This window comes from Benincasa hispida, chromosome 10, assembly GCF_009727055.1.
Source record: "Benincasa hispida cultivar B227 chromosome 10, ASM972705v1, whole genome shotgun sequence".
Lineage (NCBI taxonomy): Eukaryota > Viridiplantae > Streptophyta > Magnoliopsida > Cucurbitales > Cucurbitaceae > Benincasa > Benincasa hispida.
The window spans coordinates 21084554-21156642 of NC_052358.1; the positions used below are offsets into that span (position 1 = coordinate 21084554).

At 36.5% G+C, this 72089-nt stretch overlaps 4 protein-coding genes across 13 annotated transcripts in view; 1 reads left to right on the forward strand and 3 right to left on the reverse strand.

The window, feature by feature from the left end:
* The first annotated feature begins 26633 nt into the window (after positions 1-26633).
* On the forward strand, positions 26634-50245 carry LOC120089508 (centromere/kinetochore protein zw10 homolog). Of its 6 annotated transcripts, XM_039047003.1 has the most exons (14): positions 26636-27327; positions 27726-27863; positions 28192-28362; positions 29257-29418; positions 29850-30083; positions 30162-30311; positions 31472-31564; positions 31709-31804; positions 32062-32190; positions 32296-32373; positions 48772-48930; positions 49012-49159; positions 49258-49340; positions 49831-50245. In XM_039047003.1, the coding sequence occupies exons 1-14, from the start codon at positions 26770-26772 to the stop codon at positions 49912-49914; spliced, it is 2283 nt and encodes a 760-aa protein (XP_038902931.1). In that variant the 5' UTR covers positions 26636-26769; the 3' UTR covers positions 49915-50245. The 6 variants fall into 6 exon arrangements, 3 of the variants coding, with proteins under 3 accessions (XP_038902932.1, XP_038902933.1, XP_038902931.1); XR_005485197.1 differs by lacking the exons at positions 49258-49340; positions 49831-50245 and adding an exon at positions 48555-48613 and having other exon boundaries at positions 26634-27327; positions 49012-49153; XR_005485199.1 differs by lacking the exons at positions 48772-48930; positions 49012-49159; positions 49258-49340; positions 49831-50245 and adding exons at positions 38896-38995; positions 39118-39243; positions 39351-40233 and having other exon boundaries at positions 26634-27327.
* A 518-nt stretch (positions 50246-50763) lies between these two features.
* On the reverse strand, positions 50764-55186 carry LOC120089501 (protein disulfide isomerase-like 2-3). The gene is made up of 9 exons (XM_039046989.1): positions 54949-55186; positions 54288-54446; positions 53449-53562; positions 53090-53250; positions 52897-52996; positions 52045-52221; positions 51812-51957; positions 51229-51375; positions 50764-51142 (listed from the first exon to the last, which is right to left on the reverse strand). Exons 1-9 carry the CDS (start codon positions 55078-55080, stop codon positions 50962-50964), a joined length of 1317 nt encoding a protein of 438 aa, XP_038902917.1. The 5' UTR covers positions 55081-55186; the 3' UTR covers positions 50764-50961.
* A 3148-nt stretch (positions 55187-58334) lies between these two features.
* Positions 58335-61531, reverse strand: LOC120088429 (triacylglycerol lipase 2-like). Of its 2 annotated transcripts, none has more exons than XM_039045718.1 (9): positions 61032-61531; positions 60775-60850; positions 60520-60660; positions 60338-60448; positions 59622-59765; positions 59499-59539; positions 59273-59352; positions 59078-59173; positions 58335-58896 (listed from the first exon to the last, which is right to left on the reverse strand). In XM_039045718.1, the coding sequence occupies exons 1-9, from the start codon at positions 61049-61051 to the stop codon at positions 58577-58579; spliced, it is 1029 nt and encodes a 342-aa protein (XP_038901646.1). In that variant the 5' UTR covers positions 61052-61531; the 3' UTR covers positions 58335-58576. The 2 variants fall into 2 exon arrangements, with proteins under 2 accessions (XP_038901646.1, XP_038901645.1); XM_039045717.1 differs by having other exon boundaries at positions 60775-60879.
* Positions 61532-68154: 6623 nt separating this feature from the next.
* The window catches only part of LOC120088430, a 4341-nt gene continuing 406 nt past the window's right edge, over positions 68155-72089 (reverse strand). The window contains exons 2-9 of one of the 4 annotated variants that reach the window (XR_005484921.1): positions 71984-72056; positions 71488-71552; positions 71025-71134; positions 70250-70578; positions 70016-70133; positions 69620-69689; positions 68874-69171; positions 68155-68786 (exon numbers count right to left, since the gene is read on the reverse strand). Coding sequence is in view for 1 of the 4 variants with exons in the window: in XM_039045719.1 (XP_038901647.1) it covers positions 70323-70578; positions 71025-71134; positions 71488-71552; positions 71984-72056 (504 nt within the window). In the remaining 3 variants the exon portion in view is untranslated. Of the gene's footprint in view, positions 68787-68873; positions 69172-69619; positions 69690-69769; positions 69786-69899; positions 70579-71024; positions 71135-71487; positions 71553-71983; positions 72057-72089 lie in introns of those variants that run through there. The other 3 variants (XR_005484922.1, XR_005484920.1, XM_039045719.1) reach the window with 3 other exon arrangements.

Sequence of the window (72089 nt, forward strand, 5' to 3'; positions counted from 1 at the left end):
AGGAAGTACATCATTTACATTTTGAATGACATAAAGATGAGTTTGATCCAACTCATCCTTACTCCATCTGATATTAGAAGCAGTTGACAATGCTCTATCAATGTTTGAATTCGCTTTCTTTGTTGATGAGTTTAGCCCAATAGAATTAACAGCAGATATAAATTCAGAACAAAACTCTATAGTCTCTTCAACAATATAATTTTCTCCAACACATCCTTCTGGTCAATTTCTATTTCGTACATAAGTTTTCAACACTCTCATGTATCGTTCAAAAGGATACATCCACCTCAAATAAACAGGTCCATAAAACTCAACTTCTCTTACGAGATGCACTACAAGGTGTACCATTATTGTGAAGAATGATGGAGGAAAATACTTCTCTAAAAGGCATAGAGTGACAACGATATCCTCTTGCATACCCTTTAACTGAGATGAATTGATCGCCTTGCAATATATAGCATTAGTAATTGCAAGTCTTACATGTTTGGGTAAAATATCACGAATGGCTACCGGTAATAATTGTTGCATAAGAACGTGATGGTCATACGACTTAAGTCCATAAAGTTTCAAATCTGTGAGCGACAATAAACTTTGAATGTCCGATGAATAGCCGTCAGGTACTTTAATTTCTGATAGTACCTTACAAAAGCTCAATTTCACAGCTCATGTTAATATATAACATGCGGAAGGTAAAAAGACTTTTCTCTCTCCTACTTGAGGGGCTAACTCTGATCTAATGTTCAATTCCACCAAATCTATTCGAGTCTTTATTCCATCATTTGTTTTACCAGGAATATCAAGCAATGTGCCAATAAGATTTTCACATACATTCTTTTCAATGTGTATCACATCTAAACAATGTCGCACATCAAGATATTTCCAGTATTCTAACTCGAAAAGAATAGATTTTTTCTTCTAATAAGTTGAAGTGCTATCTCCACTATTCTTTTCTTTGATACTTTTCTTACCAAATGAATATTGATACTTGTTTCTGTAAGAATTTCTTCCCCACTCAATAGTTCTGGACCAAATTCTAATTCTTATGCGCCATCAAAAGTTTTCTTTTGTTTCCTATATAGATGATGGTGGGTAGAAACTTGCGATGCCCGAGATATGCCATCCTCTTCCCTTTTGGTAAATAAGTGGATAAAGTATTCTCTCCCTAAATTGGGCATGCATGATATCCTTTAACTGTACAACCACACAAGTTACTATACGCAGGAAAATCATTAATGGTCCATATAAAAATGGCTTTAAGCATGAAACACTGTTTTTCATATGCATCGTAACATTCTACCCCATCTTTCCAAAGTTTTCTCAAATCATCTACTAACGGAGCTAAATAAACATCTATGTCATTTCCCAGTTGTTTAGGACCAGATATTAGTGCAGTCAACATCAAAAAAATTCGCTTCATGCACAACCATGGAGGTAGATTATACGTCACTAACATCACTGGCCAACAACTATATCTACTACTAAGATCTCCATGTGGATTTACCCCATCTATCAAAAGAGCAAGACGAAGATTTCTAGGTTCTGACCCAAACTCTAGCCACAAATTGTCTATTTTTTTCCACGATAGGGCATCTTTGGGATGTTTTAATAAACCATTTGTTTCTTTTTTTTAGCATGCCACGTCAATAAACTTACTGTTTCTTTACTTCGAAACATTCTTTCAAATCTTGGAATTGGGGGGAAATACCACATGACTTTTGCTGGGATATTCTTAGCCCTTTTGTTTAAATTTTTTTGAAGCTTCCATCTTGACATACCACAAATGGGGCATACATTTGCATTAGAGAGTTCTTTTCTAAACAAGCAACAAACATTTCTACATGCATGAATCTCTTCATTCCAAGAGTACCCAACATCTTTTTTGCTTCATAAGTAGAAGTTGGAATTTCATTAGGAGGTAATATGTCATGAATTAATTCCAACAACTCAGTGAAACTCTTATCACTCCATCCAAATTTAGCTTTTAAATTATATAACTTTACAATATAGATATTTTGGAAAAAGTTTTACAATTTGGGTATAATGGTTTCTTCGCATCATCTAATAATTATTCAAAATTATCGAATTTTCTACTAAAATAGTTATTGTATGCAGCCTCAAACATTCCATTTGTGTCATCAACATCAACATCATCCTCATCGACTTCGTCTCTTTCACTAGTAGACACATTTTCATTGTTTCTCTTAATCGGTAATGATTCACCGTGAAAAATCCATGTCTGATAACTTTGATCTATACCATTAAAAAATAAGTGTTATCTTATTTTGTTCACATCTAGAGTCTTTGCATTAACACACTTCAAACATGGACAACTCATGACATTCGGTATATTTGAATGTTGTAGACCATTTTTAATAAACACCTCGACCCCTAAACCATACTCAGCTGACATTCTATTCATTTTCATCCATGACTTATCCATGATTGTAACTTAATCTACAAAAAAAAAGAAAAAACAATAACAAGGAAAAAATTAAAAGCATAAAATTATGATTGTAAAATATGCAACATCAACAAATTTAGAACAAATAGACTTTTAAGATAAGCATCTTATAAATATTACCTTGTCCTTGTTATTAATGTTGTTATAAAGTCCTTTCTGTGTTGGGTGCACATTCTCCACTTGTCAACCTTCTTAAAATACGTCCAATGCAATCTTCCTATCTTTCTTCCAAATCCTCAAGAATCAAAATTTAGCCTTACACGTCAAACTTGAACCTAACAAATGAAAAACTTCACTCAAAATCAAGTCTTGAATCAAAACAAATATCAATCCAAATAAATATCACAATAAACCGTGTCCTTGGACCGTGTTTTGTGCGAGTCAATATCAAGGACTTAGTTCCTATCGATGAAAATAAAAGCTAAAAAACAAAAACTCAACAAAGTTCAAAATTCCATCAATCCAAACCAATATCACAATAAACCGTGTCCTTAGAGTTAGACTCTTTTTATAAATACTTCAAGAAAAGCTCACAATGAATACAAAACAACGATAACTAGCATGAGAAGCAACATGATGTAGTCCCCAAACATCACAATGTATTAGTTCAAAACATAAGCAACAATGTGTTTATTTGATGCAAAAGACAAATGCTTTTGGTCTAGCCAGTGGCATACATCACAAGTAGTTGGCAAATATGAAATATTATCCAAAACATACCATTAGGCGATGAGTATCTAAGTTTTTGTATAATTGGCAAATATGAAAAATATGTAATTAAACCAACCAAAATATATCAGGAGTAATTAGTTGAGAGAATATAATTTAATTCAGAGAAATAAAGAAGTGAAAAGGCTCATTGGGTAATGTAGAAGAAGTTGAATCAGGAAATGCTGACAAGATATTGGAAGTTTTGGAGGAATCATCAGTATAAACAAAGGAAGAATAGAAGAAGGAGGATGATGATGATGGGGCTGTTCAACAAAAAACTTAAAAATCTTCGCAGAATGTTGTTGTTTCTCTGTTTTTTGTATTTTATATTTGCCAAACAGATTCACGGACACGGGCGTGAAGAAGATCGACAAACACGGGCACGGTGTGAAGGAAATCAACAAACATGAGCAAGCGACGACGTGAAGGAGATCGACGGACGGGCGAGCGAGATAGGGTTAGGGTAAGAGAGAAGCAGGTGGCGCGCGCGAAGAAAGGTTGTAAAAAATCGGATATAGGATTTTATTTTTTTAGTAAAATAAGAAAAAAAATAAAAATTACACCTTTAATGTCGTTTAAAATCTACATAAAGCCCATCTTCAATGTCGGTTTAAAACCGACATTAAAGATCCGTTTTTTTTAAACCGACATTATACATCCAATTTCACTTTTTCCAACTAACATTAAAATTCGAATTTCTTCTAGTGACAAAAGTGTTGCAAATTTCAATGAAACTTCGTAGATGGGCGTGCGGATCTTTACCACGCCGTCCTCCAAACTGTCCTGCTGTTTGTATCATTTGTAACATTACTGGCGTCATCTCGAACCTTGATCCATCCAATGTTGGTCTCATGATTCCTGGGAGAAATTATACAAGTTTGATGACGCATAGTTTCATATGGGTCTATTGTGATCATTTTCCAGTAGTATAGGATTTACCATCATGTTGTTTTCGTTTGCTACTCGTTCCTCAGGTTGTTCAGCCATTCTGTGAACTCTTCCTTGTCATTTACGTCTGTTTCTCTGTCTTTTGCAAAAGTTATTTCGATCTCTGAGTCGTACTTAAGCTATGGAGTATGTCATTCACTCATGCGACACTTGCTTCTTCCTTCACAGATGGAATGGCAATACCATAAAGGTCGAAAGCTGCAAAGATCAAAGAGGTTTAATGTTAGCGCAATCTATACCGTAATCCCCAACAACGGTGCCAAAAAATTTTTGCGTTGATTTATCATGCGATGTAGGGATGCGTGGATGCAATGATCATACAAGTTTTCCTAACAAAGCCCAAGTATAAGCCTTCTTAGGGTCCTAGTAATTCCTAGGTTGAACACAAGGATTACTAAATAGATATGCGACGGATTCTCTGATTCTATTGCGATGGTGATTTAATTCAGATTTTCTAATGTGATGGAATTAAATGCGGAGCGATGAAAGTGTTGTAATGAGTATGCGATGAAGGGGTTGAGAAGAGATTTAGCTAACATTTCTTAAGATTTTGTACAAGTCATGCGATCATGTTATATACAAATATTAAGCACTACATTTATCAATGCATAATGCAAGATTTCTTGTTTCTAGGATGTGTGCGATGTGTATGGAAGGTAACTGATAGAACTTATTTCTAAGTCTCTACTCTTGCTTATGCGATCTAATCCAACTTTCTCAAGCCTAGACTCTATCTTTAGACTAATCTCTCAAGTACTCCAAATGATGAATGAAGCATACATAAGACAAGATGATCGCATAAACTGCATAGCTTAAGTCATGCCAGCTAAGTACTTCTCAACCTATTCACAAATTTAGTTACTCATGCATGGTGTGAAGAGACTAAACATAAATTGAAATGAAGTTTCCCTTTTTGCAAATAAAGTATTGAGTACAAAACAATAAATGGAGTGAGAAATATCAAGCCAGGTAAGCAATGTCTTGCTTCCCGTGGCTTTTTACACTGCTTTTATCACTTCAACTCTTTTCTAATTTGTAGAATCTTGCTCTCTCAAAGGTTGGGTGTCTCTCCTTCGTGCTGATTTCTAGAAGTCTCTCGACCTCTCCAAAAATTAATTTCTTTTCAAGAATCATCTTCCCTCGACTTCGCCTCGCCTTTTCGCCTCCTCGCACTGTCCTCTGGTTTGGTAACATTGGGTATTTATAGATTTCAAGGTGAAACAGTTCTTCTCACTAATGATTGCATGGATGGGCAGCATTAATTTCCACACTCTGTTACGCCGTTTGAAAATCACCGGAAGTTCAATATATTTGCAACGGTATGGTCTTTAATGGTCGTCAACTATATTTCAGAATTGACCGTTATCAGCTTTACATCCCATCATGTTTTATTATGTTGTCACCTTTATGAAAGGTCTTTACGCGGTTGTTTTTTAAGTACTTCTTGCGATCGCAAATCAAATGCGCCATCGCATTATATCCTTGGATCGCAATTTTAGACACGCCATCACATTGTACTTGCACAAAATAATGCAATTTAACTGCTTTTATACGATGAGCATTAGCGATCGCAATTTCTTTTAGTTTGGCGCATTCAATCATAATATTGCCTATTTCAACATTGCTTTCTCCCATTGTTTTAATAATTTGAGCTTTAATAACTTGTATTTCTACAAGTTATCATAAACCCCGAACCCTATTTTTCCTACATAAGTATGTTAATTAGTATGTTAATCAAGTTTAAGAATGAGCTAATATTATGTTGTAGGGAAGAAGCTTGAGAATGATTAATGAAGGAATAAATATTCTAAGTGTTGAGAATGAAGCTCACGAGTGCTAGGTAAAGGTGAAGGTAAGTTGGGTTAAGGAGAGCCAAATTTGGCTAAGTATAGAAGCCTTGCATTGAAAGTCATGTTGAGGAATGTAGCAGCCTAAGCATTTTGAGGGGCATGAGGCAAAGAGTAGGTGGCTAAGTGTTGGCTGAAGGGAGTGCCATGCATTGGGCATGAGCTATGCATTAGACCTGCCTTATGTTGAGTTTAGATGGACATGCATGTGCGCACGTGGCAAGGTGCCTAGGCGATGGGGCTGTAGTGTATGTTGGCTAGGTGAGGGGCTGCATGCGAGGAAGCCATGCGATGACAAAGGGACAAGGCGATGGGTGCAAGAGGCGCCGAGGCATGCGCTGACCAGATAGGTGTATGCGTCGAGTGTGCCTTATGATGGTGAGGAATTGAAGAACCATGTGTTGGTGATTAGAGGGAGTTCTCAGCTTCATCATTGACTTAACTGGGCTAGTTATCAAGGTTAGGAGAATTAAACCCACATAGTGGGTGAGTTGACAGCCTAAGGTTAAAAGGGGGGGCATGCAGTTCACAGTAAAAAAAAAAGACCTTAGTTCAAAAGCTCTGTTTGAGTAGTCTACTTGTGCAAAAGAGGTGATTCTAGAGTTATTTAAATGGTTGATGAATGTCATTGATGTCTCTAGGCTGCTGAAAGAAAATTCTTAGAGATTCGAGTTGAAATCTAAAAGAATCTTCAAGAAGGTCAGGCCTTAGATGAACCTAGGTCAGAAGTAGAGATTGAAGGATTACGACCAAATCACGAAGAATTTGAAGCTCAAAATTTAAGGTAAGCAAGTTAAGACATTTTTAAACAAGTTTGTAGAAGGAAATTTTCCAAGAAAAGGTCTGGAAAATAAGTTATTCGAGCTCAAATTTGAATATGGAATTTTGGTTTGAATAAGCAAGCAACTGCAATCATTGAGCAAGTAGGTAGCTCAACACAGGCAGGCTGCAGGCGTGCGCGAAGGGCCAGGTTGAATGCAAGGTGTGCGTTAGGCTATGCGTGAGGGTGTGTTGAAGACAAGAGGTTGTGCGAATGTGTGCACAAGGCTAGGAGCGCAAGGTTGCGCTGAATATGCGATGGTGTAAAGTTGAATGGGTGCATAGGCATTATTCTAGTGCATGGGTGGTGCTAGTTGGCCGCATGGTTTTGCATAAACAATCAAGCAATTTCCTAAGTGTCAAACGCATAGAGGAGGTATGCGTTAAGTGAAAGATGATGTTTTAAGTTAAATGTTCAAGCATACGATTTATGTGACTTATGTTTTCAAATATGTTTAATTCAATAAGTAAGTTTAATGATGATTACAATGAACCCGATACTAAAGGACTTTTGAAGGTATTTGGGCCATAGTACCTAAGGTATGATAGTACTTAGTTGTTACCTAATTGAAGGAACTCTTACCAAAGAGTACTTCTAAGCAGAAGCAAGATCGTTCCAAACTCATTGTGATAGAATTACCGCATTCACAATCAAATAGAATAGATATGCATTTAACAACAAATTATAGGCATGCTTTAAAATTTTAACAACAAAAGAACGAGATACATACTAGTTGAAGAACCCTTCTTCGCCTCAAAACTCATTCTCGTCCAAGGACTGCTCCTCTTGCTCTCATTGAGCTCGTCCAAGCAATCATCCACCAAATTGTTTACCCACAAACGAACTTCTCATGAACACGACAACAAGGAAGACACCACCACTTGGAACCCTCGATATTCTTGGTGTGAGAATCCAAGAGGTGTGGGCTCTGTTGGATTTGATAGAGGGAAGAAGGAAAGCACAATCATTTACCATGACCAAGCAAGTGAGAGAATATCGGGTGTCTATCATATAGACGATGTTTGATCGTTTAGGTAGAGGTACACGATCCTATAGTAAAAGGGGCGCGATCGTATAGACGGTCGTTTAGTAAACACTCGGGCACGCGATCGCGTAGAAAAAATCTAGACAATCGTTTAGTAAAACCTATGCGATCGTTTAGTAAACCGTGCACGTGTATACGATCATTTAGAAACATTGAGCTATCGTGTAGACTCTCGATTTGCTATGAGATAAGTAGTATACACTACCTGTGTGCGATTGTTTGATTCTTTGCAAAATGAAAACCAATTTCATTTTATCCTTCAATTACGAAAACTGCATGAAACCTCCTACTATTACACGGTTACGAAGAAAACATCGACACAATTATCCCATAATTGTCAATTAAAAATAATAAATATAATCATATTATATTGATTAACCTATGGTTTAATATCATATATAAACCATAGTCTTTTCTCTTCCACTAGATATAAATTATATTTATATCATTTTCCTCCAAATAATGTATCTCATACATAATGTCAATCATATCATATATAATCAAACTCCCTCTTGTCAATTTGAACACTTCAAACTGACCCAAAAACTGATTCTCAACTTGAATCCATTGAGGTACCAAAGGGACCTTATGGACCTATGGCTCGAAGCTCCAACGGTACGTGAATAGCTGACTAAACTCGTTAACCACAAGATCTACCATTTGTTAACTGTCAGGCATTCTACTAAAGATCGACAGCTGCACTCTTCTCACCACAGATATATTTCTGTGTCCATCAGATATAACTAATCAACAGTACGATAACCCTTCACAGATGCTCGTAAGTACAACTGGGCCAATTTACCATTTTTCCCCTGTAGTTATATCTAACTCTTTAAGTACCATTGATCCCTTTAATGAACAATACAACATAGTCCTATTATGTGTGGACAACTCTTGGGCCATGAGAATGTGTGTGGCGCCATATCGTTCAAGCCCCGAGATCAGCTCTTAAGGGAACAATCTATCTACTTACCCCTGCTTCGGGAAAGGAGTGAATTCCATCTTGTGTAGTTGAGTTCCCAGATCCAGATCAGACAAATCCCCAAAGTGGCAGGTTTGAGCCGGCGATCTGGCCACTCGCACCCATGCAAATCAAAGGACGACCCTCAAAGACAGGAGTTTCCAATTCACTTAGGATTGAGGTCATGTTACCTATGGTCATCCTAGTGAAGTGAAGTCTTTGTCATGAATGACGTTATATAATGAGACTATAACACTTAATGGTCTGGTCTTATACAAACTCCTTTATATGGGATACCTCCATTCGCATGTCTCTACATGAATGATCGAGATCAGACAATCTGTAGCAAGTCACAACACTTGTAACTATTCTACTAAGCAGGTCGCATCCGTAGCGTTACCAGGATAAATTTTCCCTCCTATATCCATATACTACATACCATTTTTTCTATCACTTAAGGCATGATCCACATGTATGTCTCCACATACATGCTTAAGTTACAAACGACAACCAGGGATCTTAGTTTATTTGTTTGTGGTAAAAGAAATAAAACATCCAATGTTCTATAGAAAAAAATGAAGAAAATATCATATATTATTACATCACAAGCGTTTGTTCAAAACTGTGTTTGCAAACTACAGGACCCAATGAGAGTTTAAGGCATCATCCCCAACAATCTCCCACTTGTCCTAAAGCGAGTGGGGTGTACATACAACTAGTACAAAACAATAAACTAGGGCACTAAGGCCCAGTACAAAAATATCTCCCACTTGTCTTAGTCTTTGTAAACGGGTCAGCAACATTATGCTCCAAAGCGATCTTCGTGACTATCACGTCCCCTCGATACACTATCTCGCGGATAAGATGATACTTTTGCTCTATATGTTTTCTATGCTTGTGACACCTGTGTAGGATTGTATCAACAGCAGCGGAAGCACAAGGATCATCTAAGCATTCAAATTCACTAATTTTGGCATAATAAAAAGCATGCTTCTGCAGAAAAATTGGTTTCAAGACATACCTCTTGTAAAACTTCTTCAAAGCTCCTTCTCCAGCTGCAATCTTCTCCATATCTTGTTGTAGACCACCTCAAGATCCTCCCCACTATTCTCTTGGTGCTAGATTGAGTTGTGGGACTCAAAACAAGCTTGAATCAAGGGATGAAAGAGAAACGCTCACTGCAGCAACCTTATTGAAGAACCATTCTTTAAACCGAATTTTCTCTCAAAATTCTATAGATTACATGCCCGATTTTCACTCCAATCTCTTCATTATAATGCATATCAACATGCAAAGAGATGAGTTGCATGAGTTACAGCTCATGCTTGGAGAAGACAAGGCAAATATATTGCTTCATGAGTGAGCTAGTTCAAAGATGGATAATGGAAAAAACCAATTTTCCATTTAAGTATGTTTTAGTTTTCCAATTTTTCCAATTTTATTTAAAAATAAAATTTTGATTTAAAAAATCTATTTGATTTTAAAAATGAAAAATTAATTAATTTCATAAATTAATTATCAAATAAAACTTAATTAATTTAATATCAAATATTAAATTAATTTTAACACATATTCATCTTTATATATTTAAATCATATTTAAATATAAATTCTCTTATTCTGTTTAATTCTAAAATTAAACATATAATAATATCTCATATAATTACTAATTCCCTTAATTCTAATTTGAACGTTTCAAATTAACTTATCACGCTATTTTAGAGCTAGTCCATTACGAGTTAATAGGGGGACCTCGCAGACCTACATATCATGGGCTCCAACGATCAGCGATTAATTGACTACACTCATTAGACCAAATTAATCTCCATTCGTTAACTAATGGGTCACTTCATCAAAGCCCATAGTTGCACTCCTCTCACTGTAGATATATTATGTCCACATGATTTAACCATAATCAGCAAGTCAACCTTTCACAGGTTGTTCGTAATAAAGGCTGGGTCAAATATTTGTTTTACCCCCGAGATTACGTCTTATTTCTCAAGTCCCTACTGATCCTCTAATGAACAACTGGTTTGTGATCCAATCACCAAACCAAACTCTCTCAGCCCAGTGAGAGGGTGGGGCCCCTTGTTCAAGACCTGGATTCAGTACTTGAGAGAACAACCTTTCTTCTATCCCTAAATTGGGTAGGCATGAACTTCTTCTTGCACCCTATGTCCCCAGCTATCTATCCGGTCTTACCCCTGAAATAGGAGTCTTATTGAGCCGACGCTGTTAAGCCAACCCTAAACTATGCAAATCTAAGGGCAATCCTGAATAAACAGCAGTTCATAGTTAACTCAGGATTAAGATCGAGTTACCTAGGTCATTTAGGTGAAATAGTAAGTCTTAAACAGTAAACAGCGTTATAAAGTAAGAGTGACTTATTTCTTGGTTCTGATCTTATGCAAACTCATTGCATAGGACGCCCTCACTCCTCATGTCATAACATGTACGAATTAGGATCACATCGTATGTAGCACTTTACAACTCTTTATAACAACTACAGAGTAAGTCACATCCAATGGTGTTACCAGAATAAGGTACCCAATCTCATTCATGTACCATAGATCATTTTGACTATTTACTCGAACCCAATCCACTCTTTTGTCTCCACATAAAGTTCAAGTACTCATACAATAGTCGTGGGTCTTAGTTTATTGGATTTAGACTTTCATACAATTTATGAAATCAATAACAAGTATATTGATAATAGAAAATGTTTATCATTTTACAAACTGTGAGTTTTTAGGACATAAAACCCAACATCCTGGGCTCCCTGGAGTTCACCACAGTACCACTATTATCACAATAGAGATTGATGGGCCTAGACATGTCTGGAATAACTTCCAGATCTGTCAGGAACTTTCTGAGCCAAATGGCCTCCATAGCAGCTTCACAAGCCGCTACATACTCAGCCTCCATCGTGGAGTCAGCGATGCACCCCTACTTAGTGCTTCACCACACCATTGCTTCTCTGTCAAGAGTAAAAACCGACCTTGAAGTGGACATCCTAGAGTCCTTATTAATCTGAAAGTCAAAATTCATGTATCCAATAAGGATCAAATCCCTAGTTCCATATACGAGCATGTAGTCCCTCGTTCTCTGAAGATACTTGAGGATGTACTTAGCTGCAATTCAGTGACCCTAGCTTAGGTTAAACTGATACCTACTGACTATTCCCACAGCATAGCAAATGTCTAGTCGAATATAGAGTATCGCATACATCAAACTGCCAACGGCAGATGCATATGGGACCCATCTCATCTCTTCAACCTCTTTGAGGCGTCTTAGGACACATTTCCTTAGACAAAGTAACTCCATGTTTGAATGGCAGTAGGCCCCTTTTGGAGTTCTGCATCGAGTACTTGAGCAACATCTTGTCAATGTACGATACCTGAGACAACACTAGCACTTTGTTCTTACGATCCCGAAAGATCTGTATCCAAGAACAAACTGAGTCTCTCCCAAATCTATCATTTGGAATTGGGTCGCTAGTTAGATCTTAACTACAGTCAGTAGTCCTACATCATTCCCAATGAGTAGGATATCGTCTACATACAACACTAAGGAAAACTACTGAATTGTTGATAAATTTCTTGTAGACATAAGGCTTATCAACTTTTTAGTCAAATCTGTACGATTTGATCGCAGTATCAAATCGAATATTCCAAGATTGAGATGCCTGTTTTAGCCCATAAATGGACCGATTCAGTTTCCGAACTTTTTGCTCTTGACGTTGGGCAATAAATCCCTCGAGCGACACCATATAAATGGTTTTCTCAAGATTGCCATTCATAAAGATCGTCTTGACTTCCATTTTCCAAATCTTGTAATCATAATAAACAACAATGGACAGGAGGATGCAGATCGAGTTCAACATGGCAACAAGCGAGAAAGTCTCCTCATAGTCGATTCCTTCCACCTGGGTATAACCCTTTGCCACAACTCGAGCCTTGAAGGTTTGCACCTTCCCATCGGCACCCCGTTTCCTTTTGTAGATCCATTTGCAACCTATAAGTCTGACCTCATCATGCTGATCTATAAGATCCCACACTGAGTTGAAGTACATTGACTCCGTCTCGAGATCCATGGCTTTGACCCATTCATTCCAGTCAACATCCTCCACCTTTTGATAAGACAACGGATCCTCAACTTCGCCCTCGACTACCATACCTAGGATTCCCATGAAACCTAGATAGCGAACAGGTGGGTTTGCAACCCTCCCACTGCATCGAGGTTCTCTCAACTATTGAGGTAGAATCGATCTACCAGATGAACTATCATCAACAACTTTTGTTGATGAAGCAGTCCCTTTAACAACTCTTGTTGAAGCTTCAGTAGTTTTGTTGGAAAGCTTATGTAACACGACCTTACTACGTGGACTGTGCTCCCTAATATGATCCTCCTCTAGGAATGTAGCATTTGTTGAAACAAATACTCTGTTTTCCGACAGGTCAAAAAAGTAACCCCTCGTGTACCTTTGGGGTAGCCTACAAAGAGGCACAACCTCGACCGTGATTCCAATTTCTTTGGATTAGCCTCAAGAACATGTGCTTGGCAACCCCATATGCGGAAGTAATGTAAACTAGCTTTACGCCCGTTCCACAACTCCAGAGGTGTCTCGTAACACTCTTGGAAGGAACACAGTTGAGTATATACACTACAGTCTCCACTGCAAAACCCCAAAACGAGTCTGGTAAGGAAGTGTAACTGATCATCGAACAAACCATATCCAACAAGGTTCTGTTTCTCCTCTCCGTTACACCATTATGCTAAGGTGTACCCGGCTTTAAGACCTGGAACCCCGAATCCAAAAACTCTCCACCTCGATCTAATCAAAGTGTCTTAATTTGTCTATTCGATGCATTTTCAACTTCAGCCTTGAACTCTCTGAACTTTTCAAAGGATTCAGACTTTCGTTGCATTAGATAAACATACTCATATCTAGAGTAAAAATCAGTAAAACTGATATAATACTCATAGTGTCCCCTGGCTCGCACATTCATAGGACCACAAGGTCATAATGCACTAACTCTAGAGGCTCTTTGGCTCGATAACTTTTTCCAGTAAAAGGTCTTTTAGTCATCTTACACTCAAGGCAAAATTCGCACACTGGTAAAGAATTTTCCTCTAACTCACTTAGAAGTCCATTCTTCACCAACCTCTCAATCCTATTAAGATTGATGTACCTCAATCGAAGATGCCAAAGTTGGCATTTTCTTTTGGAGAAACCCGTTGACGTTTATTTTGAGTTACGACGGTTTTAAACATCTCTATGTTATGGAGGGAACTTAATGCTAACGGTCTTAGCACATACAAGTTATTTTCCAGTTTTGCTGTATTGATCTCAACTTCATCTTTATGAATAAACACTTTATCCACATTAAAATTAAGAGTATATTTACACTATACAAGCACTTTACAGAAATTAAGTTCCTTTTTAACTCAGGAACTACAAATACATCTTTTAAAATAAGAAATTTGTTCTGTAAAGTCAACTGGATCCCTCCCACTGCCACAACTGAGACGACGTGCCAGGTGCCTACTCGTATCGTCATCTCAACAGCCTCCAGCTGTCGCCAGGATCTAATCCCCTAAAAAGAAGAACAAACATGATTAATGGTGCCTGAATCAATAATCTAGGCAGAATCATCATTTTTCACTAAGCAAGTTTCTAACACCAGTAAATCATATTTACCTTTGTTTGCCTTGGCCTTAGCCTTAACTACCTTTTTTTCCTTCAACCAGCAAGGACAATTCCTCTTCTAGTGTCCATCTCGGTTGCAGTGGAAACACTTTCCTTTGTCAATGGGCACTGGACACCTATTCTGCTGAGCAACATGTGGCGGGTTAGTAGGCGCCTTCCCCTTCCCACCCTTCTTCTTCTTCCACTTTCCAGTGTTAGAAGGAGAAGGTACAGACTTCGTCCCTGAGGTAGAACATTGATGGAACTGCTTAGAAGATGAGGTAACATTTGCCTCACCTCCCTTCCTCTCCTTACTTTTCAGTAAGGATTGATATGTCTGTAACTCGTTGAGGAGAGTTGTAAGGGTATAGTCCACTTTGTTAAGAATCACATTGCTAACAAAGTTAGGAAGCTTTCCGGAAACGAATGTAGGATAATGCTAACATGACTGCCGTCGTCGATCCTAGACCCATTCATCTCTGCCACATTGAAGTGGACCATCATGTTAAGCATGTGTTCACGAACAGAGGTGCCTTCCTCAATTTTAGAGTTGAAGATGTATTTCAGAGCGTCATGCTTGAGCTGTCTGATAACGGGCAGAAATGCATGTTATCGTAGTGCCAAGTTCTTAAACAATGCTGACTTGTGTTGATAAAACATGTTAAGATGTGTCCAAAAAGCATTAAGTTTATTATATTACCGCCGCATGCGTTCATCGCTTAGGAATAGTTGATTTTTGTATTTTTGTGCAGAATATACAATGATGCAAGGCGGAAATTGCGATCATAGAAAATCATTGGTCGAGCGTAGCATTACCGCAAGGCTTTGCAATGATCGTGTTTGCAAATATTCGCCCGAGAAGGATTACCGCAACTTGGTCGGCGTAACATGGTGGGCGCATCTAGGTGAAAGGCTAATTAATCGCGATGGGATGGAAAGCTAATGATAGTCGAATCCGAATTAAGTTGACGACTGCTAACGATAACAAATACATTCAGCTTTTCGGTGACAAATATTCGTCGCATCAGTCAGAGAATTAAAGCTGTCCCATCTATACAATCATGAGAGAGAAGCCGCCGTTCACCCTGGATGTTCTATAAATACCAAAGGCAACCTTCAGCAAAGGGGTTCATAAGTTCGAAAATTCATACGTTTGATTCACACGTCTTTGTTCACAGTTTTCCTTTCATTTTAAGGCAAAACAAGAGAAGAGTGGTGATGCTGGAGATCGCTCAAGGCAACTTGAGAGAGAACCTTGAGGCGTAGATGCAGAGAGCGGGCTGACTCTCGCGAGAGCGAGATTATCTTTTGAACACGAGTAGAAAAACAGTGTAAAAGCCTGGACAACAAGAGATTGTTACCAGGCTCTCTATTATATACTTACATTGTTATTTTGTACTTCATCTTTATATTTATACAATGGAAGTTTTTATTCTATATCTGTTCACTCTCTTAGTATGCATGAGTAGCTAAACTAGTCAAATGGGTTGAGAAGAACTAAGCTAACATGACCTAGGAAGTTTATTGCTTGCGATTATCTTGTGTTATGCTGTGCCAAACATCCCTTTAGAGCTACTCGAGAGAGAGTCTAAAGAAAGAACCTAAGACTCGAGAGAGCTAGGTTAGAATCTAGACTCAAGAGAGCAAGATTAGAATTGCATAAACAAAAGATAGGGACTTAGAGATAAGCTCTATTTGCCAACTTGCATCGCATGCATCTTAGAGATAGGTATGATATTATGTGGTCGCCTTATTTGTTAGTGTGTTTTGTTGTCATCGCATAAATAAGAATAGAGGCTTATATGTAGGTCCTATAGACTTATCACATATATCACATGCGTTCTAGCCTTAGAAGCCGTGGCATTCGCACCGAGAGGTGGTTTACTGTTGTATGCATGTTGCATGATTGCATAGCATGAACACATCCTAGGAAGTGTTAGCCGAAACTTTTCTCAACCCGTTCACCGCATATTCATCGTATCTCCCGTTTTATCAACTCTTTTCAAACTCCGTCGCATTTGTTATTTTTTTATCATCGCAAACAACAACCTCAACAAGAATTTATTTATTTGGTCACCACAAAGTTTTCCTAAAAATTACCAATGCAAGTTGTTTTCACACGTCCCTGAGTTCGACCCTGGACTTACCAGGAAACTTGGTGGAGTTTACACTTGGATTCCGTTGAGGAAACTTGAGTGCTCAACGCAATTTCACTATCGCATATCATCCATAATCTACATCATAAAACTAAGCATCACTGTCCAGACGGTTGTTTGCCCCACAAGGACTCTATGATCTCACGTGCTGAGACCATGGGCTTATGCTTCTTGGCTAACACTGGCCAAGATATAGACTCGGGCCTTCTAATGCCCGTGTCCAACGCTCGTACGCTTCCTGAACATTTCGAGCGGTATTAGGAGCTGAAATAGGAAGACGCTTCTCTGTAAGGGCTAACATGAGATCCTCGATGATTAGTATAGTCGTGATTATATGTTTCCAATTAGCGTAATTGTCGCCAATTAGCTTATCGGTGATAAGCAAAGCAATTGTGGATGTAGCCATTTTAAAATCGTCGCTGAAAAATGAACAAACTTTTATAAGTCTTTTGCTAAACCACATTTTAACACCAATTAATTTTAGCAAAATAATTACCAAGTACCCTAAGTTATAAAGACTTCTATTTTGCAATGATGCTGCAGCAAGGCAGGACAAACGTCATCGATAGGGTGATCAGATACCCTTTCGCTAGGATGGGACACTCTCAACCATTAGAAAAAACCAACTCTTGGAATTGAACCTAACAATCACCATTTGTTCGGTCCAGAATTGTTAACCCTTAACAATTTCGCATAAGTGTAACCCCTCATTTTCGGCCCCAGAGTCCCGCCCTAATGCGCCCACCGTAGGGAAAAAGCAGATTAGGACAAGAGACTAAGTAACCTTATTCTATATAGAAGATCATTTGAAATGTGCAAAACTGCCATCCTATAGGGGGACACTCCCAAGGTGCCTCGAGGCGATGCATAAAAACTTTATCCAACCTAACGAGAGAAGACCGTGGGATATGCTGTCGCATGTCCCACTCCCATTTACTATGAACATTCTCTCCATCCACCTTGATATTGACCTACCCAAACACCATCCTTTAGGGGGACATTCTCAGGGCGCCACGAGGCCAAGGATAGATCTCACGGTGTGGATAATAAAGGGAGAAACGCGAGAGATTTAAATGAAGCATCAAATGCCCCAAGTACCTCCCACTGAATGTTCTACCTAGGAGTACATTAACATAGACCATCCGACTACTGATTTTAATCTAAGTCATTTTAATACGCTAAAAAACAACTTTTGTCTTTGAAATTAAACAAGTTCAAGTAGTCATATTAAACTCTTTAATGGATTATCCTCAATCTTGCATGCATGCATCAAACTATCTAATTCACCTTTCCAGATAGGTTCCCAGGTAGGGGTGTTCCGTTTCCATCACCTTAAATACTCCAGCTTAGACAGAACCCGCCTTAGACAAAAGGTCCCTTATAGATAGATTCGCTACACTTTAACCTTTTATTAGTCAATTTAATCCTATTAAACTTATTAAAAGACTAAAGCCTAAGGTTGCCAATCATATTAGAACTATGGTCTGTTGGGGTTGATACCCTAAAGTCTCGTGTCCTGTAGTTTGTAAACAATTTGTACGAATACTTGTGATGTATAATATATGATATTTTACTTCACCTCTTGATTTTGCTCAGTTGAATGTTTTATTTGCTTTACCACAAACCAATAAATCTAAAATCCATGGTTATCTTTATGTAATTTAAGCATGTATGTGGTGACATACAAGTGGATCATATCTTAAGGAATAACCAAAATGGTCTGTAGTATATGGATATAGGAGGGAAACCTTATCCTGGTAATGCTACAGATGCGGCCCTCTTTGTGGAATGGTCATAAGTGTTATGACTTGTCACAGATGGTCTGGTCCTGATCATTCGTGTAGAGGACATGCGAGCGGGGCATCCTATACAAAAAGTTTGTATAAGACCTGACCACGGAGTGTTAACGTCTCATTATATAACACCGTTCATGACAGAGACTTTACTTCACTAGAATGACCATAGGTAACATGACCTCAATCCTAAGTGAGTTGGGAACTCCTGCCATTAAGGGCGGTTCTTTGATTTGCATGGGTACGAGTGCCCAGGTCGCCGACTCAAACCTACCACTTTGGGGATTCATCTAATTTGGGAGCTTGGAACTCAGCTACACAAGATAGAATTCACTCCTTCATCGATATAGGGGTAAGTAGATAGATAGCTCCCTTAAGAGCTGATTTCAGGGCTTGAACGATGTGGCGCCACACACCTTCTCTTGTCCCAAGAGGTGTTCACACATAGTTGGATTGTGTTGTATTGTTCATTAGAGGAATCAGTGGTACTTAAGGAGTGAGATGTAACTATAGGGGCAAAACAGTAAATTGGCCCAACTATACTTACGAGCATCTGCGAAGGGTCATCGTACTCATGATTGGTTATATCCGATGGACACAGAAATATTCTTGATAAGAAGAGTTCAGCTGTTGGTCTTTAGTGGAATGCCTGGCAGTTAACGGATGGTAGATCTCGTGGCTAAAGAGTTTAGTCAGCTATTCACGTACTGTTGGAGCTTCAAGCTATAGGTCCATAAGGTCCCTTTGGTAACTTGGATAAAGTTGAGAATAAGTTTTTGGGTCAGTTTGAGATGTTCAAATTGATAAGAGAGAGTTCGATTATATATGATATAATTGAACTGGTTAATTATATATGATATAATTGACTAAATGTATGAGATACATTATTTTGGATATAAATATGATTTATTTCAAGTAGAGGAGAAAACACTATAGTAGATATATGATATCAAACTATAGGTTAAGAATATAATATAATTATATTCATGATTTAATTAATTAGTCAGTTATGAGATAATTGGCCGAGTAATTCTCCGAAATCGTGCGAAAGTGGAAAGTTCGAATTCAGTTCTTGTAACTGAAGAATAAAAACGAAAATTATTTTCATTATGCGAGACACGAAAAAGATACGCAAGAAAAATCACTCACAGTGTGAAAGTATACGATCGCATAGCGTTGATAGCCTATACTATAGTGCTTGTCTTCCTTGTTTAGCGCGTTACGTTTGGTTACGTCGATAGCCTAAACGATCACCCACGATATCTAAACGATTGCTTACGTTTACTACACATCGTTTAGCGCGTCGAGCAGAACTAAACTATCGCTTACCATTTGATAGATGATCGTTTAGCTAAACCTACACGATCGTGTACCTTTTTCTAAACGACAAGCACCCGATTATACGATAGTCTTCTACTATCTTCCATTTGCTTGTTCGCACTACACAATCGTCTTTTCCTCCTTCCCTCTACCAATTCCATTAAAGTCCACCCACTTTAAGAATACCGAGGGCTTCGAGTGGTGGTGTTGTCCCTGGTTGCTGTTGGATCGTGCGCTGCTGATCGTGTAGATGATCGTGGTGTTGGTAGGCGACTATTTGTTAGACGATAAGAAGCGTGAGGAGTTCGCTTCCGATGGATTGAGTTTGATTGAAGAAAGTCTTCAACTGGTATGTTTCTCTCGGTCTTTTGTATTTTATTTGTTAAAGCATGCCAATAATTAGTCTTACCATGCATATCTGTATGGTAGAATGTATGTGTGGTAATTCTGTCATAATAAAATCGGAAAGATCCGCTTCTGCTCATAGGCACTCTTGTTTAAGAGTTCCTTTAAGGTCTATCTCCACCAAGTTTTAAAACATTTTTAAAACCATGATTCAAACCTAAGTTGGCATGCATGTCTATCTTATAGATTTTAGTTATAATTTCCTTTAACCTTTATAAAAGAAACAACTAAAACTACATTGCCACACAACTAGGTATTAATAATACTTATAAATTTAACCTATGTGTCATGTTTCATGCAATGTCCGGTCATTACTATACATAACTTTTATATACAAGTAACGAACCAAGCACACATGCTCCATACACCCTTATACTATAACATTTATAATATAATATGCATGTCAATGCCTTTATGCATGCATAAATATAACTCTTATATTATATGATGTATGAACATGCTCTTACGTAATTTAAATCATGCTTCTCTAAATCATAACACTTATAATAAAGAGATGATGCATGACCAATGCATAATCTAAGGTGGGATTTATTCTATATGGCATACCATATGACATATAAATAAACATACATCCTATGTACATTCACAAAGATTAATGGACCGGGATGAACCACTGCAAAACCAGAAATAAAAACTCTATCTATTACATTTTCCGTCAAGCAAACCGGTTCACAGGCGAACCAGGTCTTGAACCGTCCGGGCGAACCTCCCTATCGTTTAGTAAACGCGGCTAGGTATACGATTGAGCACCAATAATTATGTGATGAAACATGAGGTACCCGATCGTTTAGCGCACAAGACAAAAAACACGCGAGTTCTAAACGATCGTTTAGATGACAACGTAGCTACGAAGCCCAATCGTCTAGACAATCATTTAACAAACGATTTACCCCGCGATTGTATAGTCAGTAACTAAGCGATGAAGCTTGCTAAGCTACACGATCGTCTAATGCACACGCGTTAACCTGCTTCTAAGTATCCGATACTCAACGATCGTCTACCCCATCGTTTACACAACTCGACCAACACTTGGTCGTATTCATTCTCGAAGAACAACAACCCTTGCTATGAAGCTTCTTCACAAATGACTCACAGACTTAACAAACCCTCGATATTCTTGGTGTGAGAATCCAAGAGGTGTGGACTCTATTGGATTTGGTAGAGGGAAAGAGGAAACGAAGATCGTATACCACGACCAAGCAAGTGGGAGAATATCGGGTTATATTGTATAGACAATGCTTGATCGTTTAGGAAGTGATACACGATCATTTAGTAAATAGGCTGCGATCATATAAATGATCATTTAGTAAATGCACGGGCGCAGGATCATTTAGGAAATAGCTAGACAATTGTTTAGCAATTCCTATGCGTTCATTTAGATAAAGGCGCGCGTGTATACGATCGTGCAGAAACTTTGAGCTATCGTGTAGGCTCTCAGTTTGCCATGCGATAAGCACTATACAACTCATGAGCGAATTCACTAATCTCTTTGCAAAATGAAAACGATTTTCATTTTATTCTTCAGTTACGAAAACTGCATGAAACCTTCTACTATCACATAGTTACGAGAAAACGCTGGCACAATTATCCCATAATTGTCCAATTAAAAATAATAAATATAATCATATCATATTGGTTAACCTATGGTTTATTAATATCACATATAAACCATAATTTTTTCTCCTCCACTAGATACAAATCATATTTATATCATTTTCCTCCAAATAATGTATCTCATACATAATGTCAATCATATCATATATAATTAACCAGTTCAACCATATCATATATAATCGAACTCCCTCTTGTCAATTTGAACATTTCAAACTGACCCAAAAATTGATTCTCAACTTGAATCCATTAAGCTACCAAGGGGACCTTATAGACCTATGACTTAAAGCTCCAACGGTACGTGAATAGCTAACTAAACTCTTTAGCCGTGAGATCCACCATCCGCTAACTGCCAAGCATTCCACTAAAGACCAATAGCTAAACTCTTTTTACCACATATATATTTCTATGTCCATTAAATATAACCAATCAACAGTACAATAACCCTTCACAGATGCTCGTAAGTACAGCTAGGCCAATTCATCGTTTTACCCTGTAGTTACATCTAACTCCTTAAGTACCATTGATCCCTCTAATAAACAATACAACATAGTCTTACTATATGTGGATACCTCTCGGACCATGAGAAGGTGTATGGTGCCACATCGTTCAATCCCTGGAATAAGCCCTTAAGGGAGCAATCTATCTACTTACCCCTGCTTCGGAGAAGGAGTGAATTCCATCTTGTGTAGGTGAATTCCCAACTCCTAAATCAGACGAATCCCCAAAGTGGTAGGTTTGAGTCAGCGATCTAGCCACTCGCACCCATGCAAATCAAAGAACCGCCCTCAAAGGCAGAAGTTTCCAACTCATTTAGAATTAAAGTCATATTACCTATGGTCATCCTAATGAAGTGAAGTCTCTGTCATGAACGATGTTATATAACGAGACGTTAACACTTCGTGGTCCGGTCTTATACAAACTCCTTTGTATAGGACGCCCTCGCTCGCATGTCCTCACATAAATGATCAGGACCAAACCATCTGTAGCAAGTCACAACACTTGTAACTATTTTACAAAGCGGGCCACATCCGTAGCATTACCAAGATAAGGTTTCCCTCCTAATCCATATACTATAGACCATTTTGGTTATCACTTAAGACATGATAGATTTGTATGTCTCCACATATATGCTTAAGTTACAAATGACAACCAGGGATTTTAGTTTATTGGTTTGTGGTAAAGCAAATAAAACGTCCAATGTTCATAGTCCAATGTTCGGTGCATGGTAAGTTACGCTTCCTTACCTGACTCATTCTGGGGATATGTAGTACAAACTGTAACTTATATTTTGAATTGTGTTCCATCCAAGAGTGTGTTGAAACACCTTTGAGATTATGGAATGGTCGTAAAGGTAGTTTACGCCATTTCAGAACCTGAGGTTATCCAGCATGTGTGCTTGAGGCTAATCCTAAGAAATTGGAACCTCATTCAGAATATACCTAGGAATGAGAGGTGGTTATTTCTACGATCCAAAAGATAATAAAGTATTTGTGTCGATAAATGCTATATTTTTAAAAGAGGACCACATAAAGGAGCACAAACCACATAATAAAATAGTATTGAATGAGTTTTCCAGCAAAACTACTGAACCTTCAATAAGAGTTGTTGAAGAACCAAGTATATCGACAAGAGTTGTTGATGTTGGTTCATCTAGAAGGTCACATCCACCTTAAACGTTAAGGAAGCATAGTAGAAGAGTTTCGAACCCGTCTGTTCGTTATATGGGTTTAACAGAAGCCCTAGCCGTCATATATGATGGTGAAGTTGAAGATCCATTGTCATATAAGAAAACGATGAATGATGTTGACAAAGATAGGTGACTTGACTTAATTTATTGACCTTGTTGCATTAACCCCAACTTGATTGACCAATGAGAGAAACATAGGTGACTTGACCTTAATTTTGAGTGAGTTGTGAACTCCTGCCTATGAAGACGGTCCTTTGATTTGTATGTGTGAGAGTGTCCATTTTCACCGACTCAATATGCTTACCATTTTGGAGATTCGTTTGATTAGAGAGTTGGGAATACAACTACACAATAAGAAATTCACTCATTCTTTATAGTTAGAGATTGTAGATAAATGGCTCCTTTAAGAGCTGATTCTGAGGCTTGAACAATGTAGTGTCGCATCCTCTCTTGGCGCGAGAGGGGAATGGTCATATTGGACTATGACTTATTGTTCACTAGAGGGATCAGTGATACTTAATGAGTTAGATGTAATTACAAGGGGAAAATGGTAATTTTGGTCGAATTGTACTTACGAGCAATTGTGAATGGTCAACGTACCATTGATTGGTTATATCCAATGGACACAAAAATATATATGTAGTACGAAGAGTGTAACTATCAGTCTTTAGTGAAGTGACTAACAGTTATGGAAGTTGATTAATTTAATCATAGAGTTTGATTAATTAATCGAGCACCACTTGAGCTTCAAACTATAGGTCCATAAGGTCCCCTCGTTAACTCAATTGGGATAAAATGAGAATCGAATTAATTCAGATTAATTTGATATGTTTAAATTAATAAAGAAAATTATTTATATAAATTATATGAGATATAATTTGAAAGAAAATATCAAATTTAATATGAATTTGATTCATATTGAATAATTGAGAGAATTTATTTTTGTAATATTAAATTAAATAAAATTACTTTTATTTAATTACATGTATGTTTTTTTAATTACATAAAATAGGTTGTTAATTAAAGTACATATTAAATAAATAAAAATTAGTTTTATTTAATTATATGCATTTTTAATTACATAAACATTTCATTTTCTTCAAATAACTTATAAACCTTTCATTTTCTTCAATAAATTCTCTCATTATTATTCAGAAGATGAAAAGGAAGATTCTTTCATCTTCCACTTGCACTATTATAAATACTCCAAAATGTGTTGGAGTTGTAAGGTGTTGAAAATATTGAAGTTGTTGAAGGTTTTGGAAAAATGTTTTTTTTCTCTCCAAAAAAATTATTCCCTCTCCAAAATTTTCAAAGAAGTCCATAGACTCTCTACGATTCTCTACCTCGAGAATACCGAGGTCTCCACATGGTGGTGTTTGTTGGTTTTGAACACTTTTTGTTATATTTTTTATTGTTCACGTTTGAAGTTTTTGGAGAGGAAATTGTGAAGAGACTAGTCTTCAAAGGTACGTTTTTCGAATCTTTTCTTCTTCTTATTTTCTATATATATGTGTGTTATGTTTATTGATCATGTGTATTATGTTTCCATCACATATATTATTTGCATATTATGTAAAATTAAAATTAAGATGCGATCTTTTCCGCAATGGGTACTCGCATATCCTTTCAATCAACTTGATTTTCTTATTGTTCTACTTTTTACTTATATTGAGGAACTTTATCTTTTCCTATATCTCTAGTTTTCACATTTATATAGTAACTTCATTTTTCTATCTTAATATACTTGTTACAATTGTCGTGGAACTCTATCTTACAATTATACATAATAAACACACTAACTTCAATACATTAACTTTAGATTGATTGACCATTCTTAGTGGGCGAAACACCTATGTCTAATAATTAATTTACATGAATTGAAAGAATTATAATGAATTAAGGTCCACTATTTTTCATCACTATTGAAATTAAATTTAAAGTTTCACTACATAATTAATTAATTGACAGTTTGAGAGTGGACATTTAATAAAAAAGTGAGACTAAAATTATAAAACATGAAAACCGAGTAAATTAAAACAATAATCAAATGAAAATATTTTGAAACCTAAAATTATATTAAAATTTGAAACTCAACGCAAATCGTCAAAATATATCTTTGGGAAATTGTCATAAATAGCATGTTTAGGTTTTTACCTTATAAAACTAGCATGCTTTTTGAAAACTCGTAACAATAGTTTTTCTCGGTCCATCTCGGGCGAGATCGGCCACCAAGATTTAGTTTAAAAATCAACATTTTCTACTTTATCAATTGTTTTGGGTCTTCTCAATACATCTTGCTTGATTATGAGATTTGCTATTTTTTTAATGTAATTTTTCCAAATCTCATATCAAATCTTATATCTTTTCAAAAGTTATCTTATGTTTACTAAATATTATGTCAAATTATTACGTAATTGTTCAAATCTTTAGGTGTTTTCACAATTATATGAATTTTCAAAATCTCGATGTTAATCCTGCCCGATATTCCACCGAGAAAGCTTAAATATATGAATTTCGGTGTTAATTATGACCGAATTTTCACCGAGACAACCCAAAATATTTAGAACGTCGATGTTTTTTTACCTGGGATGAACACCGAGATCTATTTCAAATTATATGTGATCTCTTCAAATCTTATACCAACTCTTACATCTTCTCGAATTTTCTCTTGCAATATTTCCCAAATCTTATATAAAATCTTACAAATCTTACCTTCAATTTATATTTACACGAATTTTTATATTGATTTACTGATTATCTAGATAATTTACCAATTATCTTTTCAAATTTCTTCAAATTGTGTAATATTTGGTAGTGTGATTTTTTAATTTTAGAATGATTTAGGAAGATTTTGTAACATTTGGATTTTTTTTTACCTAAATGTTGGTGTCTAATATGGCTGAGATATATCGAGGTCCAAAACAATCAATAAGTTAGAATTTTTTTAAAACTAAATCTTGGTAGCAGATTTCGCTCGAGATGAATGAGAAAAACTTCAAAAAAAAAAAAAAACATGCTAGTTTTGTAAATTTATCCGTGTTATTTTTATCATTTTCCCAAAAGGAAAAAAAAAAAAAAAAAAAAGAAAGTATCAACGGATTGTTACGTACGACACGTCGTTCAAACTGAACCGACAAGTCTTTTGTCCCTCAGCTTAGTATCTGACTTCCCACAATCCGCATCTCAATTTCCCAAATGCCATTCAAGCTCCGTCGCTGTATCCAGTTCCGGCAGCACGGTTCTTCAAATTTCAGGCGACTGCTTTTTTCAACGTCCACCGGATTCAGACATGGAGGCCTTATTCGGTTCGATTGATATACGTGAACTCCTCTCGGCTCAGGACCTCTCCGATCCGACGGCGCCTCTCTCCGCCCCCGATCTCCGCCTTCTTGTCAACCGCCTGGAGTCCCACTCTCTTCAGATCAAAACTAAGATACGCGATTACTTACTTTCTCACCATCAAGAATTCTTGGACCTCTTTTCCCTCTGCAATGACGCAGTTTGCCAGTATCAACAAATCTCCAAGGACGTGTCGAATGTGCTGGAGTTGACTACTGACCGCCCGATTGAGGCCAAGACGCGTGAGATTATCGATGATATGAAGGAGAAGACGAAGGGCGCGAGGGAGAAGAGGGAACTGTTGGAGTTGGTGAAGGTAATTGTGAAAATGGATGACAGGTTGAAGGGTGTTAGAGAAGCAACAAGGAAAGGATTGCTCAAATTTGCAGCCGAGGAAGTAAGAGAGCTAAAGAATGCTCTACGGATTTACAATGACGACGACTGTAAAGATGGAGAGCCCTTGGTTTACGGGCTACTGAAAAGGGAGTGGCACCAGTGCTTTGAGGAGGTATGGGAACTTCTTTGGTATTTGGAAGATGTTTATGTATGAGACATTGATACTTGCACTTTATATTTTCTTCAGCAAGTGTACAAACTGGAAATGACCTGAAGTTGTGATATTATGTTGAGACTTTTGATGATTTAAAATGCCAGTTTAACAGCTCACAAAATGAATGGACCTCGAGATGATTATGAATCTTCGTATAGTTTTCATAGTGTAGATTTCAATAATTGGATAGATTTCAATTCTTTAACTTAATTTGTCAAGGTGTAGATATATTTTAATTTGAATTAGATGATCTTGGGTCAGTTGTGTTTGGTCAATTCTAAATGATACTTCGGTGGTTTTGTTTTTCACATTAATTTTTCTTTTATCTTTTCGAGATTTTGCATTTGGATTTATAGATTCAAGACTTGCTTGTGAAAATCCTGGAACATGCAGTAAGGTTTGATCAGCAATCCATTACTCTTGAAGTGAAATACTGGTCAAGTATTGACGAAATTGATGGGATTGAGCTATGCACGGTTTTGGAAGCAATGGATGTAAGCATAGTCTCCCTTTTACTCCCTTACTTTTGCTAGAGACTTACTAGATATAAATTTCCTTGGACTTGGCCAGCCTTCATTAATTATTTAATTGTAGCTTTCACATTTTAAGTTCTTCGAAATTTCAGCATTTTCCATTACATGGATAGTAAGTTTTTTATAGAAATATATTGCGATTTGTAATTGAGTCAACAATTGGAGCCTCCTATTCTAATTTTTTCGCCTCTAGCCTTTTGGAGCATTTTATTTTTGTTTGTCCCGAATTCTGAACTTTCATTTACTTAAGTAATAAAAGTTTTTAATTCAGTTGAACCCTTCATAACAGGTTGTTGGTATATTGGATTATGGCCTCGCCAAAGTGGCTGATTTGATTATCAAGTTTGTTGTTTCTCCGGCCTTAACTTGTGGCTCACCAATATCTTATGTGGAAGAAATAAATCATGATGGTGAAGGAAAGCGTATAGCAGTCCTGAAGATAGTGCCATCCCTAGAAAAGGTTAATAATCTTCCACTGTTGGATAGCTGTGTTGCTTGGTGTTTATTCCTTTAATTATTCATACAGAAGTAATTCTAGATAGCGGATGGAATTCGAGAGAGCTAATTATTTTCTTAAGTGTATAATATCAGTTTGAAAATATATAATCAATCAACTTATACCTAAGATTACAGCAAGCTTCATGTTCTTAATATGAATGAAGAGCATGAGAGAGCATCAACAGAGGAAACTGTGGGATATAAATAAGATTTTCGTATTGTGCTTAATTGTTTTGTAATTAGAATTAGAATTGAAGATGTCCCTTGACATTGTTTACTAATGTTTGGAAAGAGAACTCAATTTCAGTTCATTAGAACCCAAAAAAGGAAAAGAAAGGTAGAGGAAGGGACAACATGAGAGAATAAGGGTATGTTTGGGAGTAATTCTAAAATGGCTAAAATCACTTTTATCATTTTCAAAATCACTATGAAATATGTTTTTAATCTTTCAAAGTTAATTATGATGATATGAAAAATTACATTTAAAAACATAAAATATATTATTAAATTAATTTTGAGTGATTAAAAATGTGTTGAAGAGTGATTTTAAAAATGATAAAAGTGATTGTGAAGATTTTACAATCACTCCCAAACATGCACTAAAATGACATTCTTTACAACAATGCAAATGGTTCTCAATTTTGGTGCTTCTACCACAAATTTGAAATCATGTCATTAATCGACTACTATAATTATTAATGGAAATGAGGGTGATAATTCTCATTCTTCTATTCTCCCATTTCTTGCTTGGCCAAAAAAATTAACTTCTGCTTAATTATACTAAATGATGTCTTGAAGCTTGTTTTTGATATTTTGTTTATTCAGAAAGTTAACTTCGATCTCTTATTATCTTCAGATTGAGAACGTTGATGGTGAAACCATATACTCAGAGGTAACTCGGATTGTTAAGTTCATCTACAGACACATATGTTATCAAAATAGTTCTTGGATTCAACGTTTTGGAAGATTAACATGGCCTCGGATGTCAGAATTGATTATATCTGGTTTTCTTTCGAAGGTTTGTTCTTGTAATTCCTTAACATAAGCAAGACGAATTAACATGTTTCTGTTTTAAATATCTAGGTGATGCATATTTGTTGGTTGTCGTGGGACTTGTAATATAGATATTTTTCACGTGAAACCTTGCAATATCATGTGGATAGTAAATTTGGATGTGGTTGGTTGGACACGATTTACCATTTTGTATTTAAAAATCTATTTATTTACGGGAGCTGATTAGAATATATTTAGGTCAGAGACTGATGGGCTACAAGTTCTTGTGGTCGCATTTAGTGACCTTCTTCCTCCTTTTTCTAGCTTTTAATATGGGCATGAATTGAAATCTCAGAACCTAATGACAATGATGAATATTATAGCATCATAAAGAGAGGGAAAGGAAGAGATACTTAAGGTAGAATCTATAACTTTTTTAAAAAAAAACTTTTTCAGGTAGTTCCAAAAGATGCTTCAAAGCTTGCTGGATTTCAGAAGATTGTTGAAAGTACATCCAAATTTGAGGGTACATTAAAGGAAATGATGTTTATTTCTCCATCTGATGCAAATGATGAAAGGCTGAGTAATTTTGCTGAAAATGTGGAGGTTCATTTTGCTTCTGGGAAGAGGAAAGAAATTTTAGCAAAGGCCAGAAATTTGCTTCTAAAATGCGATTTCTCTGTCCCTAAAGTAAGTTCTTAGGACATGATAATATTCCCTCATAATTATTATAGTATGGTCTGTTTTATGTAATGAAAATGAATACAGGAGCTCACAATCAAAGGTGATAAGCAAAAGGGGACTGAAATGACTAAAAGCTCTTCAAATCAGGTTGTTGACTTACTTTTCCTATCTGAGAGATGTGTTGTGTCTGAAGCTGCCGCCAAACTGATGGAGCTAATTCATCAAACACTACAGGTTGCCTTATACCTGTCTCTTATACACATCTAGATGTGTATAAGAGACAGGTATATTCCATCAAAAAACAATGGAACAACCTAAGGGCAAGGGGTTGAGAAGACCCCTCCCCACGGAAATAATGAAAGAGAGCCTTCCTATTGTTAGATATCATCAAAAGACTAATTACAAAAAATATTGGTATAGTTAATAGTAGTACACCACTCATATATATTTTATCAAAAGGCGGAAGAACAACCTAAGGGCAAGGGGTTGAGAAGACCCCTTCCCAAGGAACTAATGAAGGAGAGCCTTCCTATTGTTAGATATCATCAAAAGACTATAATTACAAAAAAGATTGGTATAGTTAGTACACCACCTAAAGGCCACACGTTGAACAAGAGTCCAAAAAGAATCAAAAGAAGCATACTTCAAAAATGCAACTATTTCTTTCATTCCATAAACACCCCAAGAGAGACCATGTTGCACATCTCCAAAGAACTTTCCCTTTTCCACCATAGGCGTGGCTATCCAAGCCTTCAAGCAACCAATTCTTATACCGTTAAAAAATGACTTATTTCAATAAAGACTTAGAAATGAATTTCATTTATGTTTATGGACACTTGGTATTTATTTGTTCTTTTGCGTGTATTTAGGACATTTTAATATGGTCAGTTAACTTCTAAGCATTCCATATGTTGTAGCATGGGAATGGCAGAAGTGAGAACATCTGCTGAAGAGAGGTATTTCAATTTATAACTGGAAGGGCTTAGGACTGTATTAAACACTAAACAGACGTCCATATAATCTAGTTAGGAATTCAACGCTGCTTCCAGTGGGACAGAGAAGTGAAAACACATTTAACTATTAGTGAAGGAAAAGCCCTCTTGGAAAGAATGATAAGAAATTAAGCTTGGAGATATTACTTTCGTGCAAAGGATTATTGAAATTAAGCATGCAATAAGATAAGACATTATTTAGAACAACAAAAGAAAATCAATCATCTTAAATTATTTTCATTTAGATACTTGGTAAAGTTTACCTTGACAGGTCTTTCTGGATATAGGTTACCTCTGATTGTTGACAAATATTTCCAAATGTCTTTTACAGTAATTGGGATGTAATTTTGACTATGCAGATTCTGATCATATAGTAATGAAAATATGTAATTCTGATTGTAGGATGTTTGTTTGTCATCCACCAGAGTCGCTTTGGAATTTTATCATGCCGCTAGGGATGCCATACTCCTTTATGAAGTTGTTGTTCCAGTCAAGGTGAGCATTTGAAGCAGTATCCTTAAAACAGTTCACTGTGGGCAATTGGTTCCATCTTACTTTGATTGTATTTGAACTGGAAATTTTCTTTGCATGTTTGTTGTCATATCCATCACTATATAATGACCTTTGCTATTTGTGAAGCTAGAAAGACAGCTTGATGCTGTCAATCATGTTGCAGTTCTCATGCACAATGACTGCCTTTATTTGTCTCAGGAGATACTTGGACTTGCATTTGAGGTACAATATGTAATTTTGGCATTTTTATGTGTTAAAATGTTTTCTTAAAAATCATCAAGTCCTCTCCCACTCCCTCCTACACAACTTAGGGTCAAATCCAGTCTTTGGGTGATCTGAAGTTCTCTTTTTCTTGATTTCTGATGGTTCTTATTTTGGTTTAAATTCTTCGCAAGGAGGAAAGGACCTTTAGATCTGAAATAGGCTTAGAAGTTCTCTGTGTGCTGAATGTAACAGATCTGATTTACCTCATGTTTCAGTATCGATCAGAGTTCCCAGATTTCCTAATAGAACATGCTGTCTTTGTTGACATGGCTCCAAGGTTTCATGAGATGGCCGAAGAAACAATGCAAAAACAGCTTCAGCTTATAACTTGTAACTTGAACGAGGTTTGAAGCTAATGGAAACTCATTGTTTGATAATTGGGATTAGATCTCCTAATTAAAGATCAATATATTTCTTTTCTGATTTTGACTGTGTTTGCCTTGGAGTAGGCTATAGATGGTGCAGATGGATTTCACAATACACATAGAAGGCAACAATTTGAATCTGCGAAGTTCAGCATAGATCAGGTAGCAAAAACTTTGCCGCTCTCTCTTTCTTTTTTNAGAAACTATTTATTGATAAGCATATGGGGAACACCCCAATGAAAGAAATTACAATAGGGATTGCCAATTTCTAACTAAGAAAGATAAGCTGAAATGAGTGAAAGGGTGCTTTAATTTACACCATGAAAAAGCATAAAACAAAACTAACTCAAAAAACTGAGCAGTAGAAAAACAAGTATTATGAAAAAGTCGTCTGTTCTTTTCACCCATAAGCACCAAAAGAAAGCGCAGATAAAGGCCAATCAAATGACCTTTTTAGTTCCACCAAAAGGATGACCCACTAACACTGAGGCCAAAGCATCGAAAATGTCATTAGGACAAGTGAAAGACCAACCAAAAAGAGGTAAGAGAAGATCCAAATGCCAGTAGCAAAAGAACAGTGGAAAAATAGATGAACCGACGATTCAGCATGCTTGCGACACATATGACACCAAGAGGGAGAAAGAGACATATAAGGCATACGGCGCTACAAATGACCAGCAATATTGATAGCACCCCAGCCGAGTTCCCAAAGAAAGATTTTAATTTTCTTAGGATATCTATCCTTCCAAATCACCAAGTAAAGATTAGTCAAACCTAAATCCAGATCACTCACTAGATCAGACATAAGAGACTTAACAGTAAAGCCCAAAGAAAGATCAAGCAGCCACAACCAAGTGTCGGGGGAGGAATGCAATTGGACGAATGTCAGATGAAGGGATAATGAAGCCCATTCAACAATCTTCAACTCAGTAAGATTACGACGTAAGTTCAAATTCCAGGCAGACATAGAAGAGATCCAAGCATTAGCAACAGTAACCTCAGGTTGCTGTACAAGATAAAAAAGCCGTGGATAAGTGGTGGCAAGGACACCACAACTAAGCTAAGAGTTGGTCCAGAAAGACGTAGAAGAACCATCACCAATACGGTGGCTAACTCGATTAGTAATCAACTCAGTAAATTGACAAATGTACCTCCAAGGTGATCTAGAAGAAACACTAGAGATAGGGGAGGGCCAAACACAATCAGAGGAATAATACTTAGCAACAAGGAGCTTCCTCCCTAAAGTGTCATGCTTAGTTAAAAAACGGCAAGCCAATTTCGCAAGAAGAGCAGAATTTTGATGTTTAAAATTGCCAATGCCAAGGCTGCCCAAGAATTGAGGAGTGAGGACGATGAGAAACCACCCAATTCACATTATGCACACCCCCATCACCACGAGAGCCCCCAAACAAAATCATAGACCAACTTATCAAGGCAATTAATAACAGAGGAAAAAGCCTAAAACAAAGGCAAAAAATAAGTTGAGAGGATAGAAAAAGTAGCTTGAGTGAGTGTGTGACGGTCCCCTTTCGAAACATATGAATACTTCCAATTATGTAGTTTATGTTGAAATCTTTCAATCACGGGCTGCCACAACAAAACAAATTTAGAGTTACCATCCAAAGGAAGCCCTAAATAAGAAGTTGGCCAGAAACCTCGTTTGCGACCAAAAGAACGCAACAACCAATCAAAATCAGAGTCAAAGATATGTATCCCAAGAAGCTCACTCTTAGCAAGATTGATTTTAAGGCCTGAAGTACATTAAAAAATATGGACAATGTCAAACAAGTTGTGTATGGCAAATCTCTCAGTAGTAGAGAACAACATAGTGTCATCAGCAAACTGTAAATAAGTTAGTGTAAAATATGAATGACCAAGAGGATGAGCATTAATAAGACCCAATGTGGAGCTATGGTCAATAAGACGACTCAAACAATCAACAACTAAAATAAATAAGAAGGGAGAGAGAGGGTCCCCCTGTCTTATGCCATGTGAGGGAATAATCTTGCCATGGGGGCGGTCATTAATAATGATGAAATAATTCGTACTAGTGTTGCATCCTCTGATCCATTGCGCCAACGACAACCAAAACCTTTTATTCTCCGAGTCAAGAAAATCCCAATCAATCGTGTCAAAGGCTTTTTCAAGGTTCAGTTTTAAGACAACCCTTGGTTTATTCCTAAAAGTTCAATCATCAATGAGCTCATTCGCCATCAAGGAGGCATACAAAATATGTCTGTGAGCCACAAACGCAAGCTTATTGGGCAAGATGGTTAAAAGAAGAACCTTCTTCAAACGATTTGATAAAACATGGGCAATAATCTTGTAAGCACAAAGAATGAGACTAATAGGCCTACAATCAGAAACAGATCTCGAGTCAACTTTCCCAGAAATCAGGTAGTTACAAGTCTCATTTAGTTTCACATTTATAACCCTAGAATTGTAGAAATCATTAATGATTAACATCATATCAGTTTTAAGAGTAGTCCATAACAACTTGAAAAATTCAGCTGTAGAACCATCTGGACCAGGAGATTTACTAACACCAAGATAGGAGACAGCAACAAATACCTCATCATCAGTAAAGGGACGCTTGAGGTCTATGGCTTGTGAGGAAGAAATAGTTATTCACTAAAGATTAGTTGGAAGAAAACGCTGACCCATGTCTTTTTTGAAAAGAGACGAGTAAAAAGACAAGAATTCAGCCTCAATATCATGAGAAGTCAAAAGACTAGTGCCTTCCCTGGAGAAAATTTGTAATAGAGGACTTATGACGTCGGGCAGCAACAATTCTCTGGAAAAACCGTGTGTTTTCATCACCCTCAAGAAGCCATTTCAGCTTGTAACAATGTGTAAGATTCACTCACAATCTTTCGTCCTCCTCCCCTGCAAACTGTAATACAGAGCACAGAAAAATAGAGCACCAGAAGAAAGAAAAAAAAAATAGAAAAGAAGAAGAAGAAGATAGATTCAGCTCTTTCCTTTCTATTATTTATATAACAGTTCTTCCTTACAACATTCCCTCTTCAACTCAGATCCTTCCCCAAAAATAGAGCAACCTCACCCTCGAAATCACTCTCCCCTCTCTTGCCAAAAGAAGAAAAACTATAACAAAGAAATGACCCTACCCAGCACCTTCGAGAGAGCTGGTTTTCTCTCCTTCTAAAAATTCACTAACTTTTAGATAATTCTTTTCCGACCCTGCCATCTGATCGTACTCCCCTTTTGTAACCAATTCGTGGTCCTCCCTTTCCTCTCTCTCCTCCCAGCTCGTGGTCCCCTCCACCTTTTCTCCCACTTTCTTTCCATGCTCTCCATTGGCTGCTTTAATATTTCCTTTTTTACCCCTTCTTTTGTAGGTGTAAATTATCTGAGGTCTTACAATACTCTCCTTCTCGAAATGAACCTTGTCCTCAAGGTTGAAGTGAGGAAATTGTTGGTTGAGTATACTCACGTCTTCTCAGGTTGCTTCATTTTCCGACATCCCCTTCCATTTTACTAATCATTCGTGTGTTGCCATACTCCCATTCCACCTGACCCCTAGGACAGTCTCGGGTTTAGTCTGTAATTCGAACTCTCTAGTTAGCCTTGGAGGATGTTGTTGAACCTGCTGATCTTGTCCCAGCTTCTTTTTGAGTTGAGAGACATGAAAAACATTATGTATTTCAGCCTCCGGTGGTAAACTTAATTTGTAAGCAACTTCTCCTATTTGATCAATTATCTCATATGGCCCATAGAACCTTGGAGCTAGCTTTTCACTTCTTTTCTTTGCCAATGTCTTCTGTCGGTAAGGTCTTAGCTTCAAGTGCACCTCTTCCCCTACCTCAAATTTTAGTTCTCTCCTATGTTTATCTGCTTGTTTTTTCATTCTATTTTGGGCTATGGCCAAATTCTCCTTCAAAGCATTGAGTGCTAGATCCCTCTCTTGTAGTTGTTGTTCCACGGTATTGTTGAATGTTTTCCGATCTACATAGCTGACTAAAGGTGGTGGTGGTCTCCCATAGACTGCCTGGAAGGGGGTGGATTTAATAGAGATGTGGAAGGTGGTATTGTACCACAATTTTGCTCAAGCTATCCATTTATTCCACTTCCTTGGTTGCTCATTGCAGAAACAACGCAAATAGGTCTCCAAACATTGGTTCACCCTCTCCGTTTGTGCATCAGTTTGTGGATGGAATGTTGTACTTCTTTTAAGTTTCATCCCCATTGTTGAAAACATCTCTTTCCAAAAGTTGCTCACAAAGATTTTGTCTCAATCGGTTAGAATGGATAGGGGGTATTCCATGGTGTTTTACAACTTCCTTAATGAATATATCGGCAACTTGCTTTGCTGAAAAAAGGTGTTTGAGAGGAGTGAAGTGAGCATATTTACTCAATCGGTCTACCACCACCATTATTGCATCATATCCTTCAGCCTTTGGTAACCCTTCCACGAAGTCCATGCTCCAATCATCCAATATCATGTTAGGAATTGGTAGAGGTTGAAGTAAGCCAGCTAGTGTAAGCGTCTCAAACTTGTTTCTTTGACAAATTTCGCAGCCTTCCACATATTTTTTTACATCTGTCTTCATTCCCGGGCCAGTATAGTTCACCACTCATCCTTTTGTAGGTCCTCAAGAACCCCGAATGTCCTCCTAACACCGAATCATGAAAAGTATGCAGCAAGGCAGGGATTAGACTAGACATTTTTGATAGAACTAATCTGTCCTTGTAGGTTAGGCGATCGTGCTGCCACTTATATTTTGGTATTTTCTCCGGGTCTTCCTTCAATGTGGTGATGTATCCCTACAAAAAAAGAATATTGCACGTGAAAATGAAAAGACTCCTTCACCTAATCATTCGAATCTTTGTTTCGTAGTCTCTAAATTATACGCCCTTTGGTTCTGCTCTGGTTGAATTAATTCCTCATCTTCCTCTACTTCTTTTAAAACCACTTCAACATCGATAATAGTAGGTGCTGATAGAGTGCACAATTCCCCTTGTTCTCTCACTCTTGATAGGGCATCTGCAGCTTTATTTTGCAATCCGGGTTGGTAAAGAATCTTAAAATTGTAACCAAGTAGTTTGGTTAACCACCTTTGGAATTGAGGCTGTACTTCACGTTGTTCTATAAAAAATTTCAAGGCTTTCTAATCTGAAATAACAGTAAACTTACTTCCCAGTAGGTAGTGCCTCCATTTTTCCACTGCTAACACCACTGCCACCAACTCTTTTTCATAAATGGACTTTCCTTGGGCCCTTGTTGACAGTTTCTGGCTGAAGTAGGCTATAGGCTTCGAATCTTGGGAGAGAACCGCCCCTAAGCCAGTCCCTGATGCATCCGTTTCAATCACAAAACTCTTAGAAAAATTAGGAAGAGCTAGTACAGGTGCTGTGACCATTGCTTGCTTCAGATTCTCAAAGGCTAGATTTGCTTCCTCATTCCATTCAAAGGCATTTTTCTTGAGGAGTTTGGTGAGAGGGGCTGCTATGTTCCCATATCCTTGCACAAAATGTCTGTAATATCCTGTAAGCCCCAAAAAACCTCTCATTTCAGACACATTTTGAGGTGGTGGCCATTACCTCATAACCTTAACTTTCCCATTATCAACTAATACTCCATTCGATGATATCCAATGGCCCAAGTATTGGATTCTTTCCTGGCAGAAAGTATATTTTTTTTGGTTTGCAAACAACTTGTGATCCCTAAGCACATTGAAGACCACTCCCAAGTGTGTTTCGTGTGTAGATAAATCAGGACTATAGACCAATATGTCATCGAAGAAAACAAGCACAAATTTACGTAGGAAAGGACGAAAAACCTGGTTCATCAATGATTGAAATGTAGCTGGTGCGTTGGTGAGTCCAAATGGCATGACAAGAAATTCATAGTGACCCTCATGTGTTCGGAAGGCTGTCTTCTCAATGTCTTTTTCATTCATCCAGATTTGATGGTACCATGACCTTAAATCTAGCTTAGAATAGATTGTTGATCCATGTAGCTCATCCAACAACTCTTCAATGACTGGTATAGGGAACTTGTCAGCCACTGTTGCTTGATTTAGTTTCCTATAGTCGACATAAAATCTCCACCCTCCATCTTTCTTCTTAACTAATAGGACCGGGCTGGAATAGGGGCTGTGGCTTGGCCGAATGATCCCTGCTCTCAACATTTCCTCCACCAATTTCTCAATTTCTTCCTTCTGGAAGTGGTGGTCTAACATTGATTGGTTTCTGATCTCTACTTGTCAAGATACGATGGTCAATGGCCCTTTTTGGAGGAAGAGCCTTTATTTCTTCAAATATGTCTTCATTGTCATACTCATAGTTTTGAAATTCTACCAAGAAGCCTTGGTCGTCTTCTTCCCATGATGTTGTGAGAGTTTTAATGGATATCTCAGCCTTAGTTAGGGATGGATCACCTTTCAAAATGACCTGTGAATCCCCAGCCCTAAAGGACATAGTTAAGGTTGGCCAATGTACTCCCATGAATCCGGTTGTACACAGCCAGGGCATCCCTAATACCACATCCATCTGACCTAAATCAATTGCCAAAAAGTCAGTTTTCACATTGAGGTTGGGTAGTTCTAGGCTAATGGCCTTGCATATTCCTCCTCCTTTTATCGTGTCTCCATTACCAATGACTACAGAGAAATTCTTCTTGTTCATAGGTATTTTTAGTTCATTCACTAACCTTTTATGCAGGAAGTTGTGCGTGGCACCGCTATCAATCAGAACTAGGACTTCTTTCCCCTTCATCTTCTCTCTCAGTTTCATTGCTGACAGCCCATAGATTGATCTCAAGGTAATTTCGACCGTTTCCTCTTTTTCTTCTTCCTTCGGTGGATCTCCCTTTCCCTCCTTTTCCAGATCAATTTCTTCATTCTCATTAGTGATGAATAACATTAATTCCCGGTTCTCCTTCAGCTTGCATCGGTGGCCTGGACTATACTTCTCATTACAACGAAAACACAATCCCTTATCTAACCGTTCGCGAAACTCACTATCCGACAACCATGGTTGGTTCCTTCTTCACAAAGTTGTTCTTCACTGGTAGGGTAACTCTTTTGATCCCTTGTGTCTCCATACTCTTCCCACTCTTCACATTCAGATTTTCCCTACCTAAGCCTTCCTTCTTTCATGGCCCAACGACTCCTAAGTCTGCTAGTGCCATTTTCAGTGCTACATTGCGGTCACTTACAAGTTGGGCTTCATACATACATTCTTCAAGTGTGGTTGGCTTTCTACTAATCACTTCGGCCCTCAAGGTTGGTTCCAGCACAAAAGCATCTCGAAGGACTTCTTCAGCTAGGTCGGGCAAGGGTGCTGAATATGTGACAAATTTCTTCAAATATTCTGCATAGGTCCCTTTGTGCTTTATTCTCAACAATCTCGCGCCTAAGCTTCCTTCTTCAGTAGGTCTATAGTGCTCGAACATCCTCTTTTTTAGTCCTTCCCAAGTTTGAATAGGTCTCCGGTTGTGGCTCCATCTAAACCAATCTACCTCCTCCGGCCCAAAACTGATGACAGCAACCTTAACTTTCTTTTGATCCGACAATTCATGTATCTCAAAGTAATGTTCTGCCCTATACACCTATGATTTAGGGTTTTCACCAGCGAAAACGGGTATTTCCAGCCTCTTATACTTGCTTTTATCTGCTCCTCCGCCTCCCTGGTTGGTATTTGACTCGGATTCATCAACTATCCCTTTCATTTTCATCCTTCTCCCATCAGAAGCGCCCGATTCCTCAACCTTTCGAGCTGCATTGCTCTCCCTCATTTCTTCTGTCAGTTTCTCTATGTTTTTGCATAAACCCAGCAGCATCTCCTTCATTTCCAAAACCTCTTTTTCATTTTTTTTCCAGCCTTTCTTCCACTTGTTTCTGAGCCATAGCTCGTGTACGCCCCAGGATGAAGCAGGCTCTGATACTGATACCACTTGTAAGATTCACTCACAATCTTTCGTCCTCCTCCCTTGTAAACTGTAATACAAAGCACAAAAAAAAAAAAAAAAAAGAGCACCAGAAGAAAGAAAAAAAAAAACAGAAAAGAAGAAGAAGAAGATAGATTCAACTCTTTTCTTGCTATTATTTATATAACAGTTCTTCCTTCCTTACAACATTCCCTCTTCAACTCAGATCCTTCCCCAAAAATAGAGCAACCTCACCCTTGAAATCACTCTCCCCTGTCTTGCCAAAAGAAGAAAAACTATAACAAGGAAATGACCCTACCCAGCACCTTCGAGAGAGCTGGTTTTCTCTCCTAAAAGTTCACTAACTTTTAGATAATTCTTTTCCTACCCTGCCATTTGATCATACTCCCCTTTTGTAACCAATTCGTGGTCCCTTCCACCTTTTCTCCCACTTTCTTTCCATGCTCTCCATTGGCTGCTTTAATATTTCCCTTTTTACTCCTTATTTTGTAGGTGTAAATTATCTGAGGTCTTACATAATGCTACCAATGAATGTGATCTTGAATAGTCAGGGTTGCAATCTATTCACGAAGAATACAACGTCTATTAAGCTGTTCCTCGTTAAGGGCCTCTTTGTCTTCCAGGGCATCTAAATTGGTTAACTGCGAGACAAGAGAATGGAGATTAGTAACCTCACTGTGTCGATTGTTATTCCAATCACGAATAATAGTTTTTAAACCCTGAAGCTTCAACATAAGACCATGCGCAAGCCAATCAGTAATTGGGTGGCAATTCCACCAATTCTCCACAAAGGGACGGAAATAAGGCACTTGAAGGTAGGGGTTTTCAAATCTGAAAGGGCAAGGACCCCAATCAATACTTCTAGAAGATAAGACCAATGGAAAATGGTCATATGTGATACGATTCAAACGTTTGAGTGTAACCGTGCCAAATTTACGGAGACAATTCTCTATAAGCAGAAAACAATCAACTAGAGATAGATATTGTGTAGGATCGGAGCTCGACCACGTAAAGAAACCATTCGACAGAGGAATATCTCGTAATTGATAATCAATCATCCATTGATTAAAGGCGCGCATGCTAGAGGAAATTGTTCTCTCATGTGACTTTTCCCAAGACCATCTAATGACCTTAAAGTCACCACCAATGACCCAATTTTCACCCCCTAAACCAGCTAAATCATCAAGCTCTTGCCATAAATCAAATCTAAAAGCATTATCAGAAGGGCCATGAACTGCCGAAAGTCGGAAAGGAAAACCATCAGAAAAAGATACATGAATTGAAGCAGAAAAGCGGCCCTGAATAACCTTGAGGATAGTATAGTCAGGCTCACTCCAAAGAATAAGAATACCCCTCGACGAATCAATAGCGTTCAGAGCAGTCCAACCAATGGATGAGGAACTCCATAAGGATTTAATCAATGAGGAATCAACAGATGACAACTTTGTTTCTTATAGAAGAACAATACTAGGGTTATGTTGTTGAATTAGCTTCTTAACCAAAGCACGTTTCTTCCACGAATTAAGACCGCAGACATTCCATGTGAGGAATTTCATGGATTCTCGGAAGAGCACTCCCTAAATGCCATAGTGGCAGATTTATCATAGTGAACGAATAAAAAGTCCTTGCAATTCCCTTTGAAGCTTTGGTTTTTTTATTAATGGTATCAGTGATTTTCTTGGTTTTGGAGGTAGAGGAGGGATAAGAGGAATAGTCATTACACATAAACCATGGAGGGACAATAGGGAAGCCAAATCATGGAGATTGATGGGTGAGGAGGGAGGAGAAGATGGTGGCTGGTGGTTGAATGGTTGATGGTGAAGGGCAAGTAAAGAGGAATTGGACTCGTGGTTAACAGGAGAAGAAAGTGGGGGGTTTTGATTGTGACTTAGGTCTGATGGAAGAGGCTGAAGAGTATGTATTGGCAGGTGGTTAGTGTCAATCGGTCGATCACCAAAGATGGCCATATCGAGGGGTTGAGCAGGGAATTCAATTTCTTTGGAGGTGCTGGAAAAGTAACCTTCAGTATGAAAACCAGTAAAAGGAAGATTTTGTTTGTTGGTTGAGGTGGAATGCAAAGTACCATCTTGTAAAGTGGTGGACCTGCGCTAAAAGTAACTGCGGAAGAAGAGGGTTGTGTGAAGGAGGGAGAAGACGAATTGGAAGGGTTGTTAGGTTGGTTTTGGAAACTAAATGATGGAGTTGACTCGGTAAAAGTATTGTGGCTAGGGTTTTCGGTTGAATTGGAAAGAGGTAAAGGGTCAGATGGTGGGCCCATAGTTTGGTCATTTAAGGAGAGGGAAGGAGGGGGATTTATCTTCTTCAAAATTGTAGGAGATTTGGTCAAAGGTGGCAGATATGGGGAGAGAGAGGGAGGGGCTAATTGACTTGGTTCAAAAACTATGAACTTGGCTTTTTCATTTAATCGAGAATCAATGAGATCCATGTTTTCAGCAACCCCCTTAATGCTATTTCCTTGTGGAGAAAAAGAGGTCTACCGCTGTCCCTGAGCTCCAACACCGGTTGATTGAGTTCGAACCAATAATTTTTTGCCAGTCGGAGAGGAGCGAAGCAGCTCGACCGAGATCAAATTCCTTTGGTAGACGAACTTCGAATGGAATGAAGCCTCACATATTTTCCTTGATCTTCAAGCGAGCAAAAGAAAGAACTAATCCACATTCTGTTTGATTTGAGATTTGAACAAAACCACCACGTCACCAATGTGCCTAAAAGATCGCTTCAGTGCAATGAGTAATCAGGAGATGAAACACATCACTCTAGCCTCCATGTGATGCTGCCATTTGCTTTTGGAAAGAAGTTGTGGATGGTGAGAGAAACTTAAGTTTGAGAGGGCCAATGGTTGTCCAATCTGAATTAGCACATAGTTTTTGAGAGATTGCCGAACTATAGACATGTAGCAAGGCTTTGTCATCAGAGATGGGGTTGATAGTACATCGAGATGATAGAGAAGTTTGGAGGGAAGCTCGGATACTCGGCCAAGAATCATTATAAGCAAACCTCCAAACAACCACCATATCTTGCTAGTTTAAATGTGGTAGCAAGGGGGTTGGGGAGGAACTGGAACTGCCAAGAGTTTATGGGGGAATGTCATTGTTGGAAATTGCAATGCTTCTTGATTGAACGGTTGCCTTATAAGTATGTGTAGTAGTGCTAAATGTTGCATTGTTCAGTGAGTTGGACTTCCTAGGATAGTCTTAAACCAAAGAAAATAATGAAAACCAGCCTCTTTTGTCGTTCATAGTAGGGACAAGGATAATGGAACGGCGTCCAGATTGCTCTAAAAGGGTAAGCTCGGCAAAATACCCATATCTGTTGCTGTGTTTTTCAAGCCAAAGAGTATCACCATCATCAATCAACTTTCTGAAAAATCTGTGGTTGCAGGAGTCCTTAAACAGAGCTTGGAAGGAGGAGGCTAGCCATTCAAGAGATTTCCAAGAGATAAAAAAAAGGGTGAATGAATGTTGGATTGGGTTTGTTCCGAGAGTTTGAAGTGCTTTCGGTTAGATGGAGAGATCAATGTGAGGGAGAAAATTTTCCGGTCGATATGTATAGACCGAGTGATGGAAGAAGAAGGGGTGATCGGTGGTGGTTGGGCCATGGTGAACGGAGCTAGAGAAGGATAGTTCTAATTATAAATGTACTAATCTCAAAAGCCTGACCATCTAATTAGGTCAACCTAATTTTATAGTTCATTATCCTCTCAGATGGAAATGGAATGGGTTCTTGTTTGATTAAGAAGTCTTAATGCAGGGACTATTAATATTAAAAACAGAGAAGGAATGATATGGAATATAGTAGAGATTTGATCTTAGGATCTACTATGATATCATGTTAAATTTCCATTAATCTCAAAAGTTATAGTTGCTATAACTATGACTATAAGTTACACCTATGATTACTTATCAAGCCCCTTGCCTCTTAATTCCGCACCACCAACCTCTGCCCCATCTTTGCCACTACTGATACTGGCCAAGCTCTAAGCTCTGATGGAAGGAGATTTTGACACCTCCACAGTAAGGAAGTTGACCAACAACTGGAGACCGACCTTGAAGACTGCCCAAAAGACCTTAGTCAATATTTGAAATTTCTTCTCCCATGGCTTTTTATGAAAAAGTTTTGTATCATGGCGATGCCTGCTGATAAGAAAAATCACAAAACAGTCAAAAAACAGAAGCTTCTCATCAGGGAATTATTGGGGCACCATTCTTCCATCAACTATGACAAGCTTTCCTCTTCCTCTCTTATCGGTGGGTCTCCCTCTATATGATGATTGTTATTTCTTGGATTGTTAGAGGCCTTCGAGAATGGGAAAAGTGAGCTCTCATCAAAAGAGAGATTGTGAAACATAATCTGACCATTGTCATTCTACAAGAAGCCAAGACTATTTTGTTTGACAGTTTTCTTATCCAATCTTAATGGAGCTCTTGCAATATTGGATGGACCTCGTTAAAAGCCAACAAAACTTCCGGTGGCATTCTCATCATGTGGAACAATCCCGCTTTCATTATTTCGGATATCACCAAAGGTCAATATACTTTTACACTCCTCATTACTATTGCTGACGAATTTAGCTTAGAGTTGTCTGAGATCTATGGCCCTTGCCACTACAGGGACAAACCTTCTTTTTGGCAGGAATTGGAGGATCTTACCGCATTGTGTATTGATAATTGGATCGTACGCGATGACTTCAATGTTTCCCGATGGAGGCATGAAAAATCTAGGGATGGGCCGATTATAAAAGCATGAGACAATCGAACTCTTTTATTGTCAATAACGACCTTACTGATCTTCCCCCAGCCAATGGACTCTACACTTGGTCTAATGGGCAAGGAAACCTCACGATGACTCTTATCAACAGATTTCGTATCACAAATCCCATCATGACTAAGTTCAAGGAGGCCTCGGTGAAGCGGCTCGACAAACCTACCTCTGACCATTTCCTAATTTTACTATGGTTGGGATATAATTAGATGGGGCCCCTTCTGTTTTGCTTTGAAAATATGTGGATGGAGCATTGTACTTTCCACCCATTGATCAATACATGGTGGAAAGAAAACCCCCCGATTGATTGGCTGGCACATGGTATTATGCAAAACCTAAAGGCCTTCAAGGAGATTGTCAAGGATTGGAACAAGACCACCTTTCAAAGCCTATTGACTTTGAAGAACCCGCTATTGTTCGACTTGGCTGGATTGGACAGTTTAGAGGAGTTGGGCCCTCTCTCTCCCTCAGACACAGGAAAGAAACGACAGCTCAAGGTTGATATCCTCTTCATAAACACAAAAGAGGAAATTTCTTGGAGACAAAAATGTAAGAATAGATGGCTTAAAGATGGTGACATAAATTCTTCATACTTCCATCGTCTTATGAATGCCTGAAAGAGAAAGAACACAATGATTACTATCTAGAGATGGGGTTAATCTCCTTATAGAGGACGAGATTGTGACCGAATTTGTTTCCTTCTATGAGACTCTCTATACGAAAGACAATGGACATAGGCATCTTCCACTGATTGATAGTTGGGATCCAATGTCTCTTAACAGGTGAGAGAGCTTGAGTTACCGTTCACTGAGTGTGAGGTATTGGCGGTTATCAGAGACCTTAGAACACACGAACCACCTGGACCAAATGGGTTTATTGTTGAATTCTATAAAAAAAAATTGGAACATCCTCAAGAAAGACACTATGAGTGTGTTCCACAATTTTTTTAAGAAAGGTATTATTAACGCAATCCTGAATGAAACATGCATTTGTTTCATCCCCAAAAAGGTTGATGCTCGCTTTGTGGGTGACTGTAGACCCATTAGCCTTATCTCTTGCCAATACAAAATCATAGCCAGAGTCTTATATGAGAGACTCAAGAAAGTGCTCCCACATACTATTACTCACTTTCGATCTGCTTACGTTGAGGGTTGCCAAATTCTTGACGCTTCCTTGATTGCTAACGAGATCATTGAAGATTATGCCAGAAGAAAGAAACAAGGGATTATAGTAAAAATTGACATAGAGAAGGCTTTTGATAAAGTTGACTAGGATTTCCTCGACCTTGTTCTTAAGGCAAAGGGTTTTGGCCCTACATGGTGTAAATGGATTAGGGGTTGTATTTCATCCTCTAACTTCTCTATCTTGATTAATGGCTGCCCCAGAGGAAAGATTCGAGCTTCCCGGGCCTTAGACAAGGTGACCCCTTGTCTCCTTTCCTATTTATTATCATTGGATTGCCTTAGCATAATGCTTATTGAAGCTAGTTCTCAAGGCCGGATTAAAGGTTTTTGTCTTGGGAATAGCTCTTTACAGGTCCATCATCTTCTATTTGCTGACTATACCATCCTTTTTCTAACATCAACATGGATGCCATCGATAACCTTTTTGACACCATCGATTCCTTCGAGATGGCTTCTGGTCTTAACATTAACCTTAGCAAGACTGAATTGCTGGGTATTTGCACACCCTATGAGGAGCTGGGATTGATTGCTACTAAATACAACTGTAAATTAAGTCGCTGGCCTTGTTCCTATCTTGGGCTCCCTTTATTTGGAAAACCCAAATATGTGTCCTTTTGGGATCCTATTGTTGAAAAGGTCGAAAAGAGGCTCCATACATGGAACCAACAAATCTCCAAGGGTGGTCATCTTACACTCCTCTAAGCTACATTATCCAATCTTCACACATTTTCTATGTCTTTATACAAGCTGCCCTCCACGGTGGCCAATACAATGGAGAAACTGTTTAGGAACTTCTTATGGGAAGGGGGATCATTACACCAGGGGTCACACCTTGTTAGATGGTCTAAGGTTATTGATCACATGCACAAGGGCACGTTGGCCTTCAAAGTCTGACCAATAAAAATCGTGCTTCTTGCTAAATGGGTCTGGAGATATTACCACGAGGATGGGGCATTTTGGAAATGGATTATTGAAGCTAAATATGGGGAGACTCCTCTAAAGTCTTGGCCGAACAACACTTTTCCAAACTATATTAGGGGACCATGGAGAGAATGGAGCATATGAATCTTCTTAAAGGAAAAGTCAGAATTGGAAAAGTCAGAATTAAAGTGGGTAATGGGAAAAATACCTCTTTGGAATGATAGATGGATCAAGACCTCCCCCCTCAAAGAAGCTTTGGAGAAGCTTTCCCCAGCTTATTTCGCCAATCCACACAAAAAGGGTCTTCCATTTTTTATCCGTGGGACCCAAGACAGGGTTGGTCTCTTTATTATAGGAGAAATATGAAGGATGAAGAGATTGATGAATGATTTGATCTTATGACCTTCCTTCACAGTGTCCATCTATCCACTAACAGGGATAAATAGATTTGGGTCCTGATGCCAAAGGTTCTTTCTCCACAAAATCTCTATCCATTGTTCTGGGGGCTGATTTGGATTCATCGGACCCATGATGCTATATGGAAGGACTCATACCCAAAAAAGATCAAATTCTTTCTTTGGGAAATTAGCCACAATGCCATTAACGCTAGTGCCAGAATGCAGAATCGCTTCCCCTACACGACCATCTCTCCCTAATGTTGCCACATTTGTAAGTCTGGTCCTGATTCGACTAGCCACCTCTTCATATGCTGTCAATTTGATTTTGGAAGGAAATCTTCCTTTCTTTTGGTTGGATCACTGCCCTCTCCAATGACACTATCGTTACCTTACACTTTCATTGGTCATCATTTCACAAAACAAAAGAAAGTTATGTGGATGCATCTGATTCGTGCTTTCTTATGGACTACTTGGAAAGAGAGAAACAAGTGCCTCTTCACTGGTAAGGGAAGCTCTTTTGATAGCTTTTTTTATTTTATTATCTTTCATGCTATGAGTTGGTGTAAAAGCACTTTATTTAATACATACACCATTTCCTCCCTTTTGACTAATTGGAGAAATCTTATGTAACTCCATTGGCTTGGGCTTCGGCCCTTTTTTGTAAATTTCATACATCAATGAAATTTGTTTCCTATCCAAAAAAAAAAAAAACTGTAACTATAAATTCCCCGATGAAGCCTTCCAAATTTTTTAGCAGTGCTATAGTTCTTTCAGAAGTTTGATCTGCATCGACATCAAAATAATAATATTAATAACAAATAATGTTTATCTAAAAAAATGAAAAAAGTTACAAAGATCCTTTTCAATGGGCAAATTAGAAAAGATCATAGGGTACTGAAATTCTATGGAGAGACTCCAGAAACACTGAGCTGCCAAACTGTATCCAAGAACATAAAGTTTATTTTCTTTCTGAAGTTTGATCTGCATGGACATCAAAATAATAATATTAATAACAAATAAAGTTTATCTAAAAAAATGAAAAAAGTTACGAAGATCCTTTTCAATGGGCAAATTAGAAAAGATCAGAGGGTACTGACATTCTATGGAGAGAGCTCCAGAAACACTGAGCTGCCAAACTGTATCCAGGAACATCTCAATCTCTTGGAAAACTCCATTCCCTTGGAGACAAAGCTTCTACTTAAAAGGTAAAGGTTGAATTTAGAGTTTATTGATCGGAACATTGAACAGACATACTGACCTACTATGCTTTGTTGGATCCTTTTCTTAACGTACATTCCTTTTGCTGTTGTCTTTATCCTTTTTTTTTTTCTCTTTTTAACGGGTTTAAAAATTTGTGGATTAGGTTTTGTTCATTCTTGAGAAAGTACATATTATCTGGGAGCCACTCTTGTTACCTTCCAAGTACAGAAGATGCCTGTCTGCAGTCTTAGAGTCGGTTTTATCAAGAATCACGAAAGACATACTTCTTTTAGATGACATAGCTGTAGAAGAAACATTAGAGGTACAGATATGCATTAGCGTTTTTAGCGTTTGACCTTTGTACTTGAATGAAGCTGCCTGACGGATAATTTTGTGTTTGTAGCTTCAAAGACTCATTCAGTTGATGTTAGACAGCATATCACCTTTATTGGAGACCCTGACTACAAAACATCAAGTGAAATTGGAGGAGAGTTCCTTGTACAGTCATGATGTTCTTATACCATCTCTCAGAAAACTCCGTAAACTCGCAGGCATGCCCCATGCTTTCACCGTCTGCTCTCATCAATTTGTATGAAAAATGTGATGTTTGAAATTAATAACCTATTGTTGTTGTCTGTAATATTTGCAGAATTATTAGATATGCCCCTCGTATCCATTACGACGGAATGGGAAACTGGAGAGTTGCTCATCTCTGGGTTTACCGCATCTGAGGTATGTGTTCATCATGACACGTTTCTTTTTATTTTATATATATATGTATATTGGCATATGGGACTTTGACTATACATTAACCAGTTGAGCATAAAGATGTTTGAGAGAGAGAAACCAAAAATGAAAAACAAAAGGAATCAGAGAGATGAGGGAGAGAATTGCAAAGATAGTTTTTTTTTACCCCTTAATTTCAAAATTTCCATTACCCTTACAAGTTACTAATTTACACAGCGCTTAGGGTCAAGTAAAATTTTGTACGTTTACACCAGTCATGTGTCAGCAAATAATTAATGAAGTAATTTTTGTAGATAAATTAATGAAGTATTTTTTCTGAGAAGAAAAAAGAATAATAAATTGTATTTTTCAATGTAAATCGTCAATTGTACTTCTTTTTAAGCCAAGTGCCTTTGCGTGTATCAGTCACTCAAAGTCTGAATCTAATTATACTATACGTCAAATGTATAGTACTTAAAATTTTTCACTTTTATAGGTTGAGGATGTCATCAAGGCCATATTTGCCGATTCCCCTTTGAGGAAAGAATGCTTATGGAGGATAGAGAATACAAGATCTTAATTATTCGACTTATTTTCCAGCGAGCTATTTGTGGTTGGAGCTGATCAATCGTCAGTGTTGGCACAACTAACAAGTTGCGATGGAAAGATAGTTGACAGTTCGACACAGTTTCACTTCCAGACAAATCGATCCATTTCCCTTGCCTTTATTTTGTGAAAGATTTTGGAGACAGTTGTAGTTACTTCCAATTTTTTGGGGGGAAAACTCTTAAAGGCTTTAATTATTTGTTTCATGTTTGTTACATGGCAATGTGAGAATGAGGACCATTACTGGCACCAGGTTTTTTGTTATTGTTTATAGAGTTAACATAAAAAGTAAATTATTATAAAAACTTCGAAAGTCTGCATCTTCAAAATAATTCAATTTTGTTTCAAAATACTTGAAAAGTTAAATTAAACATTCCATAAATGGTCTTTTTTTATGTCATTTATTCATTCGTGAACCTATGAATTTATAGTGGATAAATAGAAGTAAAGCACGTCCCAAGAAGTATAAAGCCATGGGTTAAATGTCAACAAACCTTAACTATATTAAGGTTAAAAGGACACTTTTATCTTTAAGATTTCATGTGAATGGTAAATTAACATCTAAATTTTTAGTTTACAGTTAGTTTATTGATTTATTGTGCAAGGAGTTATTAAATTTTAACATATAGGGACTAAAATCATCATAATTTTTAAAATACACAGGCAAAATGTGTCCAAGTATCTATACCTTTCAAGTTATTAAACTAAATATTAAGTGGTTTCAAGTTAATTAAAACTCTAAAGATTATTAATTAAAATTCGAACACTGTCAATTATGGTCGAATCCGATACTTTGCAGTTGGAAGGCAGCAGTAAAAGTGAGTAAAGAGGGGCAAAAATAATCACAAGAAAGTGGTAACAATAAGCAACCACCTCAACCATGAAAGAAAGGTCGATCATTTAATTTAAACATTAGGAAGGAACACGAACACCAAACTGTCCTAATAACCTCAAAAATCATCATTCTCTTTTTTAACTCGACGTTCTCCCTTCACTACTGCTGCTTATAGCTTTGACTTCTTCATAGCTCATCCTTAGTTACAGTCTCATCTTCGCCTCCCATAAGCTCTTCAAGCGAGAACTCGTCCTCTTCGATAACCTCACCGTCTTTACCGTCCCATGGCTCTGTCTTCACAATCTCTGGAGAGCTTTCTAGGGGCAAATTCCCTTTACCTCCACGGCCAGCTTCTTTTACAAACTCACTGATATAGGAAACAATCATTTCAAAGGCCATTTTACACATTTCTGAAGATGGGATATGGGAAAAGGATGTTAAGTTATAACTCACATAATATGTTCGAGCTCAAATGCACTCTTAAGGGGAGCATATGCTCCTTTCTTCACATTCAAAGCTACCAAAGCAGGGTATCCATATCCACCAACTCCGACATGCTTTTCAAGATCGGGTTGTTTACTGGCAGCTGCCCAAACATAGCTGTGCAGAGTAATATACAGTTAATACACATTCCTATGGTAAATACCCCGAAGTATGATGGTCAATAGCAATTATACCCTTAAATTTTTAATAGCAAAAATTGATCCCTCAAACTTACAATAGTTGTAGAAATTGGATCCTAAATGATTAGATTTAAAAACTCAAACTTATACAATTGTTACAATTTCTTCAATTACGCAAGTTTGAGGGTCCAATTTTAATATTTGTAGGGCTCAACTTTTACGATTGAAAGTTTGAGAGTATAATTGCAACTACCACCATACTTTAGGAGTGGTTTTTGCAATTTGCTCTTATATTTTTTTAAAAATTATTGTGACCATTAATATGCAGAGGACTGTGATATCCAATAGTCAAGAATTTCTCGAAAGAATGGGGCAGTGGTATCAGGGTATGGTATGTGTTCTTAGATACTTGCCTGTAGGGACTTCTTCTGAACTTCTCGGCAACTGATAACAATTGCTCGAGGTATTTGTTCCTTCCTTCGGCCTTTGTATCCAAAATGTCAGGCAGGAAAGCAACAAAACATATGGCAGCCGACGCACATTTCTCTTCCATGACGTCCTATAGGAGTGAGACAATAAGATTCATACTCCCAAGTGTATAATCATAAACTATTTTAGAACCCAATTTGCATATCAAGCAACTTACAGGACCAGTCAGCTCCGTCAATTCTGGGGGTGCAACATTTGTCTCTAGCTGCTCTAAAGCAAATGACTCGATTGCTGACGCTGTTCTTGCACCCTCATAAGGAATTGGGCTGTCCTTGTCAGCACCAAATACCAAGATGGTGGGGAATCCTTGAACATTAAACCTGCTCATTAGAGACTGGCAAACCCCATTGCCGATTAGATGGGGACTCGGATCAACCGTACAGTAGGTATACAGACTCGGTTTGGAAGTAAAATGAATGGGAATAAAAAAGGAAACCGTTCAATGATTTCAGGAATCGACTCAAAGATTCGATTTGCTATAGATATTACATTCATTTACAAATTCATCATTTTCAAAAGAAGAATAAATTCAAGAACTTCTAAAAACAAGTCATCCATAAACACAAACATGTTTTCACCTATTTCTTTTTCTATTAAAAAACCAAAACAATAAATAAATAAATTTCCAAACAACATCCCACATTCCTCGGGATGTTTTTCTGAACAATAGTTTCAACATTTACTTTTGGACTTGCATAATATGATATTTTACTAAAAAACTTCTAGATAATCAGCCCTACAACTACATTTAGAGAAGGAACCGGGATGCAGCTTGGAGGTAATCGAAGGCATATGATAGACAAAAACGTGATCAATCAGATGCAATGAAGCAAACCATATAAATTTGAATCACACGAACTCAATATAAGTCTACAACTAGTTGTTGATCGATAGTGACAGTAGCACATTATATTCCATTAGGCATCACACTTTGACATGCATATGACAGATTCAATGAAGTTTCAGATAATTTCTTGCTCAAATATCTAAAAGCTGACATTTGACTAACCTTCTCGGCATCACAATCTACGTGACCCAACTTCACCTTCCCCTTCAAATTTTTAGCAGCCTTCTTCCATTCTGGAGCCAATCTTTTACAGTGTCCACACCTTAAAAGATAAATTGGAAAAATGAAATAATCACCCTTGAAAAGAATATAAAATTTATTAAGCTCTAAAATACAAAGAATTATAAATCCTTACCAAGGTGCAAAGAACTCCACAATCCAGAGATCTTTACTTTTTATCACTAACTCATCAAAGTTGCGAGAATTCAATTCTTCTGAAGCGTTAGGTTCTGCCTTCTCATTTGACCCTCCTCCAGTTGTTTTTCCACTTAGACGTTCCTTTAAAAGAGCCTTCACCTGAGAAGAAGAAAATGAATGAAATGTGTCAAATACACGCCTGAAGAATGTTACAAGTTTTTCACAATTGCACAACAATATCAAAGGATATTTGACGATGTTATCTAGCTAAAGAAAAAGCCAAAAACAAAGAGAAGAAGAAGAAAATAAAGTTAATGCTCCAAATGAACGTTCTCCCAACATTTTTTTGATGCGAACCTGTTGCAGAGCAAATTCTGCAATGGGTTTAACATCCCGAGCTCCTTGGTAGTCTACCGGAGGCTTTCCAGGTGCAAAGACTTTTATGGTTGGGAATCCTTTAATGCCATATTCCTGCAGATATAAGCAATGAAACACTGAATAGAGCGAAATTGAGGGGAGCATAGTAAGTAATTCATAATTAGAAGAATTTGCGATGAAAAGGCATGAGAAGTAACATTCCAGTCCTGGCGTGGAGAAGATAGGCCTAACTGAAGTCTTCCAATTTTTATATCCAAACTATTGCAAATAACATCAATGCAAGGATGTCATTGAAGACAGAATATAGAGACTTAAAGTGACCACTTAAAATTTTAGCAGTTATTTTCATCTAGATAATCCTTGCATTGTATTCATGCTCAAATTTCGAAACAATAATAACCATGGGTATTCGTAGAACAGGAAAGGTTCCCAAAATGCAAAGGAAATCAGTATGGAAAATGCAGCATCTATCTTCATCGCCTTATCACTTTTCATTGCATTTTCCTCTTTCAAGGAAAGCCATGAATATGGAAAAACAGGACTGGTTAAGTAACATAAAGCTAAGGCATCAAACCTCATCTATTCCAAACAGTAACTGTGAGAATTAAACTCTTTAAAAATGTAACCGACTTTGAATTACAGATAGGAATGACTCCAACAATTGTACGTTTGCAATGGAAGTTTATTGATGGAAGAAGGGAAACCCTAAAGGTATTAAAAAAAAAGAAAAAAAGAAAAAAACGCTTGCTAGGTATGACATGCGAAACAAATTATGAAATAATTGCTGAATGGCGTTGATTACAATATTAATAATGAACCTGAGCAAGTGACTGATGCGCGTCTGCATCAAGTGCTGCTACTGTTGCAACTCCTTTCAAGACGGTAGCCGCTTTCTCCCATACAGGCGTAAGGGCTTGACAATGACCGCACCAAGGTGCGAAAAACTCAACTAGAACGATGCCATTTGAGTTCAGAACCTATCAAATCACAAAAATTTCATTCTAAAGCTCAAATATCCAAATTCAGGACATATAACGGAATTCCACGATTATGACATCGGAGTACGGAAGAAATGAGGAAGACAAAGTAATAACAATAACAAACTAACAACAACAAAAAAATGGATCAGATCGCTACGCCGATCTGATAAGAACCTTATGTTTTACAAATACCACTCACATCCGGTTTCAATCTGATATCATACAAATGAAGATTAAGCAAGAATTCAATTAACGCATAAAATATGAGATCGTCTAAGACCTGAAAGTAGTCAACAATGAAGAAAAACACGAAATATTTCCGGAACTCACAGAAACACATTCCAATTGCTATAAAAGAAATTAAAAATAGATAGCCACAGAGATATCTCCAAGTGCGATTCGATTCCTCCATTGAGAGAAATCAAGAAGCAGTAAAAAACAAGAATGCTAGATACAATGGAAATAGGCTAAGGAAACAAAATGGAGATTGGAAACAGACCTTGGACTTGAAGTTGGAAGGAGTTAGTTGAAGAACTGGAGACGATGCTCCATAGAGTGCGTCGCTGGAATCGAAACCAAGGAAGAAAATGAACACTAAAACCGTTAAGATCGGCGATCGGTTACTTCTCATTCTCTCTCGTTGTTCTTGTGGATCAATGTAGAAACCTCTCGACGATCTAGCGCGCTGAGACTGATAAACCCTCCAGAATTGTTTTAACAGAGATTTTCTTTTTTTTAAAAAAAAAAAAAAAAAAACAAAAGAGGAAAATTAATATTAATGCTAATATTTTTTTTTTTTGGCTTCTGGTGAACGAGCTGTTACGTGTGTCAGCCAATAAGAAGTTTACATGTCAGCTTTGTAGTTTTCAAAACTCTACAGGCAGCAGTTTTAAATACGTGTAATGGTCTGATTGGCTGTCATTGGTTGCATTTGCATCACCTGGCCCAGTTAATTTTACTCTCTATTTCCAATTTACTATTTTTTATGCCAACAATTCATTCATTTTCATATTATTAATATGGGTTTATTATCGATATTTTTATTATATGGCAGAAAATTCATCCAACATAAAAAAAAATAATAAACATCAAAATGTCATTAATATATATAATATAAATAATAGACATATTTATTTATTTGAAAATAATAAGATATTTATATACTAATTTAAATTTATTTTTAAATTTATTTGTTTTTATAATTTTTCTAGAAATATCTATCCATATTTTAAACCTTAATTATAGGTAAGTCAAGATAACAAACATTTTTTTTTAGTTCAATAATTTAATTTGTGAGATAAAGATATCGAACCACATCTTAGTTAGAAGTATGTATTTTATTTAGTTAAATTATGCTCATGTTATCAAAATTGTTTTAATTCTCAAGGACCTTTTGTTATGCAATCTAGTTTACATGGTTTTTTTTTTTTAATTTTGAATTTGAAATTTAGAAATTAAAATTAAAAAGAAAAACTTTGATAAATATAATACTCTAGGCTACAAACTCATTTTTTTATTGAATTAAAAAAATATATATATATATGATATAACGTACGAAAAATTTAATGATATTGTAAAATAATATTATACATTATATATAACATAAAATGTGTTCATAAATTAATTAATGATAGTGAAAATTTAATCTAATATTTAGTTATAACTAAAATTATTTATATTAAAGTAAGCTTAGTTAGGTGGTAATTGACATGCACTACCTTTTTTGAAGTTAAAAATTTGATTCTCATGTCTGAAGTTTATGTACAATAAAAAAAAACTGCAATTATTTTTTTTTTTACTTCCTTTGAATTATGAACACTAAGCAAGCATAACCAATATATTTAGGAATCAAAACCACACATGTATAAAGAAAAATACGACTAATCTTTTCTTTTTTTCTTTTTTTTTTGTAATACGAAAAGCGAGGTACGAGGATTTGATCTTCTAACTTCAACGACGTGTCAAATATTTCTGAGTTATGCTCATGTGGCTAGAGAAAAAAAGGAAATAATAAGGCATATTTGTACCTACTAAATTGAATAATATATTTATACTTAATTGATCAAACTTTACTATTTCTTTTCAAGTAATTGAAAAATAATGTCATTGACCCACTTACAAATGTTATACGACATTTTCCAATTTAAGGTCAAATGTTCGAATCTTATACCATACACCTGTATTCTTAAAATGACATACCACATTTTTAAATAAAGTCATAAATCATCATACTTTAAGATTTCGCATACTTTAAAAAAGAATTCTCATTTCTTTATATATTTATATATATTTTACGCTTCTTAACTCACAAATTTAATTATTAAATAGTGAGAGATTTGCCATTTTAAGTCTCTAATGGAATAAGGTAGGATAAAATGTACGAAGCTGATGTCTATTTGTTCTCTGAAGTTTTAAAATGAATACTTTAATTCTATGTTTGAAAAATGGTTCTAAATGATTAGGACTATTTAGACTGTTAGTTGACTAACGTAAAATTATGCAGCTATTAAACAATGAGTTAGCTAGATTATTTGATAATTTTTATTAATTTAAATTAATGATGTGAATCTCTTCTTTGAAACTTTAGGAACCAAATAGACATAACTTTAAATCTAAGAGATCAAAAATGCATTTGCCCCACAAAAAGATCAACATATACCCCTAAACTCTGTAGGGACATATTATATTAGATATATAATTAAAATTTTAAAAGTCCAAAAACTTAGTAATGACTAATCTAGACTAATATGACAAAGATAATATTTTCATGTGAGGTTTTCTTTTCTTCAACAACTATGAGTGATCCAACTACAAACTTTAGAATGGTGATAAGTGTCTCGATAATCCACATACATAATAATATTTTTTCCATGTGAAATTATGCTACAATTAAATAAAAAATTGACAAAGCTAGAGACTTAAAAATTTTTAACGTCCAAATAAGCACTCGGCAAAATAATTTGTGAATCTCTTAAATAACTTGTCCAGTTAAAAAAGACCCCCAAATTACTTCAGTTTAATAATTATACAAATATATATTTTTAACTTTGAGAAGCTCAAGCAATCCAAAACTTGAATCATAAGTTTCATAAAGTACTCTTCAACTTCCATACAACACAGCCTATGAGGTTCTAAAAGCAAGAAAAGGACAAACCTATTGGGTGCTTTATCATTCATGCATGAAGTAACTACCTAGAAGCATACATAAAAGCACATTTGAGACTTCCATGAAATAAACAAAAAACACCACCATACATTATATGTGATTAAGTGATTGGCATTCAATATATAAGAATTACAACCAGACAAGCCCAACTAACCAGCTTGGTGAGGATGAAGAAGCTTGTGAAATGTTTCAGAAAGCTGAAGAAAATGTTGGCGTCCTCACATGGTAAGAAACGCGAGTTCGAGACTTCGACTTCAACTTCGCCTCCATGTGCCATTTTCTGTGAAGAGCTCTTCCTGCCATCGAAAAGAAAAAAGTGTTACAGTGCAGTTAACAGTGATGTCGATCGCAATCCTCTCGTGGCAGCTCATATTGCAGCACAGAGTCACTTCAGTCTCAGGCCAAACATCTATCTTTGAGCGATAGAGGTCAGTTTCCTCATGAACATAAATGATGCTGCTGTTTTAACTCTTGTATTTCCTATGATATAGTATCTCATTTAGAAGAAATCTTGTTTAAATGTTGCCATTTTGCTAAACCCTTTCTAGTTGCTTCACTCTTGTGACGAATGATAATGAAGAAAATGATGTTGTCGGTTAATATGTGAGAGCCATAAAAGGCCACTGTCATTCCCTGTCTATCAATGAGTTCTCACTCCAATATACTGTCAGTACAACCAAATCTCAAAGTTGAAAATCAGGGCTGAACACAAAGGTGTGTGGATGAATGAAAGCTAACATTAACAGCAATAATCCAATCACAAAATCTTGGTACAAGAGTTTATTTTCTCCTTTTCCATCATTCTTTCTATGGTTACATTAGAAGTTACAATGTAAAAACCACCCGTATCATCTGTCGACCATTGCAATATCAGTCATCGTTCTACAAGTTCATGACACCAACGATTAAATGCACTTACATAATTGAGTATAGACATGATATTCACATAACATTAATATCTTCATTGAAGCTTAAAGAAAGCGATTAGAGGATCATACACGACTTGCTTAGCATTTTCGCCCATGACAAAATCAGCATGAGCATAGTCTTCTCTAAACTGAACTACAAGCTTATCTCCGTCGTGATCTTTGAGGTTATCCAACAAAAGTTGAACATCATTGACATCGGACAAGGCATCAGCCCCTCCATAGCTAAGAAAGAGAGGAAAGTCATTAGGAATGCTTGCCATATTGTACTCTGGAGGAGTTGGTTGCCCATAGTGTTTCATGTTTTGAATTATGTCAACGTAGTCGTACATTGTTATGGTTCCGCTTCTGATCACTGCCCATAATCCCCAAAACAACATTTGAGCAGTACAAACTTTGGAGTATACTTTCAAGTTTAAAACTTAAAGCAAAACAAAAACTAAAATATACTCAAAGCCACATTCTATGTCCATAAAGCATTTGGATTTTTTGGATAAATCAGTCTGCATTTTTATAACAAGAAAATTAATCCTTACTCTGAGACAGATGAATCATGTTCTTTGTTGCCGTTGGTTGAGGCTCATGGGTTAGGAAAATTTGTGAGACAGAGGGATTGAGACAGCAGTTCTGGCCTATAATTGCAACAAAAAGTTATATTATTCGAGTCAGCAAGAATTTCTCTCTAAGAGCTAAACTAGGTAATAAAATAATGAACTAAATAATATTCTAACCTGTGAAAGAAGTCAATAAATTGACACAATCAACACCTGGTTTTGCACAGACTTCAACGAGAAGTTGAATTCCAGCCTTCCTGTTTGTTCATTTGAAGTAAGTAAAAATATCTTGCCCATAAGAATCATCAAAATAGAGAAAGTACAAGAGCTAAACGAACTAGTAATTTCACTGATCTTAATAGTTTCCTTAACAGAGGAGAAAGTGAAATGGTTGCATATTTACCCTCTTGGATCAAACTCTTTGACACCCAACCAGAACAAAACCTGTGGCGACGCGATAAAAGGAATGGGTAACACAACTTAATTCAACAGTAAGAACAACACGTGAGAGGAACAAAGATCATACCTCACCAAGAAAGTTATCTGCAGCATTTCTTGCAATTGGCGAGGTTACTTTACCCAAATGGGCAATTGGGCTAATTAAAGCAGCTGATCGTAACATGTCTAGCAATTGGTGTTTGGAAAATGCTGCAAGGGCAATCAGTGTTCCCTTCAAACCAATAACTTCTCCATCTCAGTTACAGACATACACACATTCACAATTCCATAAAGATGCCAAAAAAAAAGAAAAGAAAAGAAAAGTAACACTTAAAAACCCCTTATCACTATTCCATATTTAAAAATTAAGCTTATAAACATTACTTTAATTAGTGTCTTTGTTTTGTCATCCAATATTCACATTCTACAATGTTTTCAAAAACCAACTCAAGTTTAGAAAAAAAGAAATAAAAAACTTGTTAAGTTTAGAATTTGACTAAGAATTCAAGGGGGTGTTTGGGCCCCAAACTTCAAATTGGCAGAATGGACTATTATAGTCCACCCCATGTTTGGGGTTCCTATTATAATAGTTGGTGTTTCCAACTATTATAATCTACAATTAACTACAATATTAAAATTGTTTGCATTTCAAACATAGACAACTATAACCCACATATTATAATAACTATTAACTACAATAACCAACTTAGCGCCTAAACATCCCAAGTGTTACTCAAAGAAATGTAAAAACTATAGCAGGCATAAATTTAGAAAACAGGAAACTCAAACAGGGCATAAACTAACCAATGAGTGTCCAACATAGTGCATCTTCTGCCCAGTATGATCATGAACATATTGGAGTGTGGCAGGCAGATCAAAAGCCACCAATTCATCCCATGACCAGTCCCAGAATCCCTAAATTGCAACTCAATGTCACATATAGCAACAAACAAATGAAACTGAAAATAAAAGAAATAAGCAATTACAGGATCATCAGGACCAAGTGACGTGTGTCCTTGACTAAATTTAGTTCCACGAGTGTTTGCAAGCCACACATCAAACCCTTTATCTGCCAAAAGAAATGCCAGAGAACTTTCTGGAGGAAGCATCAACCATGTCACCGCATCCTTCCCATTACACAAATTTTGTAAAAAGCAATCCATAAGTTCATCATTTTCTCAGTTAGAATCAAAACTTGCAAGCCAGAAACATAAAATGACACCAAAATCACAACTACCGACCATTAGAAGCCCGTGCTGTAGCAGAACTGGAGGCCCATTGGCTGAATTCGTCCGCCCTGATGGAATCCTCTGCATGCTGAGAATAAACCCATCACTTGTAATCACCTAAAAACCCCAAATGAAGCTCATTCCGTGAATCAATTGGGCATTTCAAAGAAAAATAGCCAAACACAAAGAAGAAGAAGAAGAAGAAGAAGAAGAAGAAGAAGAAGATGATGATGATGATGATGATGATGATGATGAAGTAGCTATATTACCAAATGTTCTTCACAAGCATAGTCGTGAGGCTCAACTAAAGATTTACAGATACCATCGACAGACCCAGGTTCCAATGCAGAAACCCTTTTGATTCCAGCTGCTAATCCACAGAACAGAAGTAAAAGAACGATGAATTTGAAGGGATTGGGTGAGTACATTTTGAATCATGGTGCGACTACAGAAGAGTTTTGGAATTTTATATGGACACAGAATCAGAGCGGATACAAACAGAAATTGAGCAATCACATGAATTGGTATCCGCTTCCGCCCATCAGAAGCCATTGATCGAGAGCATCTAGTGGGGCCGACACATCGTCCCATTGTCAAAATTAACATTACGCTGGAAGGAAAAGCCTAGCTTTCGTCGCCGACAAGATTCCACAGTTGAACAAGAAAACTCATAGGTTGCTTCGATGATCATTTCAATTTCAACTCAGCCCCCATTTCCGATACAAAAGATGTTTGGCGATTTGAAATCGCGAAATGTGATGGATCGATTAGAAAATTCGTCGTACGTGTAAATTTATCTTTATCTTTATTATATTCATGTAATAATCAATACAAATTTATCATCATAAATGCCTCGATTCATGGTTCGATCATGATTTTTTTAATGCTTGGAGCTTGTTTCTAGTGAAAGAATTTCGGTTATTATTATTATTATTATTATTATTATTATTACTATTAGTTAATAAAAAAAGAAAAGAAAAGAAAATTCGAGTATTGTTGAAAGAAAAAGGCCAAACTCAAACTTAGTGTTGTTTATTTATAGAATAAATTTAAACATAGTGAGCTAAGCTGCAAAGTGAGCATAGCTCCACCATTCGGCGAACAAGTTTGTTGAGCTATAATTATGTTAGTTTTATAGTTTAAAAAAAACGGTTTGTTGAGTTATAATTACGTTAGTTTTATAGTTTAAAAAAAAATTAAGAAACCGGTAGATATTATTTCATGGATATAGATATTAAATAACTGACATTTGAATGTCTAGATTTTAAATGTCAGTATTTGGATGTGCATGATAATTAATGTTTAGAAGTTATTTGTGTTCAATTCAATAATTTGTACATAGAATCTAAAAGTAAATAATTACTTAACTAAATGTAAAGGACCAGTTAAACTTAACATTAATTTATTCTTATTATGTTAATTAATTATTTAATTAATAAATAAAAAATACTTTTTAATTAAACATAATTAAACTAATTACTAAAAATAATTAAATTAATCAATCAATTAATTAGAATATTGATAAGTAACAATAATAATTTATATTAAATAGTTATGATAGCATAAAATATGAATGGTAAAAATATTAGTTGAAATTTATTAAGTATAAATAATATATTTATATTTAATAATTAATTAAAAGTAATAGTAATGAATACTTGATATTAATTTATTAATTAATTAAGCTATATTTTTATTGTTAATCTCTCAGACATAAAAATTTCACAATTTTGCAGGGTATTAAAAAATCCATGTCATATGAGTTTTAAAGTTCTCTGATAATAATATCTCGGGTCTTAAAAAATGGAATTCTGTGAAACAAACCGGATATTAAATATCTATATGAAGTCCCAAGAGAAAATGTGTAAAACAAACGGAGACTAAAATAATAGAAAAATTAATGTGAATAAATATTTTATATACTTTTTTTAAAATATACATGAGTATAAGACTCAGTTTCCATACACCATCAACTAATGTCACTAGATAGATCGCCTAACTCTATAACATTTCATGTTAATGAAATTCATAGGATACTAAATTGTAAGTAGTCACACAACTGGTATAATTTAGTAAATTGCCACCATGAATTTAACTTAATAGTTGAGATATCTATGGTCGAAATTTCAAATCATCATGGGATCAAGGCATCAAAGCAAAGACAGTGCAACAAAACCAAAACAAAGGCAACAAGATAAGACCGAACAGAACCAACACGTAAACGCAAACTCACAAACCACTAGGGAGAAAGCCAGAGAAAAGAACCCAAAACTCCACAAACTAGGGACAATAGCAAAACAAAGAACAACGTAAAGTTCAAAAAGAAAAAACATCTATAAACACACTAGATAAGACCAAGAAGATCAACCTGTCAAGAAGCAACACGAGCATGAATCGTAGAGATCATAAGGTGAACCATAGCGGACATCGACCTCGATCGACCTCCATGCAACAGCCGATTATGTTCCTGCCATTCCTGCTAGATGTAGCTGGACTAATAATTAATAATTAATAATTAATAAACACTTTGGCCATCCTTAATGGCCATTGGCCAACCTAGGTAAAACATATGGCACTCTCTCAAAATGTTAAGACTATGGTTGCACTAATAATAATAATAAATGATTTGATCATTTTTAATTTATACGGTAAAATTTTAATACATTTTTTTTAATGTAAAAGTTACTTTATTTTTTGAAGAGTTATAAAAGTTTAAGCAATTTATAAAAATATTGACATGTTTCTTAGTCCTTTGTAGTGATGATTGATGCTCCAAAAAGAAATAATTTTGATAATTTTGGAAATTTTCTTAAGGAACAAACGTTCATATTTCAAATAATTTTTTCTTATAGCTATTTTTCAATATTATTGTACGACAAAAAAGTGAATCCTTTAAAAAAAAAATTAAATAACACTTATATTATTTTAAAGAAAAAATATTGTTCAAAAAATATTTTGACAAAAATGAAATAGATATGGATGGTTGGATTTGATTTATGACCAATAAACATAACTTGTCACGGACGGGGCGGGATGTCATTCTCCATCCTCTTAGAATTTTTACCGTAAAAAGCCAATTAATTTAAATCAACCAATTTTAATTAAATAATTAACTTTATCACTAAATTGTTTATTCTGGTTAGTTTTATATGAAATTTTGAATTTAAAGATAAATTATTCAAATTTTGGCTTAAAAAAGCTAATTAAATTTTTTAACAGAAAAAAATATAAATCAAATTATTCACATATATAATCTAAATTTAAACATATTCATTATCATTCCCAATAAATAATCAAATTTAAAATTTAAATATAATATTATTTATATAATAATAATAATAATATAACATTAGATAACTATACTAAATAAATATGTAGAAGCTAATTGGGGTGGGGACGGGGAACGGGGTGGGGTCGAGCCGGGAAATGCATTCCCTGTCCCCATCCCGTTTAGCTCACGGGGATTTTTTCCCCATTCCCTCACCCATACCCTGCCTAATTGGGGAATCCCCGCCCCGTTCGGGACGAGGCCCCGCGAGGCCCGTCCCCGTGGAAAAATTAAACATCTCTAACAACATAATCATAAGTTGGCCCACAATTTAGACTTATATGGTCTTGTCAAGTACATTCCTAAGTTAATGTTGAGTTATAATTTCTTAAAACATAGAATATATATCTTTTTAATATTCATAGTTCTTTTTTTTTTTTGTCACGTCATAGTATTCATAGCAAAAACATCAAGGAGGTGTTTGATAAATGGGTATGAGTTATTGAGTTGGGTGGGCATTTATTACCCAGGTTTGTTAAGCTCATAAAGAAAACCTATGGATTATTAAAACTCTTTTTTACCCACTAAAAACTCTCATTTTTTATCCCCTCAAAGACCTTTTATATTAATAGGGTTGTTTTCAAAACTTAGGGAAATAAGGTTGTTTTGAAAGAGAAATATTGTTGTTTTGCTAGAAGTCGAGGGTTGAGGATTTGATTAATGTAGAGGTCGAACGTTGAGAACTCGACAAACAAAGAAAAACTTGAAAACAATATGTATAAAGGGTTGTCGAAGGTTGAAGTTTCGACATACATAAGTCAAAACTTCAACCCTCGACAAGTGAAATCTCTTTAATTTTGTGATGAGGATCTCGCTTTAGAAGAAAATCTCGCTAATTTTGTGATGAGGATCTCGCTCTAGAAGGGAATCTCGCTAGAAATGTGAGCTGAATCTCACTGGTAAGGTGAGCATCGCTAGAAAGACAGTTTGTTAAAGAAATGCTTGATCTCGCTCATGAGGATCTCACTCATCCTAATCTGATTTTCATTTCAAATTTGGTAGCTAATTTAATAGAGTTTTTGTATTATATTACATAAATATTTTTTTCCAGTTCATAGCTTACTTTTTAGTTTTACAAAAATTTGATATGATGATTTGGTTCATTGTTTTTGTTGGATTCTTCCAAGGACCGATCTTATCTTATATGTTCAAATTCATTCTACTGTCATTTTTGTTGGTTCATTGATTTGGTTCATTCTACTGCCATATTTGTCATATTTGGTTCATTGTTTTTTTTAGTATTTCTATTTACTTGACCTTACTATTTGTATTTACTTGACTTTACTACCAACGTGGCTGCTACTCTTTAATTAATGAAGTTAAATTAATTTCACTCTTTAATAAATGCACCCAACTCTCTCCAACAACCACTTCTTTCTTCTTCTTCTATTTATAGATGACTTCCCACTCATACTTTTTATATTTACATTGTCTTTCTCCACTATGGGTGTTAAACCTTAAAAAATGTATGCTTTTGTTGGTTACTCTTTAGTTCAATTTATTTTTTTTTGTTGGTTACTCTTTAGTTCAATTTATTTTATTTTATTTCTAATCTAACTATCATTATTTTGTATTTCTTGTAGGGTCCAAACTAATTGCACAAATCATTCCTAATTAGTTTGAGGAGATTTGTTATTTTGAGGTTTAGAGTATCTCCCTTTTTTTAGGACTTATTTTTTTTTATTTTTTATTTTATGAAAATATGTTATTTGTTAATTGTTGGTCACATTTTTTTGGAATACTAGTTCACAATTTCTTTTTTTATTAATGATTGGCATTATATTTTTTAATCTGATACTTCTCAAATTTTTTATGAATTATGGGTGAAATAGTACTATGTAATTTTTTTTATCTAATAATACGTTCATTTCAATTCTTTTTTTTTTTCCAACTTCAATAAGAACATATTCTATACATTTTGGTGTGTTATTATCAAGCTAGTTTCAAGATTAATTTTAGTATGTCTTACTATCGTTTCACAATCAAAATTGATTTTTTTTTTTTAATTATGTAATTGTAACGATGTTATTAATATTATAGCCAATGTTTAATTTTTGAAAAATATAGTTTCTAATTGGTGACATAAGAATTAAAAAAATATTGTACACCAATATTCATATAATCGGTTCACCAAGTTTTGAAAGTATGGAAAAATGCATATTTTTTTTCTATATACATCGTTTTAACACATCTTTCGGTGAAAATTTGTTGTCCTAGGAACTAAGAGTATGACAAGTTTTTAGAAGCTGTTACAAATTGTTTATAAACCAATATAGGGGAAAAAAAATAAGAAGAATAAGAAAGAGAGAGAGAAGAAAAAAAAAAAACCCACTAGGCCCTTAAAAAGACTTAACTAAAATACTCTCAATCCTATCCTTAGGAAAAAAAAACCCACTAAGCTCTTGAAAATATGTATTTTTAGATTATTATAGGTACATTGGGAAATAACACTATAAATCTAAACTATAACCCAATATGGCCAATACCGACGCTTGACATCGTTTGCTATTCTTTCTTAATCATGAAACATAATCCGCCAAATACCTTACCCTTTCAGGAACAACTTGTGTATCCATTTCCCTATAAAGATGGATACTGTTGAAGACCTCTTTTCGATCATGAGAATTATTTCGCACTCTCAAATACAGTTGTTCATAACACTAACCACATTATTGAACAACTACCGAAGGATAGAGAGACAACCGACATATGCTAGACACTGCATTAGGCAATTGACCTTCTTTCGTCTAATTTACGAGAGTGACTTGGCATGTCGTGAAAGCACCCGAATCGATAGACGTACCTTTACGATTCTATGTAATATGCTACGGTCGACTGGTTGTTTGGAACCAACAAGATGTAAGGACGTCGAAGAGATGGTTGTGATATTCCTACACATTCTTGCACACGATGTCAAGAATCGAGTGGTACGCAGAAACTTTTCGAGGTCTAGTGAGACAGTTTCGAGATATTTCAACGCAGTTCTTAGGGCAGTCTTACAACTTCACACTGTTTTGTTAACAAAACCAGAACCGATCACAAATACATGCACCGATGGAAGATGGAAGTGGTTTCAGGTACAAAAAGTACTCAGTTTTTTATATGAATACGTCATAAATATGCATGCAACGATAGATTTTTTTATAATTCATTCTGATCACTTGAGAGAAACAGAATTGTCTAGGTGTGCTAGATAACACATACATTAAAGTGAATGTTAGTGTCGTCGATCGACCTCGATATAGGACGAGAAAGGGAGAGATTGCCACAAACGTTCTTGCGGTGTGTGATCAAAATGGAGAGTTCGTCTTCATTTTGCTAGGGTGAAAAGGGTCTGCAGCCGATTCAAGGGTTCTTAGGGATGCGATTTTGCAACCGTACGGATTGAGGGTTCCAAAGGGTACTATAATAACCGTATACATTATTTAAACATGCGTACATGCCACAACACATGTGCATGACATTTCGAAACGTGTATAGGATACTATTACCTATGTGATGCTAGATACCCAACACTGAAGGATTCTTGGCGCCGTACAGAGGGGAACGATACCATTTCTCCGATTGGCGTGGGGCAGGAAACGCACCGATAACTGCAAGAGAATTTTTCAACATGAAACATTCTTCAGCAAGGAACGTTATCGAGCGAGCGTTTGAGTTGTTAAAAGGGCAGTGGGTTATTCTTAGAGGAAAATCATTCTACCCAATACAAGTCCAATGTCGAACAATAACTGCATGTTGCCTTATTCACAACTTGATCACAAGGGAGATAGGAATTGGTGCAATGTTTGACGTGCCCGATGAGGAGAATTCTGCATCAGTTGGTCATGATGGGGATCATATTGAATTTTTTGAACCATTAGAGGAATGGACCAATTTCAGGGATGACTTAGCGGTCGAAATGTTTAATCAATGGCAAAGAGCATGATTATTCAATGTTCATTGCTTACTTTTCTTTTACTACTGAATGGAATTTAATTATGGAACACTCCAAGTATATCGTGAAAATGTTTTGTGCCAAGACTCTGTGTGAACAAGTTAAATTGGAACATATAATTTTAGCAGTTTATCCTTTGTTTGTGCATGTATTTAATTTATAGCATCTTTTCATTCAACAAACATATGCATCCAACATAAACATGTATAGTCGAAGGTGGAGGACGCTAAGTTGGTGGAAGCTCTATTATATTTGGTGGAGACCGGTTGAAGGTCCGACAATGAGACATTTCGACCAGGATACCTACAACACTTGGAGCGAATTCTGCATGAGAAAGTGCCCAGGGGAGCACTGAATCAGAACACCATTGAGTGCAAGGTGAGGAGTCTGAAGAAACAATACAACGCAGTATCAGAGATGTTAAGTCAGTCGGGGTTTGGCTGGAACAAGGAGTTCAAATGTGTCCAGGTCGAGAGGGAGATTTTCGATCTTTGGGTTCGGGTAAGATTCTAGAAAAAAAAATGTACGGGTACGTGTTATAATATAAATATTAATAATGTGTATGTGTATCAATGCAGAGTCATCCCAATGCGAAGGGGATATGGAACAAGTCATTCCTACATTACGATGACCTCTCCACCGTATTTGGGAAAGACAGAGCAGTATGGCAATCAAGTGAGGACCCATACGTGATGGTGACGAATGCATTCAGAGAGCTTGAAGATGAGGTTCGACTTAGATCACAGGACTGTCACGCACCTGAAGTTCGCCAAACAGAATCACCATTAAATTAAGATGAAATAGATGAAGAGTCAACAGAGCAATCTACAGGTAGAGCGAGTATACCTGCCAAGTCATCTCGAGGCAGTAAGAGGAAGAGACCATCATTCCAAGTTGAAATGATCGACATCATGAGATTGACTGTTGAAATGCAGAGCACACACATGAGTAGACTTGCATCGTGACAAAAAGAGAAGTATGAGCTGGAGTTCGGGCGTCGGAAGTAGTAAATGTCATATACAACATTGATGACCAGGATGAGGATGATCAGGTCACCCTTATTGACCTTATTGTCACAGACATTCAGAAGACAGGTTGTTTCCTTACAGTACCAGAACACGCACGGAAGAAGTACTGCCTCCGTCTACTAGGAAGAAACATGTAGACTGATCACACCCCTATATTTTGTTTATAGTTCTTTTGGATAAGAGCAAATGGATGATGGACTGTCATGTCGAAATGAATGATAATTTTTGCATACGTCATGACATATAATTTTTGTGTTTGTATTATGATACAGATATTATAAGTATCGAAAAGAACATATATTTTGTGGATTTTTTTTGGAAACGACCACATGTTCGGTCGGTTCATATTATTTTTGTGATCTTATGAAAAATGTTACTGTACTACATCACATTCTCACCATCATAATCAAATGAAAGGTAATTATCCTACGTACAATTTCAATTTCAAATATACTATCTATATTATATAAAAATAAACTGTATGATATGTGAAATAATAAAGTTAAGTTAGCAAGATTCAATATATATACATACAATATACCAATTAGTAATTGGAATAATTACCTTCAACATATATACAAACATTCAATATATATACATACAATCTGCATCAGATCCCCAACTCAACTCAACTCTGCACAACAAACACAGATATAATTATCAACTCAACTCTGCAAACAAACACAAACAATTTAACTCCCCAGATAATAATTACCAACTCAACTCAACTCTCTACTTTTATCACACACCAAACACACCCTAAAGATCACATAAAACTCATTAACATCTTCTACACTTTGTTGTATACTTTGAAAAGCAGAAAGATGGGAGCAAAAGTAGAATCAAAGATGAAGAATGTATTCACCATCCCTGTTATCTGTCCTCGAAACTAAGGTAGGGTGGGAGTAAGAAAAACTTCTACATCCCTACACTATTATTGCTTGAAACAAAGATTGTCACCTGTTTGAGACAAATTGAATACAAAGATTTGGCCCTCATGCCAATGAAACTAAGCTTCCTTCCAAAATCACAAAATTGTGACTAATAATGTCAATGTGCTTGATACTTCACAAGTTACCTAATGAAACAATTTTGAAACAAAAATGAAAACTTCTATTGTTAAATAAGTTTCCAAAAAAGAAAATTCTCATTTCCTTTATATTTTCACTTGACAAAAGAAGAATGAGACTTTACCGCTGAACAGTTAGATCCCTGAATATGGTGACAGAAGCAAAATTTAAGAACATTGCGCCATTTCCTCCTGATGCTATTGATCGGGACTGGTGACTTTCTCCCGCTGTTCTTGTGCTGCAGCATCTTTTGGAGTTTTGTTCCGTATTTGGCTGCCACTTTCTTGCATCCCAGCTTTGCCCAATGATCTCCTAAATGGAAAGTTCATCTCTTTAGGTTTTAGCCTCGTGAGCAATGGCCATTTAGGTTTAATCTCCCCCAACAACTTCATCTGCTCTCTTCTAAATTGCTTGTTTGCATACCGTTTTCCACCTCGCCATCCCAAACAATATCTGCACAATCGAATCGGATAATGATAAATTGAGAGAATGGAGCAGGGATAATAGTTCAGATAGTGGTGTATTGAAATTCAGAATTCAACGATTGAAGGTCTATTCTCATTCTCCGTGTCTCGTTAGGTTTGTGAAAGTCTCACATCAGTTTTGTAAGTCACAAAACGTTTTTAACAAAGTTATATTAATAAGAGACTGAAGTTGCCAGTTTATCAGGGAAAATGAAAGAGAGATAATTGGCATTTATTATCACAAAAGAGGAGTCATATCTCATTCTCTAACAAGTAACAACTACCGGTGATCGTCTCATCATAGGAAGGATAGACTATTTTTCTTCATTTTATCGGCCCCAAAATAGTGAAACTGTACGTCTCAGCAAGTTTAAAGTCCACATGAAAAGGAACATAATGGGCATCATAAAAAGAATTTAGCAAGCAGAAACAGACCCAATAATCAAACTAGTTCCAGCAGTAGCAAAGCAAGCAGGCACGCTGATATTTCCCGGATTAACAACCTTTTTAAGTTCAGAATCCTCAAGTTGATGTTTTTTCCTCATCTGCAACAAAACAAAAATGAAGAATGTGAATCTAACCATTATTAATGTAAGGAGACGGCATCAGAACAAGAGGATTCAAGTGCAAAAGAAAGAAAGGGCACACAAAATGCAGCACACAAATAGTTAAGACTAGAATCCCCTTTTCAAATTTTCAGTACTCAAAATGAAGCATAACCGTGCATATACTGGAAGAAAAATGGATGGAAAAAGTGCTTGCACGGTTGTACTTAGTTGCCATTAACTTCCTTGAAATAAGAGAGAAACATCTTTATAACGGCACTCAAACAACAACTCAAGGCTATGCAATTATGTTTGGACTAAAGAAATAAACACATTGACACGAGAATGCTTACAGCTTCCTCAATAGATTCAAGCCTTCTGTCAACTTGGATGTCATGATAGTGGCGTAATGTGTACCCTGCAGCAGAATTAATGAAACCTTAAACTTCTGCTTAGCTCTTAGGCATACAATCACACACCATTTATTGACTCCAACAAACAAAACCCAATAGTTCGTGGTAATATTTCACATTGATCAGAAGAAATCTCCAATTTAAGGAAATCAATCCTTTCCCATTCATTTTATTTGGATTTTGAAATAGAATGTAAACTGAAAGCATTTCTTAACAAAAAAGTTTCAACGTGTATCCATCACAACTTCCAGTTTATATGGAGTAAAAGCTACAATATCATAATAAAACAAATAATCAATATATTTTTGTCAAAGAATGAGTTGAGAAGATTGAATGCATGTTAACCTAATGCTCAGTCTCTTAGGCCTATTGGTTCTGTAACAGTACAACGATAATCAAATGCAGAAATTAAAGGAGAAACTACAAGAAAACTCACCGATCCAGGCAGTTGCAACTGATGCAACAGAAGTCCCTACTGTAAAAACCACCCTGTGCCTTTCGAACACATCCTAACAACACACAAGACCAACCCCACAATGTAA

What these genes read in the sequence shown, in the direction of transcription:
- LOC120089508 (XM_039047003.1), top strand. Translation starts at nt 26,770, where the DNA reads ATGGAGGCCTTATTCGGTTCGATTGATATACGTGAACTCCTCTCGGCT. An exon ending in TAGTGCCATCCCTAGAAAAG is followed by an intron (nt 28,363 to 29,256) that starts GTTAATAATCTT and finishes TATTATCTTCAG; the next exon opens with ATTGAGAACGTTGATGGTGA. An exon ending in AAGTTGTTGTTCCAGTCAAG is followed by an intron (nt 31,565 to 31,708) that starts GTGAGCATTTGA and finishes CTATTTGTGAAG; the next exon opens with CTAGAAAGACAGCTTGATGC.
- LOC120089501 (XM_039046989.1), bottom strand. Translation starts at nt 55,080, where the DNA reads ATGAGAAGTAACCGATCGCCGATCTTAACGGTTTTAGTGTTCATTTTC. An exon ending in TTCAGAAGAAGTCCCTACAG is followed by an intron (nt 51,376 to 51,811) that starts GCAAGTATCTAA and finishes TACTCTGCACAG; the next exon opens with CTATGTTTGGGCAGCTGCCA. An exon ending in TTTGAGCTCGAACATATTAT is followed by an intron (nt 51,143 to 51,228) that starts GTGAGTTATAAC and finishes TTCCTATATCAG; the next exon opens with TGAGTTTGTAAAAGAAGCTG.
- LOC120088429 (XM_039045717.1), bottom strand. Translation starts at nt 61,190, where the DNA reads ATGTACTCACCCAATCCCTTCAAATTCATCGTTCTTTTACTTCTGTTC. An exon ending in TACAGCACGGGCTTCTAATG is followed by an intron (nt 60,661 to 60,774) that starts GTCGGTAGTTGT and finishes TGTAATGGGAAG; the next exon opens with GATGCGGTGACATGGTTGAT. An exon ending in ACTATGTTGGACACTCATTG is followed by an intron (nt 59,766 to 60,337) that starts GTTAGTTTATGC and finishes ATTGGTTTGAAG; the next exon opens with GGAACACTGATTGCCCTTGC.